The sequence below is a fragment of the Thunnus albacares genome, chromosome 19 (genome assembly GCF_914725855.1).
Source record: "Thunnus albacares chromosome 19, fThuAlb1.1, whole genome shotgun sequence".
Classification (NCBI taxonomy): Eukaryota; Metazoa; Chordata; class Actinopteri; order Scombriformes; family Scombridae; genus Thunnus; species Thunnus albacares.
Genome location: NC_058124.1, coordinates 24114590 through 24184328, shown reverse-complemented (window position 1 = coordinate 24184328; position 69739 = coordinate 24114590). Strand labels below are relative to the sequence as shown.

The 69739-nt window shown below is 38.0% G+C and overlaps 8 protein-coding genes across 10 annotated transcripts in view; 3 read left to right on the top strand and 5 right to left on the bottom strand.

Annotated features, from left to right (window-relative positions):
- The window catches only part of brd2a (bromodomain containing 2a), a 13347-nt gene extending 11258 nt beyond the window's left edge, over positions 1 to 2089 (bottom strand). Inside the window, exon 1 of the mRNA XM_044334974.1 lies at positions 1 to 2089. This exon is cut by the window's left edge and continues 81 nt beyond it. The gene's annotated coding sequence lies outside the window, so the exon portion shown is untranslated.
- A 9626-nt stretch (positions 2090 to 11715) lies between these two features.
- On the top strand, positions 11716 to 15832 carry LOC122969391. Its single transcript, XM_044335036.1, has 3 exons — positions 11716 to 12871; positions 14700 to 14796; positions 14894 to 15832. Exons 1-3 carry the CDS (start codon positions 12462 to 12464, stop codon positions 15074 to 15076), a joined length of 690 nt encoding a protein of 229 aa, XP_044190971.1. The 5' UTR covers positions 11716 to 12461; the 3' UTR covers positions 15077 to 15832.
- A 7847-nt stretch (positions 15833 to 23679) lies between these two features.
- tap2a (transporter associated with antigen processing, subunit type a) lies at positions 23680 to 30750 on the bottom strand. 2 transcript variants are annotated; one of them, XM_044334976.1, is made up of 11 exons: positions 29908 to 30745; positions 29347 to 29461; positions 29117 to 29247; positions 28660 to 28865; positions 28065 to 28262; positions 27815 to 27943; positions 26847 to 27035; positions 26420 to 26593; positions 25685 to 25844; positions 25235 to 25371; positions 23680 to 24359 (listed from the first exon to the last, which is right to left on the bottom strand). In XM_044334976.1, exons 1-11 carry the CDS (start codon positions 30419 to 30421, stop codon positions 24153 to 24155), a joined length of 2160 nt encoding a protein of 719 aa, XP_044190911.1. In that variant the 5' UTR covers positions 30422 to 30745; the 3' UTR covers positions 23680 to 24152. The 2 variants fall into 2 exon arrangements, with proteins under 2 accessions (XP_044190911.1, XP_044190910.1); XM_044334975.1 differs by having other exon boundaries at positions 29117 to 29461; positions 29908 to 30750.
- A 1365-nt stretch (positions 30751 to 32115) lies between these two features.
- On the bottom strand, positions 32116 to 36040 carry psmb9a (proteasome 20S subunit beta 9a). Its single transcript, XM_044335037.1, has 6 exons — positions 35620 to 36040; positions 35407 to 35474; positions 35149 to 35280; positions 34874 to 35003; positions 33204 to 33345; positions 32116 to 32982 (listed from the first exon to the last, which is right to left on the bottom strand). The coding sequence occupies exons 1-6, from the start codon at positions 35668 to 35670 to the stop codon at positions 32852 to 32854; spliced, it is 654 nt and encodes a 217-aa protein (XP_044190972.1). The 5' UTR covers positions 35671 to 36040; the 3' UTR covers positions 32116 to 32851.
- A 1691-nt stretch (positions 36041 to 37731) lies between these two features.
- psmb12 (proteasome 20S subunit beta 12) lies at positions 37732 to 42449 on the bottom strand. The gene is made up of 6 exons (XM_044335038.1): positions 42293 to 42449; positions 41757 to 41827; positions 41037 to 41168; positions 40063 to 40192; positions 39825 to 39969; positions 37732 to 38232 (listed from the first exon to the last, which is right to left on the bottom strand). Exons 1-6 carry the CDS (start codon positions 42338 to 42340, stop codon positions 38105 to 38107), a joined length of 654 nt encoding a protein of 217 aa, XP_044190973.1. The 5' UTR covers positions 42341 to 42449; the 3' UTR covers positions 37732 to 38104.
- Positions 42414 to 46042, top strand: psmb13a (proteasome 20S subunit beta 13a). The gene is made up of 8 exons (XM_044335034.1): positions 42414 to 42500; positions 42824 to 42911; positions 43333 to 43430; positions 43933 to 44073; positions 44310 to 44425; positions 44685 to 44743; positions 45078 to 45229; positions 45681 to 46042. Exons 1-8 carry the CDS (start codon positions 42439 to 42441, stop codon positions 45790 to 45792), a joined length of 828 nt encoding a protein of 275 aa, XP_044190969.1. The 5' UTR covers positions 42414 to 42438; the 3' UTR covers positions 45793 to 46042.
- A 313-nt stretch (positions 46043 to 46355) lies between these two features.
- On the top strand, positions 46356 to 55379 carry psmb8a (proteasome 20S subunit beta 8A). 2 transcript variants are annotated; one of them, XM_044335031.1, is made up of 6 exons: positions 46356 to 46845; positions 47389 to 47530; positions 48588 to 48699; positions 49950 to 50079; positions 51329 to 51533; positions 51871 to 52181. In XM_044335031.1, exons 1-6 carry the CDS (start codon positions 46696 to 46698, stop codon positions 51957 to 51959), a joined length of 828 nt encoding a protein of 275 aa, XP_044190966.1. In that variant the 5' UTR covers positions 46356 to 46695; the 3' UTR covers positions 51960 to 52181. The 2 variants fall into 2 exon arrangements, with proteins under 2 accessions (XP_044190966.1, XP_044190967.1); XM_044335032.1 differs by lacking the exons at positions 51329 to 51533; positions 51871 to 52181 and adding an exon at positions 55134 to 55379 and having other exon boundaries at positions 46374 to 46845; positions 49950 to 50120.
- LOC122969380 (class I histocompatibility antigen, F10 alpha chain-like) lies at positions 54524 to 69280 on the bottom strand. The gene is made up of 8 exons (XM_044335019.1): positions 69115 to 69280; positions 65456 to 65722; positions 60522 to 60800; positions 59702 to 60004; positions 58614 to 58718; positions 56398 to 56415; positions 56137 to 56212; positions 54524 to 55661 (listed from the first exon to the last, which is right to left on the bottom strand). Exons 1-7 carry the CDS (start codon positions 69164 to 69166, stop codon positions 56163 to 56165), a joined length of 1074 nt encoding a protein of 357 aa, XP_044190954.1. The 5' UTR covers positions 69167 to 69280; the 3' UTR covers positions 54524 to 55661; positions 56137 to 56162.
- Positions 69281 to 69739: the final 459 nt, after the last annotated feature.

Sequence of the window (69739 nt, the reverse complement as noted above, 5' to 3'; positions counted from 1 at the left end):
CTCTGTTCGTCCGGTTTCTCCGCTCCCCGCCGCAGAGAACTGCCTCAATCTGCTTCGCTGAAATGGCGACGATGCGACTACACCCGTTCTTTTATACACCGACCGTCTCTCTTATTGGACGGACTACCTCAGAACGTCCACGCCTTGTGAGTTCCTATTCGCTGTTTGCGCCGTCCGTCAAAGTCACCACACCCCTCTACTCTGACGCCTCGCTGACTATCTTTCGGGCCAACCTATTCGCAAGTTGTTGCTGTCCGTCAAGGAAACTGCGCAATACTATTGGTCGAGACTGTTTAGTTTCACTGAAACGCCGTCTCTGACTGGCTCCTCTGTATAATCCTCCACAAAATGCGAAGGCACCGAAGTCAGCCTCCTCCTTATCATATTACATTACGTCAACGTGTGCTAAGCGACCGCGGGGATTGGTCAAAACGGCTGTAACGCGGGCTTCCAGGGTATATACCAAGAAGCCTATTGGTTCTTCCGCCGGGTCACGCGCATCCCCGCAAGAGCCTCTCCCCACGAGCTCTCTTCTTACCAGAATATCCGCATTTCTGTCTCTCAGAAGAGGCGCACAGGCGCCATCTTTAAGTACAATAACACAAAGTATTATCATCGAATTATTTACAGTAAGTAAGAAAAAACAGTAAGCTAAACTTACAAAACGCTACATATGTCGCTTACAAACAAGAATCAACAAAGGAAAGTGCAGAAAAGTGCAGAAAAAGGCCACAATTTGAACCCAGCCAGTCCAACAAGGCCTCCACGCCTCACAAACAGCAAAGTACTGGTAGGATAAAGCACACCTTATAATTCTCACTAAATCTCTAGTAGTCCATATTTACTTCAACTAACAATAAAACAGGCAACAACGAAAAATAAAAAGACACCTTGAATGGCCACAAGAACTACAAATCCACTGAATGACACAGCAGTTTTCCTCACTGACCTGAGACCACATTTGATCAAAGTTAAGGCTACATTTGTCCAACAATAACTAATTAAACAACCCCACGAACAATTAATTTAAAAAAAAAAATAGAGGAAATCACAAAGAAAGTTAATGTGATATGGGTTTGAAATTACAAATCTCATACCTGACCTTTGAGAGCAAATGAGAGACTAATAGACCAAAACTACAAAAGCAAAAAGCAATTACAAAAAATATCAAATTAGTAAATCTTTACAAGATTTCTTATCTTAATACCGACACTTTACAAATTAAACAACCACACAAAATGGTTACCTAACCACATGCGCCCATCCCCCACACCAAGGTTACAAATCCCCTGCAATGTCACTCAAATAAACGATGGAAACTAACAGTACATCCTAACAATATTAAATATTACTAGAAGGTTTTGATAGCTTAAACACAACATAAAACAAATGTTCGAAATGAAAGTATTTTTTTTCAAAAGAAAAAAATAAATAAATATTTCCAAAGTACGACATGAAAAAAAAACCTTGAATATCAAATAAAACAAAAGAAATGGTAAATCCCAAGATAAAGCGAAACCTGTCTTCACATAATCTTCTTGTCTTCCACCTCGATACTTTTTAACCAACACATTTCCCTCAAACATGTCCGCCTTCTTCTCCCATTCCCCGCGCCGGGTGGGGGAGGGGAGTCATGTGATGAAATGAGCCCTGAACACGTGGCATTCCGCGAAAAAAAACGCAACAAAACATATCCGCTGCGTGTCCTTTCCCATCAAAACGTCGCTTCCATCTCCACATCGTGTGATATGTACAAAGCAACAGGGTCAAATCTGGGGGTAAAATTGGCAAAATATCCGAACAAAGAAGCATACTTTCCGCTGGATTTGGTTCGCTCCGATTGGTCAATCCCGACCACGTGACGAAAACGATGTTAGTATTATTGATTGTGTTGTTTTCCCAAGCTTACTCTATTATAATCCGTTCGTGATCGCAATAATCCTTTTACAGTCTCGTGTGTAATTTGCTCAGTTTGTCTCAAAAGGGTTAAAAATGTCTGTTTTCTCCAAAGCATGACTGCAGACGAGCTCGGGGTTTGTGTTGCAACACGATGCTTTGCGCATGCGTCCCTGCCATGAAGCCGCATTGTCCATAGGGAGTGCAAGAGGCTGATCTGAGAGCAGTTTGGGGTTTTTTTTCCCAAAGATAAATGTGGGGATCAGTGCTGGGGGTTTTGTGGGAAGTAGGTGGGATTCAGCCAGCTGCAGACAAACCGGCGAGTAACTGGTTTCCAGGTTAAAGCACGAAAAATGTGACTGCATATAAGGCTTCAGCTTGTATGTTTTATACTGTCATTATCTTTTGATCAACTCTCAGAACATTGTTTAGCCTACTGTGACTATGATTTACTTCAGCATACATTTCTTAAAATTTCTTTTGAGCATGCTAATATCAAACAAAAACTTACAGATCAGCTCCACATATGTATTAAGATATATAAAAATACTCTGCTTGAAACAATGATGTGTGCCTCATATGGTTTGTCCACAAAAAGTATAATTACCACGTTCAAATCCTTAAAACATCATCTACTCCTTCTTCCACATTAAAAATTCCAGTAACTAGTCTAACTGTTGGACACAAGATGTCTCCTACGTCACTGTAAAGTCTATTCTCAGTGTTTGTGTTTATTGGACCAGGATTGTCTTCCAAACTAACTGTGATGTTACAGATCCTGTTTACAGGCCCACCCCTTAAAATGAGATTTTCAATGGGCGCACTTTCAGCGGGTGAATGTAAAAACAGCCTTCCAGTGTTAAACTCTGCACATACATCATTCTGGACAGTGAAGTTTAAACATCCAACTGATGGAACAAGAAGAAAACCATATTTTTTAGTGGAGGTGGACTTTAATAATGAATAAGCAAACAGAGGAAGACACTGGGACGACCATACACAGCCACAAAGACAAAAACAGCTGTCAAAAAGCGAATGCAAGTACAACAGTGTGATGTGGTTACGGCTGACAATTGAAATCTCAGCATACATTTCTAATGAACCACAAGCTGATATAATCACAAAAGCTTCACTCAAGAAACTCTGTGAATCAAAAACCTGAAATGTAACTCTCAGAGATTCAGGTGTAGACTAGTCTGAGGCTCCTCACCAAATGAAATTTAAAACTATGCCCTTAACATATTATTCTTTATTGCTTTAGTTTCTAATTTAAAATTTGGATGGAGGCTTTTTATTTGAATCAAATATCAGGAAGTGTTTCCAATAACATTTCATTCAAACAACAGTCTGTCAGGGTCTTGAATGTGCTTGTATATTCTTCACTTTCACTTTGACAGTAAGCTTCACCAACAATGATGGCCACTATAGTCTGAGACCATCTGCATGAATACATCATTTTTATGTTTCATTCAAGAGTGAGACTCAGCTCACTTTGATTATGAAGCCTTAGACACACATTACAGTGTTTGTTACTGTATAAAACAAAAACAATATCTTTAATGCCCAAATTCAAGCACAGGGGATACATTCAATTTAGTTTTGTTTATTCATCACTTTTTCTTATTATCTTCATTTGTGTGAGGAGTTGAGGCTGCTCTACAACCTAGTTAGATGGTTTTTATCAAACAGGTATGTTATGAAACCTGTAGTTCATCTGGCTGCTTTTCTCACACAGAACAGCCTGGTGACCCGACTGTTTCATGGCTGACGCATGAACTTATTAGAGCTGTAATCTGCAGATGCTTGAGACTCAAACTGCATAACTCAATTGACAAATGTACGATTATGAGGTTACACTGAAACAAGCGTAATGCCACTTGTTTGTTTAATCTTGTTTTGCATTGTGCTCAATTTTATTGCACAACAAGGCTCAATCCATAGCACATGTGTAGAAAACAGAATTTAGAACTTTATTTTTCTTTTTGGATCTTGAAAATCAATTAGATTTGATCCTGTTTGCAATAATAACTGTATTTGTGATCTCAGGCTGTATATTATGACAATGTTTTTGATGTTTTTATTTGTATTGCAGGGTTGGTTTTGGCCATACTGGTCTGTATATGTTATGTACTTTATGATTTCAGCACTATCATGAGGTCATCATGGGGTGTGATTCCTGGGAATTATTTCACACATCAACAACATAAATAATATAAGAATATGGGAAAATCTTTGAGCATATGAATATAATAAATATGAATTGTCCTCTTTGTGTGATTTCTTCCTGCAGCATGATGTAATAATGTTATATTCTGTATGTTTTCTTTTTTATGTATTTGTTTGTTTTTGATTGTTTTACTCATAAAAGGCAAAATCTATAAATTATTATTAATAATACAAAATAAACATGCACATTTCAGTATGTTTTTTTCATCACTCTTCTTACCACTGCTGATCATTAAAAAAAAAAATCAATAAAAGCCTGATTGTTATTGTTCCCAAAAAGGGATGACTCAAAGTTTTGGCACGGAAAACAAAAGCATTTGCGGTGTGCCAAACATAGCGTATTACTCACTGATCTGTACCTAGATAACACACACAATATGTTGTGTTATGCTACTATATTTTGTGGAGGACCAGTTTTGATTACACTGGCCAACTCTGACCTTAATGTCCAGGAACAGCCATGTAGGCCGGAGAGATGAAAGGAGGGAGGGGTTGGTGGATTACGTCAGAATCAGCCTCCTCTGACTCATCAGTGGTGCTCTCTCTCTCTCTCACACACACACACATACACACATACACACCGCCTCTTTCTCCCTCTCTCTGTTTTTCTCAGCGCTTGGCTGCATCAGCTTGTCACATGATGAAAATCAGTCCAGAGACGGTTGCCAAGGAAGCTCTCTCCCTCGCAACGCCTCGGTCCTGAGTCATAGGTTGCAAGAGTTTTACCAGTAAACTGTTAATTACTGGCAGACAGGTTTTAGGTTTCGCTTTTATTCTGTTTGCATTGGCCTGGTATGATAAATAGAATGTGTAACAAAATAAACATAATGCTACATACTTTGTTTGGTTATCATGTTTGTGTAACTGCCTCCGTCCACTCATTCACTTCCTCACACTATGGCCGGCGAGCCTCGCTTAGCAACAACGGTCTCTTTGACAACTGACGCAAGCAGCCGTTTTCAGATGTGGAGGAACACTGTGCATTCAAGGTTCCTGTACAGTAGTTTTGTTGTGTTGTCTTCTTTTGAACACCACATTCTCTCCAAAAAAAACTTGCCAGCACACAGACTTGCATGTCACCCACACATAGAGACATCCAACCACCCACCCACCCACACACTCACTAAGTCAATACTGCTACCCTCATTATCGCTGTTCTTAAAACTGTTTTGTATGTGGAAACATAGTATTTGGCACTAGCATGCTGATCTTTCCATTCTCAGCTATTTCCATTTGCATCCTGATATGTTATTGTTTGCTTTACTAAGCCTGTATTCAAAAACACACCTGTATTGTTTCAATTTGTGTTGTGTTTTTGCTGGAAATGTCTCTACTCTCTCTTTCCACCATGCTAACATAGTAATATAGAGTCCTTTGTCTGAGAAAAGCACATGTTGAAAAAATGATTTATGAAAGTTTATTATTATTATGTCTGTTTGAGCCTCACAGCAACATGCACGGCCCCACTTGTTGATGCCAAACAAGTAGTAACATGAAGTATTTGCTACGTGCAGTATTTCAAAATATAAATGTGCAAAGTCACATAACTTGATTCCCCTTTCAGAGTGTACCTACACTAATCAAATAAAGACAACAGTGCTGCTCTCTTATGCTGGTGCTTGTGTTTTGGGATACAGATGAATTGCTTCCTTTCACAAAGTGGACACTGCTGCATGCTGTGGTAGCATATACAGAACAGCGCCAGTTTCATGTGTTGCACTATAAATCAGATATTTGTGCCACAGAAAGACTGAAATCTTTACATTTGAATCAAAGACAACAGTCAGTTCGTTTAAAGATGTTTTTTGTTGATCTCAGCGCAGGGAGTGATTGTGGTTAACACTTTCATGTTACTACAATAAGACACTGAGTGAAAAATGCAATTTTCAGTTTGATGTTATCTTTTTACAGTTTATATAGAAGCATATAGGTTTTAATCTCATTTTGAAATGATGCCTTTCTTCAAGCACTGTACAATTCAAGAATGGAGATCCATTTCACCACCAAAGCTCATGTGCAGCACGGTTCAAACAAGGTAACTACCCGAGTCTAGGAAAACAACAGCTGCTTAATTATGCAGTCATGCAAAATGATTTGTTAACGTGTCAAACTAAGTAGGGACACTCCATTATACTCTCAAAAAAGGGAGCAGGAACTACGAGGTGAGAGATTTCCATCTGAATGGAGGTGGACTTTCACCCCCAGGAGTTTACCTTGGTGTAGAGGGAGACAATCTGTAAAATACAAATGTTATCAATGATAACATTTGTTATCAATGATAACATTTGTGTACAGATAACACAGTGACCCATGTAATTTGTACGTGCAATGAATTTGTTAAAAGTATTTCTAAAACCATTGAGTTTATAACTGTGGATGTGACAAAACAGCTACAGGAAATTTTGAATGCTGGCACAGATGATCACTGACATGAAATGAGATTACATAAGATTAACATGCTTCCTAATCCAACAAGTAATCTCTTTTGTAGCATATGTCTCTGAGCCATTGTAGTTTTATTGGAGGGGTGGAGTTATGATGTTTTTGTTTACCATTTTTGGTTAAAAAAAATAAATAAATACAGTATGTGTATGATGTTTATACCAATACATGCGAACACAATACCAAAGAGCATCTAAGAAAGGTGGGGGCGGGAATAAAGAAAGGATAAGAAAAGGAAAGAGACACAAGTAAGTGAAAGACAGCGACAAGGAAAGAGAGAGGGGGAGAATTAGTATGTGTGTGTGTTTTCTCCTCAGCAGCGAGACAAACAGCCAGGCTCAGGTGTGAAAGTCTGTCTTGTCATCCCATTGTGCCTCCTCTCCTCGCCTGTTTATCTCCTCCACAGAACAATGTACCGAACAATCGAAGGCGAAACCTTTGAAAGGCTCTAACTGCTGTAACTGGTCGGAAGTCTATCATGTCCTTGATGAGTTTATTCACCCCTGCAGTTGGAAAGAAACCAGAGCTGACAGTGGATGACGTTGAGATGGAATGACTGCTCTTTACACATATCTAGAATACTTCATTTAATTATATTTCTGACAACACTGTTTCATATTTTCCTTAATACTTATGTGCAGATAAATGAGGTGCTGTTTTATTACTTAAAGGTTTGAGAAAAAACTTCAGTTAGACACAGTGGAAACCACCTCTTCTCAAATCCATTGAAACTGAAACTTCACTTCCAACTCAGTGTTGCATATTGTGCATATTAAATAATTTTGTATCTTTATGTCTTTTGTAGTTAACATAAAAGCTATATGAGGAACAATGTATACAAAAGGTATAAATTCTGATATGTAATCATAACATATATCAAATGTACAATGTAAAAAACAAATGTACAACTGTTCTGTTTTAGGGGTACATTTTACATTTTACATTTTGGGTTTGGGTACTTCTACCATTAGAAAATAAATTATGATTAAAATTATGACTATGAGTGTCGGCTAATTGATGCAGCCATCTTTCTTCTAGTTTGAAAGTCATTAAGAGAAACGATGAGCCACATGCATCAACTGTGCTGTTGTAGCTGTTGATTGGATCAGGATTTAGTAGACAGTGTGAAATACTACTTCCCAGAACACAGATAATCTGAAATCTTGTCCAGGAATTAAGATTGCATTAAATTAGGGATGATCTCATGATTGGGGATTAGTTCTAAATAGTAACAGAATGGGGAGAAAGAACATCTGTCCAGATGGTATCTATTAGGATCTCACATTATATTGACTGTCTAATATGTTCCTACATAAAGGACACAATTTTAATTTTTTAGCAGAAGTTTTGTATGTGAGATGTAAAACTGAGACAGGCTTGACTACTACTCTAAAGTGCCATCTATTGACCACTCCACTACCCTACAGGTTATTGAAATATATTGGGTTATGTCGCCATCTGGTGGTTATTAAGTTACAGGGTAAACGATGAAATCAAAGTGCTGTTTTACAGTAAATGCACTTGTAGTGTGTTTCTATCTAAATGGGATGTTATTGGGATCCAAATGATGTAAAAGCTTATGTAGTTGGTATCAGGGCGATTAGTGGTATTACTACTGTTATGTAGCCACCATGCTCTGTTTATATGGGGCATTGTAATCCAAAGCAACTGGATGGATGTAATGCATGTTTTCCTGTTGCTTGTAATGTCTATTTTCATGTGGTTATTTGTTTATTACATCTTGGTAATCAGCATTGGTTGATTAGGATGGGAGAACTGTAATTTCAGTTTTTTTGTGGATGAATAAATTGAGCCTTTGAACCTTTTGATAACACCTTAGTATTTTTTTTATTATATACAACAGCAGTGTTTATACAGTGATCTTTTTAAGTTATTATTATACATACAATGCACTTGACATGTTTAATAATTCGCCAAATCAGAGCACACATATATTTATATTACACCTCAATACATACAGTAATATTTTGTTTTTTAGCTAAAGGTTACGTACAAATATTCTAGGGATGTGACAAGGTATTTTGGTCTAATATAGTGTTATGTCTAGAGCCATTTTTTAAACTTAATGTAAAACAAATAAGCTCAAGTGATTCCACATGGTATTCATTTTTACATAGGATGAAATAAAATCACTTAAAAATTGCACAAAAATGTATTTTTTCTGTAATATTTGCAAATACTGTATATTAAAATAAGAAAGACTAATGCTCCCAAAATCCAGTTTTATTGTGACTATTCATGCCATTTGGCTTTGTTCCAACAATCAGCTGCCCTCTGATGAAAAAAGCTACTGAAGTGCCCATGAGCAATATACTGAACTCCATTTTCCTTCCGGCCCCTGTAGTTTTACCCTTCTGTTCAAATGTGCACATATCCAGGTCTAATGGGGCACCAGCACCGTATTACGTATAGTCTAAAAATGTGATTACTTTGATTCATCAGGTAAGGTGTCTTAATTTACTTACTTTACATAAAACCTGTGGTCACCCCCAAACAAAGGCTCTCCAGGCATCCTGGTCCTGGGTCAATTTCTCCAGCTGTCCCCACATATGGCCAGTTTTCTTCACATCTGCCTCCAGGTCACGGCGCCAGGTGTTTCTTGGTCTGCCTCTTTTCCTTTTCCTTTGTGGATTCCAAAAGAGGGCATGTCTTGTGGTGCTGGATGCAGGTGTGACCAATCTCATCTCATCATCAGCATATTCGGAGGATTTTTTCCTCTGCAGGCTGCATGTTCGCTGCCACAGTTCCTGGTTGCTGATATATCTGGCCAGTGAATTTGTAGGATTCTGTTGGTGGTCTGTTTGTAGGCTTGTGTTGGTAAATCTCTGGTTTCTCTTCATGGCGGTGAGAGTTGTTCTTCAGGTCTCTGCTCCATACAGCAAAACAGGCATGACAGTGGTATTGAAGATCCTAATCTTGGTGTTGGTGGTCAGCTCTGAGGATATACAGACATTATTCAGCAGATGGAAAGGTACTCTTGTCTTACCAATCCAGGCTTTTACATTGCCATCTGTCCCACCCAGTTTGTCAACAATGCTGCCAAGGCTGTCATTTCTTAATTAACATAATTTAATTGCAAACAAGTCAATCCTTCCATCACAACATTTTATATGCTATTAAATCCACTTTATGTATGAAAAAATGTAGAGGAGTAAAAAGTGCAATATTTCCCTCTGAAATGCAGGGAAGAAGGAGTATAAAGTATCAGAAAGTCAATCCCTCCATCACTGGAAAAAGAAAGAGAGCACAAGTGTCAGCAGCTCCATGTTACCTCTCTGTTTTGTGGATGATGTGATCCAATAAGTTCACAACAGCTGTCTGTGGTTTCACAAAGCACCAGCTACTGAACTGCAAAATCAAAGCTGCAGCATTTATCAGTGCTTTTGTTATTCTAAGGATGATGTATATCTGCTGTATAAACTACAAGTGAGAGTAGTGCGACAGTGGATTGTACATGCAGGAAGCTGTTATTACTGCTGGCTACAGTGGCTAGGAAGCTTATTTACTCATAATGGGCAAGTGTCAATTTTAGCAAAAACTTAAATCAAGTGAAATGAATCAATTATTTTGTTTATGGTTAATTCATCCATAAATGTTCTGCTGCTTATTTGAGTTCAGGTCATATTAACTGATTAATTACGAGGAATTATTGTTATATACAGCTGGGAAGTCCTGACAAAAATGTGATATGTCAACAAATTATTATACGTAATAAATAATTGTAGGCGTTATTGTCCCTGCTGGTTTTCTGTCATGCTTTGAAAAAAAGGGCATTAAATTGTGTTCTATCTGCTATTAAAACAGTCTTTAAAAGTATTTAAATTAATCTGGTGAATACGGCAGAAACCCTCTACATGGCAATGATTAAATAACAGACTATAAATAATAAGGCAGTCAATGCATACTTACAAACATCTACATACTATAAGATGAAATGTGAACTTAAGTCATGTTAAAGGCAGTGGATAAAGGAGTATTCAAAGGCTTTATTTAAGTAAAAGTACCACTTCCACAACGTAAAATATTCTATTACAAGTCAAAGTGTCACGGTGAATAGCAGGAATGGATCCAAACTCAGAGACCGAACACAAAGCAGGTCTAAAATAAACTCTTTATTTGGTGTGAGCATCAGAACTGAGCTGAGCTGAGCTGACAGAACTGGGATTGCAGGCAGGCATCTAAACAGAACAAAGAATCCAACAACCACTTACTCCCAAACCAACACTTAAATACTAACTGAACTAATCAGGGAATGGGGAACAGGTGACTAGAAACAACGGCAGGCAGAACATTGACCTGCTTCTTTTGTAAGGGGTCACACGTCGAAAAGTTTTGAATCACAAGTTTAAATTTGGAAGCTATTAAATCTATTTTATGTAAAATCTTATCTGCAAAGTAACCAGTAACTATAGCTCTTAAAAATTAGTAAAAAGTGCAATATTTCTCTCTAAAATATAGTGGAGTAGCAGTATAAAGTATCAGAGAGCCTCAAATTTGTACTTAAGTATAGTATTTGAGTAAATGTAGTTTGTTACTTTCCACCATTGGTTAAAAGTCTGCACTTAGATAAAAGGTCATGATTTGCATACAGGCTACATTAAATAGGTCATATTGCTTTTTTCAACTTGTCTTGAACCCTGATTTTCCCTTAACCTCACAGGACTGTGCAGCCAAACTTTGTTCAAAGAGGACAGAGCTTTATCTTATATATAGTGGAGATGCCAAAGTTTCCAAAGACACTATATTTCAATATGTCAGACTGAATTTTGAGAAAATGATGTGTAACATATGCCTCTTGCATGTTACATTAAACACATTAGTTGTGCTTTAAATGGTCACTATGTCTAACAGCAAAATCTTTTCATATAGAATATAATTTTGTCAGTAATTTTACCTTTATTTAATAGTTGTAAGGTGTACATATTTGTGTCATTTTCATTATTTTATGCTGTTATCTTATATTTAATATTTAATACTTGGCTACATAGTATCCAAGGTAACGATGCAGCTATAAAGCCCATCACCGGGGGAACAAGTCAGACCGGGCTTGTATCCTCCAGGTGAGTGTGTGACTATTAAATGGAAACCTGTAAATAATAATGTATAGCTGACCTGACTTTATTACTAATTATAATTATATTGACATTCAGAGTGATTATCTATGTGAACTGATTCATCTGTATCAATAGTGTGTTTGTGTAATCTGTAATATAGTGAGTTTTTGATCCTGGTCAAGGTTAGACCGTTGGCCCTGTACTTTGTTATTTAACGGTTATTAAGCTTCGTCACAGAAAGCATTTATTAGTATTGTAAGTTTCCTTTGATTATGATTTTATTTATGTTAAATAGTTTTACTGAGACCGGGCTTGTATCCCCCAGATCCCGAAGTGCTTGTAAGCAATAAACAGACATCATTGAATCGACATCGGAGCTGTCTGGGTGTCGTCGTTGGAGTCAACTGATGTTACTAACTGTCAGCCGTTAGTCCACCATCGTCATCACAACACAACGCAGAGACTGTAGGTTGTCACTATTATCAGCGATATGAAGGAAACTTAACGGGGGCATTATAAACTGTGAGGCTAATATAGTCCCCCGTTACATTTGGTGCCTTAAACCCGGGACACTTTCAGCAAAGCTGTCCGCCGAGAGAGCTGCTACTCCAACGGAGACTGAACTCCGACTGTCAGCTGAGTTATTTTGGTTGCTAAGCAACGAGTGTAAGCTAGCGGACGTTACGTAGCTTGCTAACGTTTTTAACGTAACTACTAACTAGCTTTATTTTGGTTGATTATGCTAAAGAGGACACATTTATTTATTTTTAATTGTTTGTACCTTTCATGATTCCTTGCCTGGGTAGTGTGTCTTTGTGAGCTATGTCCTCTAAATATGTAATTCCTAAATGGGAGGGGAGAGGAGGGGAGCGGCTACAGCGCTCTGTCAGTGTTGATGTGCTTCCCATATGCAGTGACGTCACGCTTGGGAGAGAGGGGCGTGTGCCAGCAGGGCATGCAACAGCAAATGACGGCAATGTAAATAATGAGCCCAGAGAAACTTATGCATATGATAATGTATATTCTCAGAGTGATTACAGTGTAAACTCTGGTAATGTGGATGATAGAATGGGGCAGAACACTTATAATACAAGTCAAAGCACTGCACATGGGGAGCAACGCACAACGTGTCAGCCCTCTGACATCATCAGTGTGCTGCTCCTGTCATTCACTCAAAATTTCTTTTTGGCCCCAGAGACAGCCAGAGACAGTTGTGCTCCTTTTCTTCAGAGGTAAGCTAAGTTTTCCTAATTGAATTTATTAATTTATTAATAGTCAGAAAACTCAACAAAATCCTTAACTGCATGTCTTTAATATTTAATATTTTTCTTTACAGTCTAGTACCTGTAGCTGTATGAGCTACTACAGGGTTAGCTAGAATATTGTTCACTTACAATAAAGGGTAAAGATAATAAAAGAGCTGTAATTTTGCTGTGGTCAGAATAATTCATCAATAAAATGAACAGGAACATTGTAGTTTTTCTGGAAAGAACTTATGATGTGAACTAGCTCTGTTGGTGGCTAGTTGAACCATACTTATTCATAAGAGGAACTCATTTTTGCTCTTTTCATAGAGGCCATGCTAACAATAACAAAAATATAAACAATAAAAAATATATCAGACTTATCCTTTGATACCGACTTGTTTGCCATTGTGAGTCACACAAAGATCTGTGATGAACACATTTCCCCTCCTTTTTTTGCCCATTCAAAACTTTGTTTTTTTCCAAGATTGCAGTGTTAGTGTTGATCCAGGACCATCATTGCCATGTTGATCCTGGATACACTTAAAAAGCTCATCACTGTCATTTACCTGAATAGATTTTCTAATGTTACAAAGTTAATGCTGTTCTCTTTCAGATTTTTTGTTCCCCAAAATGGAGGAGTTTATCAAACAGACAGTTACCAATGAGGAGAAAAGAAAAGCAAGGCAGAAAAATACAAAAATGAAGGTCCATATTCTTAAAACCAACGACGATGAAGAAAAATATATCATGGCAATAATTAATGACGATGTAAAAATTCTTCCAGTTTGACAGACAAAAAAAGAGGATATTGTTTGTTCCACTGCACAAGATCTGCTAATGTTTTTAAAAGAAGTCGCAGAGCTACAGGGTGTAATGCATACATATCTTTTAATGTCAGAAATTATTGGAAAGGACATAAAGTTATTGTTCAAAGAACATTTGACCAACACAATGGACATAATCCACTTTCTGAAGAAGATGGCCATTTCCAGCGGATTAATCCTGAGCAAGTGAAACAAATTCAGAACTGGATAACCCTGAGAGTAAAACCAGACATCATACTTATTCAGGCTACTGATTGGTCACGAGCTCAAGGACATACCAACTGTCATAACAGGGAATACTTTGTCACCCCGGAAGACATACACAACATTAGGATAAGTATGCTATGGATGAAACTAACTAAGGATGACTGTAAAAGTACAGAAAAACTACTAGCTGGTACTTTCAAGGAGGATGTTGTGTTTTACCAGCCCCTGACCAAAGACCATGACCTTGTAATTGTTCTCCAGACTGAATGCATGAGAAAAAACCTACAGGAACATGGGAGGAACATTGTTTTTTTGATGCTACATACTGTGTGAATCAGTATTCCTTTCCACTCTTCACATTGCTTGTGAGAGATGACCATGTCCATGGAGTTCCTGTGGCATACATAGTAACAAGCAGTGGGACCAAAGAAATCCTTACATATGCACTGCAAAAGCTACAGCCATGTTTTCCTCATCCACCAAGGTATTTTATTAAGTATTTGGAGTTTGCATGTTCTCTCTGTGCTTGTGTGGGTTTCCTCCCACAGTCCAAAGAAATGCAGGTCGGGTGAATTGATTACTCTAAATTGTCCATGGGTGTTATTATACAGTTAAGTTAGCCCTGTGACAAATTATAAATGGAGGATGCTTCTGCCACCTGTGACCCTAAATATGAATAAGTGGGTATAGAATGAATGGGTGTTTCTCTTAACTGTCAGTTTTGTTTACAGATTGGGGAAAAGACTAACTTGAAGTATACTAATCTTATTTTTCTCTCAAAGATGCTTCATGGTTGACAAGGACATGAGCGAAATCAATGCTCTGAAAGAAGTGTTCCCTGACTCAGATATCCTTATTTGCTGGTACAACGTGCTTCAAGTAAGTACAGGGGATATAATAAATATGAATTATCAGCAATTTTAATGATAAATGTCTGTTGTACACTTTAAAATTCCATACATGCTCTGGTTCACAGGCCATTGTCCGCTGGTTGATGAAGACTGATTCTGGAGTTAGTGGGCCAACAAATTCAAGCACTAGAGCACAAATTCTGGATTTCTTCGAGAAAATGAAAGCTTATGCTATGGTATGGTTTTTGTTTGTTTGTTTTTATTTGATGAGAACATTTTTGCAGAAGATTCCTATAGATTCCTTTTAATGAAAAATAAACAATGTGAACAATTATTTAATAATTCAATAGCATTTTTAGAAATGTGCATGTGTGCATGGCTTTTTGCTCAGTGAGTGAGTTATTTGGGGAGAATTTGTCATTCTTGTCATGGCACCCATAGTAAAGAGAGAGAATACAGGAGATTGTGCTCATGATATGTTTTATTTTACTGAAAATGTTTCTGATATTGTTAGAATTTTTGAGTTTGGTACACTGCAGACTGACAATTACATTTTTTTTATATGCAGAAGACTGATTTTGAGGAAGTTGCTCAGACCTTACTTGGGGATTTTTCTGACTATCCAGAGGTGTGCAATTGCTTCAAGAAGTACTGGGAACCAATCAGTCATACAGAGCAAAAATTAGTTTCTCTTATGAATAAGTATGGTTCAACTAGCCACCAACAGAGCTAGTTCACATCATAAGTTCTTTCCAGAAAAACTACAATGTTCCTGTTCATTTTATTGATGAATTATTCTGACCACAGCAAAATTACGGCTCTTTTATTATCTTTACCCTTTATTGTTAGTGAACAATATTCTAGCTAACCCTGTAGTAGCTCATACAGCTACAGCTCTAGGTAGGTACTAGACTGTAAAGATAAATATTAAATATTAAAGACATGCAGTTAAGGATTTTGTTGAGTTTTCTGACTATTAATAAATTAGTAAATTCAATTAGGAAAACTTAGCTTACCTCTGAAGAAAAGAAGCACAACTGTCTCTGGCTGTCTCTGGGGCCAAAAAGAAATTTTGAGTGAATGACAGGAGCAGCACACTGATGATGTCAGAGGGCTGTGATTTGTTGATCACAATGTTGATCCAGGACCGCAATGTGGATGTTGATTCAGGAACACATTCTACTTGGCGAAATCACGTGTGAGAAGGAACTGTCTCAGATAATTCTGCAGTTAGGGCAGCAAATTGGAGCATCTATCACTTCTCAGTTGATTGCTAATGGCTCCATTCAGCAAGGTAACAACTCCACTCATATTAAAGCACCCCAAACTCCATCCCATGGGTCCAGTAGTGGCACAACCAGTTCCAATACATTTGATCTGTCCAAAGTGAATCTGGTAGTGAAACCAGATATCAAAGAGCCCCCCACATTTAGAGATCACACTGACAAATGCACAGTATATGAGTGGATAGAGGTGATGATGGCCTCTCTACGCAAGAGACATGTCGGAACAGAGCAATGTTTTGGGGAAATAATGGAAAGACTTGCAGGCAAAGCTAAGGAAATAGTCAAAGTGTCAGTGAGAAACAGCCCCTACAACCTTGAGTATAACCCCGATGCAATGTTTAATATTCTTAAACAGCATTTTGGTGAAGCCATCTCCTCATCAACTCCCCTATTTGACTTCTACACCACCTTGCCAAGCACTGGTGAGAGTGCGTTCGATTATTGGCTCCAGTTTAATGAAACTATGGAGCATGTTGTTGACTGTCTAAATCAGAGGGGTCGCTCAGTTGATGAACCCGGACTTGAAGTATCAACGCAATTCATCCGTCATTGTCCTGATGAACACCTAGCCACATTCTTCAGAAGCAAACCTTTGGAAAAATGGTCTGTTGTGGAGGTGCAGGACATGCTTGAGAGCTGTCAGCGAGAGCTAAGAATTGCAAGCAGAAGACAACACACAATCCCACAGCATTGCATGTCACAGCCAGAGTATACTGTGAATGCTCAGTCCCTCGTGGGGGCCAGGCCTAGCCCCCAGTGTGTTGAGCCCACCCAGCCCCTTGTCTCACAGCCAGTTCCTCTTTCCAGCAACCCTGATGCCACATCGCTGTCTCACTTGATAGACATGCTCTCTAAGCTCCTCCATGATCAGCAGGCTCAGAGCAACAGACCCAGTCCCTCCTTTAACACTCAATTCCAGTACGCCAGGCCCCGTAACATGTGTCATGTCTGTGACAGCAGAACTCACAGCACAAAAACACACTGTGTTTGTGACCACCTGTGCCTCTCATGCTTTTCAAGAGGCCACAGCATCAAAGACTGCCCCAGACGCCAGCACACTGTCAGTGCCTCTCCTAGTCCTGCTCATGCCAACACTACTCCAAAGGAAAACTAGCCTGTCCACATTCAGAGGGGGAGAGTGTGGGCACTGAGTTTGCCCCCAACAGTTCAGATGCAGATGACCTTCAGTCAGTGTACAGTTACTTTTGTGAACAAGAAGGAGATGATAAAGTGATATTTCAAAGAACACAGCATTTAATGGACAGTGACAGTCTTTTTTATACAACAGTTGAGACAGCAGGCAGACAGTTCTGTGGACTTTTAGACAGCGGCTTCATGGCCTGCACTATAAATATGGAAACAGAGCACATCCTCCTTGAACGTGGTTGTTTAGCCATTTCCAGTAGCAGAGACACAGATACAATAGTTGTGGGCTGTGGAGGTGTTAAAGTGAAACCCAAGTGCATTATGACTTGAATGTACTTGTGATACCTGGTCAAGTTGACGCTTTCATCATAGGCGCTAATGTCATAAAACACCTCCTGCACTGCATGAAAAATAACAAGGCTTACTGGAAACTTCTGAAAGAACCTGACACTGGAAATGTGGGAGAAAGTGCCAAGTTTCTGGGGCTGATGGCAAACCTTGAGCGTTGGAGAGGCCATCATATTCCTGACAAGATAGGCACAGTGAAATTAAAGAAGTCTGTAACACTGCAGCCTCGCACACAGCACATACTATGGGGCAAACTCCCAATGCGGTCTGACTTCTCCATTGGCAGTGCAGTTATCATGGAGCCTCCAACATCAAAAACCCTCAACCGAAATGTGATAATTGGCAGAGTTGTGGCACCTCTTTGGGGTGATGGCTGGGTCCCAGTCAAGGCCCTGAACCCCTTGGATGAGCCGCTTACCTTGTGGCGTAACTCAAAGTTGGCAGATGTATCCCCCTGTATTACCCTGGAAGACTTTGACCTGTCAACCTGTGCTGGTAGCATTCCTTAGCAGACCCAACAGGAAGTCTATGTTGACATTAGAATGAACCATCAGTCTGTGGGGGACATCGGCCCCATGCTCCAGGAGCTTGAAAAGGCTAGCCTGGATCTCAAACCCTGTGAAGTGAGTGAGCCATGGAAAGCTAAGGTCAGGGTTCTGGTAGTCAGGTACAATGGATTGTTTTCCAGGAATAAGCTTGACTGTGGAGAAGCAAAGGATTTTGTTCATCGTATCCATCTCAAGGATGAACGACCCTTCCGCCTCCCATACAGAAGAGTCTCTCTGGCAGACTACCACAAGCTCAAGGTGGTTCTTTATGAGATGGAGGAAAAGGGTATCATCAGGAAGTCCTGCAGTGAGTGGGCATCTCCCCTGGTATTAGTCTGGAAGAAGAATGGAGACCTTCGAGTGTGCACTGATTTTAGGGAGCTAAACAGACGTACCTTCAAGGATGCTTTCCCTCTGCCTCACCAGTCTGATGCCCTGGCTGCTCTTGGAGGTAATGTTTTCTTTAGCTCCATGGATCTGACCTCTGGCTTCTTTAATGTCCCCCTCCATGAAGATGACAAAAAGTTCACCGCGTGCACAACTCCTGTTGGCCTCTATGAGTATAATAGACTACCACAGGGCCTCTGCAACAGTCCAGGCTCCTTCATGAGGCTCATGACATCCATCTTCGGTGACCAGAACTACACCAGTCTCCTTTGCTACCTTAATGACCTCCTCATCTTTGCACCATCAGATGCAGAATACAATTACAATATAATACAGATCAAAAGATAAAGCATTTTTATTTATATATGTAGTACTCTGTATTTACTTGTTCCAACACTTTAGGTATATGCTTTCTTACATAGGTGCCATGTATTACATGAAATCAACATATTATGGATGTTTAATGCATCAGTTTATGCACATTTCCCAATATATTTGGTGTCTTTGAGTACTTCTTATCTGTAAGTTTGATTACATTCAATACATATTTTCTCCCACTTGGGGGTGCTCGAGATCTATCATTAAATATCTTTTGCCAGGACTTGTGGCAGCCAGTTTACAGTTGCCTGTTCACCAGACTGAGAAGTTACGGGAAATCACATGGTTGCCGGGTTGCATGGTAAAAATGTCTCATATAAGCACTTGGAGTGCTGTTGCTCTCCCTAATGCTCTTCATCACAACTCTGTTTTCACTAGATGATTTCACCCTCCAGCCTGAGATACTTGACTGTCTTGGTCTAAGCTTAAACCTCAGAATCACTGTTACTTTGTCTATTTATAAGTAGTGTTGTGGTCAGAGAGACTGTCTCTGACCACTGTAATTGAAATTCCACTGCTTCAATCCCCTAAACCCAGTACTACAAACCCTCTGCTGAAATATCCGTCTGACATGATCTCTTTGTCCACATGTCAGCAGCTCGTCTTTGAGTTGGTTTTGGAGGTATTCATGTGGCCTTGCATGTGGTTAGCACCTATCTGCACCTGCAGGCCAGAGGTTTCCTGTAGATCCTGCACATCACAAGAGGCCCTGTAATACAAAATCTATGCTGTTCAAAGAACCGAAAGTACGCCTACATAATAATACTGCTGAAAACCACTCCTCAACCCGAGTGGTTTTTGTGTCAGTTATTTTCAATTTAGTGGTTTCTTCATTTCTGTTTTGTTGTTCACTAGATGGCAGTCAAGACCAATGATTTCATCATTAGGTGGGTATTTTGAGATCCCCTAAATTTTTGTCAATCTGCCAGGTACTTTCCATGAAATCACATGACTGATGTGATGGTAAAACTGCCAGATACAACCAACCGGAGCGCTGCTGCACTGCCTTAAAGCCTGTTTTTTTTTTTTTTAGCTGATAGAGCTCCGAGCTCACAAACAGACATCAGATCAATGTTTCAGTTTTACCTTCGTCCATGAGCCGGGACTTCCCTCAACTAATCATATGATGTTTTTTCTCTATCATTAACCGAGGAAACCACACATCAACGACTTTATGTCTCAGAATAATGTAGTGCCACAGTAAATGTTGCAACTGGAGAACTTTGGGGATTCACAAAAAACAAAAGGGGGTTTACCTGGCTATAAAATAATACAAAACCTCCCACTGGCTTAGTTAAAACTGTCACACAGTGGACACATGCACAGCTACCATCACCTCAGACAAAAGCACTACAGTATATCTTCTGTTCTATTTTGTTCTTAAGTGAACTAATTTTTCAAACATCTGTCAAACAAAATGAGATGAGGTGTGGAAAAGAAGCTACATCGGTATCATTTCTGTTGTGCTTTATGCTGCATCAGTTCCTTTATTACTTTTGGTTTAGAGAGGAGAAGAGAAGCGAGTATTACGTTACGATAAAGCTAATTCATCAAGTGACTCCTTTTCTTCCCAAGATGACTCAGCTCTGTTTGGGTTTAATTCTGAGAACAAGTAGTGTCTAATCCACGGTATTGAATTATTGTTCTTTTAAAAAATTGTGTTACAAAGTGTTTCACTGACAGAAATACAATATAAAATATCAAATAGGCAACAGATTTTGATTCTGTTGCACCTGACCTAATTAATGGACACCTGTTTTCATAACTCATGAACTGAATCAGTTGTAGGGAATATGATCTGGAGTATATATTTGCAGGATAGCAGGCACTTTAGCACTAAAAAAACAGATTTCAAATATTCTATACGGTCTGGTGGTAGGAAAAGATATCTTTTAAAACAAACTTTTTGCAATTGACAAAACAAAGGTGCTTTTAATCTGCCCTGAGCACCTCCATAATCAAGTCCAGCCACTGTTCAGCCCCCTTATCCCAAATACTGCACTGCTAAGAACCTGATTATTATCTTCAACAGTGAGCTAAGCTTTGGACAACACACAAAAAATTGGTGCAATCATGTTTCTACCAAATCAGGAATATTTCCAAGATCAGAGAAATCTTATCTTTTAGAAATACAGAGAAATGCTTTTATTTCTTTATTTTTATTTCATTCCTGGACTATTGCAACGCCTTGTTTACCTGCCTCAGTGCCCAAGCTGTAGCTCAGCTTCTGACCAGGCAAAACTCTTTGTTGTCTCCATTAGTCACATAGACACAGAATGATGGGAAAATAGGGTCCAGGTTGAAAAAAAGTTTCCCTTTAACTCTTTACTGTCCAAAAAGGCATCTTAGATCTGCTGTGTTAGGCCTGCTAGCTGTTCCAGAGTCTAGATTAAGGTCAAAGGGTGATCAAGTGTTTGCTGTACTGGTGCCTCAGCTTTGATACAGTCCTCCAGTCAGTATTTGATCTGCTGACACTGTTTCTGCTTTTAAATCCTGTCTTAAGACACATTTTTACAGACTTTGCCTTTTCGCCTGACAACTAGTCCTACTTGTTTACATAATACAGCTCTGTTGTGCAACCACTGGATTTTAAGTTTATTTTAATAATTTCACTTGTTCTACCTGTTGGATGATTTTGCTGTTCTTGTGTTTTTCTTCTTATATTTGTGATTGTTTTTTTTTTCTTTTGTTTGTTTTCTTATGCTGTCTATGGAAAGCACTTGCACTTATTATTATAATTATTGTAATTGAAAGGACACAAGTTTGTTTACTGCAAAAGTCAATTTGTCTCCATCAACATCCACTTGTACTATCAAAGTGTGCTTGGGGAAGGCTACCAAACCTAAACCAACCACTGATTGTTTGCCCGGATATAATTATTAGTCAAATTCATATTCTTGTTCATATAGACATTACAAAGAAACATGCATACAGTCCTGTTTTTGTGATATAACAATCTGTATGGCAGATGTATTGTATCATATCAAATATATCCCTGTGTATAAAACCAAAATGGTTTCAGTCACAAGACCTTGGGCTTGGCTGTAGCTTGGCTGAGTCAGGCACAGTAGAGAAAGTGAAAGAAAGAGGAGAAGGGACTTTCCAGCTTGGCAGCGTGGTGGTGCAGCGGTATGGTGCATAACTGGTTAGGCAAAAACTCACTGTCGGCACATCCAAAGATACGCACATAGACAGATACAGTATGTAGAATACAGGTGCACACCCAGGTTTGAGGATGCACATTGCTCCTTTCTGAATCTCCACAGTGAGAGATACAGCCACAGGGTCACTATGTCGTCTTGTATTTGCTTTGATGCCCCACGTTTTCTACCTTTCTACGCACGCTGTCGGCCATTTTGTGTTTAGGTGTTGTGGGTCTCACCCTAAGATGGTGGCAACTCTTGCCGTTTGTACTTCCACTTTGTCCCCTCCATTGTAACTCGCAGGTGGCACACAGTTGCTGATGGGAAGCAGCCAAGTTTTACTGATGAGTCACCGAGCTTGAAATACAGCTCTTATCTGCAAACAGTGACGTTTTTAGGAACAATGAGCAACGATGAACAGCTTTATTTTAAGTTTGACTGCCACACATTTTTATTAGTTCATTCAGGAGAGATTGGAAAGCTTTCATAAGCACCACAAAAGTTCCCAAAGAGGAAGATCCTTCAGTTGATGTTGACATATGTGCAGTATAACCCAAGTTTTAAAAAAGGACTATAAACTGCACTTAAGTCCAGTATATTTATACTGTTGGCTGTGAAACAAAAAGTCACATGAGGGACAATAATTCTTGAACTTCACAACTTATACAGATGTTTTAAAAGTGTAATATCCTAATGCCAATGTGTGAATAATGCTGCTTCTTCGTGCAGTTTGGGTCGACATATCATACCCCCATATTTGTATGAATCACTCTGGGACACATGCTGGATGTGCAATTGCACAGCAGTTGCACATCAGTACAGTCGCTTAGTGGAATGTGAATTTAAGAAAGAGAAAGAAAATAACTGGGCACTGAGGAGAAAGAGCACGTGTGTACACAAAACCTTTTAAGGATACATTAAGTTTTAAAAAATCTCGTAATCATCAGAATCCAGGAGCGATGAGCACCTAATTTGAGACACGTGACTTTGGTCACCATTTTGTGGATGCATAGAAGTCTCGACAAAATGGCGACAAATGTTGCCTTACCTGAGCGTGAACCTTGACGGTAGAGGGTGTTGGTGTATTGACATGATGCTGCCTATCACTGCACGGTGCATTTGGTGTTTATGACACATATCATCAGGCAGCTTTCCATAAAGCATCACAGCCAGAAACAAAAAGTATGTCTGGGACTTTCCAGGTCAGCTCAAGCAGTAAAACCCAACCCACAATCATAATGCTATCAGTTGGTTTATAGCCAAAAGGAGAAAATGAAATGTGATTATAAAAATCAAAAGGCATAACAAGTATAACAAATATGCAAACATGCTCATTTATTCTTTTCATAGGAGTGATTTCTCTTCACTTTTCTTCCCACAGTACAGTATACACATCTATAAACAAATATATTTTTATAAAACCTATAAAATTAGAACTTTCCCTGAGGAATTGATGACTAAACTAAAATGAACTACATATTTCTATGCTGCAAGTACATGAAATTTTGCTCTACAATTCAAATAAGGTTTGACTGACCTTCTGGCTGAAGTCAACTGAGGTGATCGACAATGATCCAAATTTTCTGACATTGCTGATTAATCTTTTATTTGATAAGTATCCGTGAAGCAACCTTTGGCCATTTCAATTGTAAATAAAGGTTTATGGTCTGAGCTGTGTGCTTTCATGTCCAACTTTTATTCATCTTAACAAATACAAGGACATGAAATTGAAAATGATCACATAGTTGACATAGTATTCTATGCATTAGTAAAAAAAAAAACCAAAACACTCATGAACAGTATTTTATGAATGAACAATTAAACATTTTAATATTTTTATTTTTCAATTAAACATGAACAATTAATTGTAAATTGCAAATGAAATTTCTGCAAGATAAATAAGAATAAATGTGTCACACACTAGCTACACATTTGTAAAGGTGCTTTTTTTTTGGCAACATACAGAATAAAGAATATATTCTCTGAAAAACCATATGTTTAATTTTCACTATTTATACAAAACCATCTTAATTCAATATTTACATAAACTCCACCACGTTCTCACACATTTATATCAAGTTAACTGCTGTCAAACACATGCAGCACAGTAACATCAAGCTATAGCATCAGCTCAATGGCAGTAGTTTATCACTGTGGCGAGTCTCCCTCAGTGAAGAGCTTCTCTCTCAGTTTGTAGTAGCTCCCCTTCATGTCCATCAGCTCCCGGTGAGTCCCTCGCTCCTGAACTCTGCCGTCACCAACCACAACAATCTGATCTGCCTTCTCAATGGTCTTCAGCCGGTGAGCGATCACCAGCAGCGTCTGGTTGGGACAGCTAGCCAGGGCCTGCTGAACCTGTGCACAGCAAGTGACAGAAATATTTATTATCCAACATCCGCCTGGTATCTTTCTGTCTTTTTAGGTGAAAGCAGAGTCTAAGGATGTCAGAGGAAACATTTAGATAATTCTTTTATTATGTGCAGTGATATATAAAAGAATAAAAAAAGAGGAACTCCTGTGCAACTTTGCTCCATTCGTAAACATGTCATTACTGATTAGGGAGATTTAAAGGAGTATAAATGAAAAAAGAAGGGTGCAACACTGTATATTTACTGAGAATGAGTATGACTGAATGTCAGAGATCACACAGACTCTTGTGAATGCAAAAGTTGATTTTTTTTTTCTTTTCTTTTAAGCAGTGAAACACTTGGTTTACAAATTACTAAATTTGTCTTTAACCGCACAGTTTGCAATGGAACTATTCCCACATGTATATCCTGCGATATTGATGTTGACACGAGATATTGTTTAGATGTTGGGAAGCACTAAACACATTTAAGGGAAACATTTTTTAAGGCAAATTACTTTTTTTCTGAAAGTTGACATGTTTTTCTTTTTCTTTTTGAGCTCTAACAAACATGTCAAGATTTGATTTTCATCAATCAGGTCTTGATTATCCTGCCAGAAACTCTAAAACAGACATGTTTTTTTTATATTGCTTGTTTCATTTTAGCAATTCTTATTGATTACCTGTTCAATGATGTGTGTAGTTTTACACTTCTGCAGCACTTCCTCTATATATCTATTAAATACTGACTTTATGTTTTACTGGTGAATACAGATAAATGTTCATAGATTAATTGGCTCAAGTGATACAAGAGGCTTCAGATCTTCAACCACATTTACCAAACACATGATTAGACAACACAGTTTTAAAAGTTGCAACTTACCTTATTTTCACACTCAGCATCCAGAGAGCTGGTAATTTCATCCAGAATGAGGACCTGTGGCTGTCTGACCAGGGCTCGAGCGATGGCGATCCGCTGCCGCTCACTCTTGGACAACTGGCCGCCACCCTCACCCACCTCTGAGAAATGGACAAAATCATAAAATCATAACAGATTGAGGTTCGAGTAACATAAAATAATAATAATAAGATGAAGGGAGTCAGAACTAACACCGCAAAATACTGTATGTGTTTATTTAGTCTTTATGCACAAATTGAATCTACATAAATGTTTAAAATAAATAAATAAAAAGTGCTTCCATCATCAATCTTGTTCTCCAAATGATTTTTTTCCACCGTCATTCACCCAACTTTCCTCTAACATCTAAAGCAGGTTTCTATGTGTTCATTCAGACATGTAAAAACAGCACGAGAGGCGGTTATATCTGTTTACCCGTATCATAGCCTTTCTTCAGCTGCTTGATGAATTCGTGGGCGTTGGCTTTGTGTGCTGCTTCCTGGATCTCTTCCAGTGAGCAGTCATCAAGCCCGTAGGCGATGTTGTGTCTGACGGAGCCGGAGAAGAGCACAGGCTCTTGGCTCACCACTGCGATCTGTGAAAACAAATTCTCATTAGCTTGACTGAATGAATATATGTTATACATAAAAAGTCTAATTCACACCCAAATCTTCCTACACAATAAGATTGTATTTTTAATCTCAGGGATTTTACTTTTTTTCTCAATATGATGAGGCTAAAGTCAATTTTATTTAATTTTGTGATAGCAACTGCTAAATATTGGGACTTGTGGGCACTATTGGATGAAGTGTGTGACCTTGATGCATTTAGCTGTGGCTTTAATGTGTATACGTGAGGGGGAAAATATTATATAATATACAGCACCAGTAAACAGTTTGGACACTTTTTCATTCATAGGAAAGTGTCTCCAAACTTTTAACTGTTACCGTATATCTTCCAGCCAGTCTACTTTAGAGTTCATTAATCAATACATACAATGTATTGTTGTTGAACTGCATTCTGGTCTAAAGAGGCTTGTCCCCTCTGCTTTTTTCATGGAGGACCTTTTTTGTATGATTAGTGAATGTTATTTGGAAAATGTAGACCAATATGAAAAGAGAGAGAGATTAAAAATCTGACAGAAACTGAAGACTTTTGTTTGGACATTACCTTCTTATGGAGGAAACGGTGTTCATAGGATTTTAGCGGCTCATTGTCCAAAAGGATTTGTCCATCCTGTGGCTCGTAGAATCGCTCCAGCAGACTCACACAGGTGCTTTTTCCTTCTCCAGACGGACCCACCAGAGCCGTCATCTGACCTGGCTTCAGCTCCAAAGAAAAGTCCTGAAACAAGGAGATAACAGTGGTTGTAATAACACAGTACGACTACAATATTTGACACTTATCCAGTGAAGGATATAGGGGTCTTTAATTTATGTCTGTTTACTGTATATACACTGTGAATACTTGGAGGGGAAAGCCTGAATTTTAAAAAATTACTTTTCACTTTCTATTTCTGACCTGTTTTTTTTCACTTTTCATTGCAACTTTTTTTCCATGAGCCGCTCAAATTGAAACCAAAGAGCTCAGATCTCACCTTCAGCACTGGTTTTTTGGGGCACGCAGGGTAGGCAAAGTTAAGATGGCGGAAGCTGACGTGTCCTTTCAGCTGATCAGGTGTGAGTTTTCCCTTTGTGCTGACCAGAGGCTCTCGGTCCAGGTACTCAAACACTTTCCCAGCAGCCCCCACCGAGTTCAGCATGTCGCCGAAGATGTAGGTAAGAGTCTGGAAGATGGAGGTCATAGGACAGGGTTAGTAGACCAATCACTTACAAAGATGAGTTCAAAGTCATGAGAAACTTTTGTTTTTTTGCTCCTAGGTGCTAAATTAGCCTTCCTGAGGATTTCAGTGTTCATTCTCTAACCTCTTTTAAAAGTAGCCTCAAAATTTTTATCTTTCTATTGCCATTTGAATAAAAAGTATAGTGTTCATTTTTGTTTTTTGTGTGCTGGTTAAAACCAAGCAGTTAATGGGTGTCCACTTCTATAACACTGTCAGACTCAAAATGCTCAATTTTTAAAAAAGTATCAAAATCAATGAAGAGGAGCCAGAGATATTTTTTTCCCCTGTTAAAACCTGGTGCCTTCATTACCCACAATGCAACTCAACCTCTGACAGTTTGGTCAGAGATTCGGGTGTGTTACACTAATAGTTGCTAATGCAGCCTTGAGCCACTAGCCTGAAGCAGAGATGAGGAGTGGGCTGCAGAGGTTGAGTAGCTTCAAACAAAGTGACAGTCTTTCTAATACTTTTTCACATGCAAGACCTGTAAACAGACTTCGATGTGTAAAATCTGTGCACTTCCCCTTTAATTTCTTTAAATGTAACATGAATTTCTTTCTGTCTTATTTTGCATGGTCATGATTTTTCCTTTGAATATGAAATATGTTATATACTGAACTTTTTGTTCAACTGGCAATCACCAGCCATGACTGATAATAAGCCAAAAACAGCATTATAGAATATAGATAATAACATATAATATAATAATTATATTTTCATACCCTGATGTTGTGTCCCAGGTCTGACTGATAGAGGATAAAGGAAACCAGGTTGCCAGTGGTCATTTGTCCTCTGCGGATGAACAGCCTGCTGTAGTACAACATGAAGACCTGCATGCCCAAACCTGTCAACTACACACACACACACACACACTGGAATAAATACTGTGAAATGAGGAGATATGTTGTGACAGGCTGAACGCCACCTGATCTCCAAAAACCACAATTTCATAAAAAATGACAGACTTCTCACCCTCTGTGCGAGAACGTAGACAGCTCTCACAGTGTCACGGCGGGTCTTAAGGGTGTGTGTGTCCATCAAGTGGTTATCATAGCGACGGGCCTCATGTTTTTCTGTGTTAAAGCTCCGTACCACACGAATACCAGATACTACCTCGTTTGCTGCTTCATTTGCTAGAGCCATTGAGTCCTGCAATGCCAGGGACAACCGCTGAGGAAGGAATAAAAAAGATGGAAAATCTCAGTCTTCAATTAAATTTATTTTCAATAATTTTAAGGAGATTTTGATCTTCTGTTTAAACATCTAATAAAAACTATTGGCATTACAGAGACAAAATATATAATTTTAATTTAATTCTTACATCAAACAGCAATATACAGCTCAAATTTGAACAACAAATGGTTTAAAATTGTTTTTTTGTTTATGTAGTTTTTTGCAGCACTTGTCTTTTGACAGACATACAGACCCATCTGCTCTATTATTTCAAATAAAGGATTGTTTGATCAGTTAAAATGCCTAAGATCAACGTCTTGCTAGTTGATATCATAAACATATAAGTCTGTGGATTTCAGTGCTTATTCAACATCTCTTATTAACCTGCTTTTACCTGGTAGTGTGTGTCATAAATGTTTTGTATGAGGCCGGTGATTGGCGTCTCCATCAGCACAAGGAATGTGAGCTTCCATGAAAGATTCATCATCAGAGAGATCATTCCCAACGTCTTGATGAATGTCCTCAGCAGCACATTGACGTTCAGGCACACTGTTCTTCCCATCAGGTTGGTGTCTTTAGACAACCTGGATGTGATTTCACCTGCACAAAAAATGAATAGAAATTTGTCTCTTCTTCCTCTTCTGTTATGCTCTATTTTGTCCTCTTTCTTCCTGTCCTGTCTTGGTATGTGCAGCTTGACCTGTCCGGTCAATATATCATGTTAGGCCTTGTTCTGTACTATCTTATTCTATCTTTATATGTCCTGTCTTTACCTGACTTAATCTTTCCTTCATGCATGCTAAGAGATTATTCATACAGCATAACTGCATGTTCTATTATAAGAGTCTTACCTGTCTTTATGGTCTCATAGAATCCAATTTCCTGTTTGGTCAAAGCCTCAAACAGCTTGCCTTTCACTCTGCATGTGAAGGCACTGATGGCACAAGTAAGTAGACCCCCTCTGCAGCCTGCACTCACAGAGCTAATCAATAAATCAAAGAGAGAGTGAGTTAGATACTGCAAGTGAGCCAAAGATATGCTGGTGGATGAATGTGGAGGGAAGAACAACATTGTCCCATACCTTCCCAGAGAGTACAGGCCCATGAAGAGGAGTGCAGATAGGAATTCGTTCTGCTGGTAATGACTGCCAAGAATGTCAATGACTCTCCCGGTGTAGAACGGGATCATCATCTCACCTGAGAAGACACAACACATGCAGAAACAGCATCATCATCATCATGAATCTTCCTCTGTGTGACCTTTGTTTCTGTTGTTTTTATTCAACCTGTAAAGTGTGCAGACTCACTGAGTGATGTTGCACTAGAAAACCAACCATGCAGGTGTAGTGTTTCTGTTCCTACATTGAGATTCAAATTTTAAAAGTAGGTGCAATTAATGCTAATGATTAAAATTTCCAGTATTCAGAATTGTTAACTTTAAACTTTATGATTTGTATTTATGAGCCTGTATTTGCTTCTATTATTCCTGTCCTCTACTTCTATAATTTCTACATTATTTTTTTACACTTTCAAATGCATCCTTTACAACATGGACTAACATCATCATCATCATCATCATCATCATCACTTTGCTGTATTTCCTTTGCATCACCACCACTTTCTTCCTCATCTGCTGTACTTACAGATCACAGCCAGCGACAGGAAAACAAACCCTCCAAACAACAAGGAATAGTAGGGTTTGTACAGCCTCAGGACTCTCATAAACAGCACTCTGGCCTTCTGTTTCTTCTCTTTACCGGCGGCCGCATCGTCGGCGTCCGGTATAGTGAGTTCCCAAAACAGCGCAGCAGCCAGCGACGCTCCGGCGCACATCAGCCAGCAGCGCATATCCGCCAACAAACCGCACTGGCTCTCCTCATGGTAGACCACCCTGGTCCCGGTCTCAAACACCGCGGGCAGCACGCTGTGCGCCGTTATAAAACGAATCAGCACCGGTTTGAGGTCTTCAAGCGTGAACAGGGTAACAGCAATTAGAGCCAAACAACGGAGAACCGCAGAAACCCAGAGACGTGAAAGATCACCAAAGACGCCGTGAGTCGCTACAAATCCTGACGCGTAAAATAAAGAAAGGTCGACGCAAACTGCTGAAGTCAAAGCAACGACTTTACGGAACACCGGTGCTGTATTGTCTGCCATTTTAGCAGCCAGTTTATCCTCAAATGACCTGCTCTGCAGCGGACCAGTGCTTTAGTTTTCAGATACTTTCAGTTTCATTTTCTTGCAGCAGCAGGGGTTTCCCTGAAACCCAGACAGCTGAAAAACTAAAAGCTGGAAGAGGACAGTAAACTAAGCACCAGAGGCTTAAACACGAGGCTGAAGTTGGCATCCGATTCTCATCTACCACCCTATGGCTCCACCTTAAAACTGGCATAACGCCTGTAAATGTCCAGTCATTTTCGAGCTAATTCATGAAGTGAATAACGTAACAAATAGTGGGGAAATTAAATGAGGATGATTAGTAGACTGAAATTGTTCTAAATTATGAGCATTTCACTGTAGCATATTTTTCTTACTGTCCTTACTTATGATAAACTGATTTTCAGTCTTATTGCTATTTCTGCCTATTTGCTGTGGGCTTACCTGCTCAGTATTAAACAGTCTAAACAAACCAATACTCCAGTATGACAGGAGATGTCAAAGGGTATCATAATCCTGAGTTTTATTAATTTTTGCTGTAGCATTTTTGTTTCTTATTGATCTCAATCCCTTTATTATATTTGTGAAAATGAAATGAAGGTTAATTTCATTGCTTTTTTTCCCATCCAGACCACATTAGACCAGGTCCAGATCAGAAACCACTATACTTAGACCTGTCAAATCTAGACTAGAGTAACATGGAGACTCCAGAGAATCAATAAAATATAGTTTCTGGTTTGTGAAACCTTTATTCTATTTGTGAAAATGCAAAAAGGGATGATTACACTCCTTTTTTTTCATCTAAACCACATTAGACCATGTCCAGTCAAAACAATCAAAACATCTTCATAGATTGGTCAATTGGTTAATTTACTCTTCAAATTCTTACATCAACAAAAATTCTTTCACCTTTCCTCTAACTGGCCATGGTCAACCCCTCTCACTGCTTCTGCCAATGTTAGTCTCCTCACTTTTTCCAAAGCCTTTACCACGGCCTGTGATAGAAGTACCATAATTCATCCATTAGTGTGCTTGTTTTTTATTTATCTATATCTGGGGTTGTAATATTCTGTGACAGTCTGGACAGCTAATTGAAGACTATGGGTTTCACCTGATCTGGACTGTTGCTGCTGACAGAGACTCGGTGAGCTGATCACATTCAGGATGTAGAGTAAAGGTTTCACAAATCTGAAACTGTGTTTTTAAGACACTTTAGCCTCTCTGAGATAATCTAGTCCAGATTTGACAGGTCTAAGTATAGTGGTTTGTGATCTGGACCTGGTCTAATGTGGTCTGGATGGAAGAAAAGTAGTGAAATCGTCCTTTTTTGCATTTTCACAAATAAAGTAAAGGGTTTGAGATCATCAAGAAAAACTACTACAGTAAAAATTAATAAAACTCAGGATTATGATAACCTTTGACATCTCCTGTCATATTGGAGTATCAGTTTCTTAAACTTTTTAATACTGAGCAGATAAGACCACAGCAAATAGGCAGAAATAGCAATAAGACTGAAAAGCAGTTTACCATGAGTAAGGGCAAAAAGAAAAATATGCTACAGTTAAAATGCTCAAATATTATACAGGATGAAAACTTAAATGATAACATCCAGTGTCTGAGACAGTATTCTCCCTTCAAACATAAAAAACAGTTTCTGAAAGAATGGTTCATTGTAAAAAAAGAGACAAAAAAAGTAAAGCTTTCAACAAAGGGCTTTTATTTAATTTGAATATCCACATAATACACATTAAAGCACATGTGGGGCTCATTGTGAGCACATCCACTATGATTCAAAATGCATGTAAATGTTAGCAGGCTAAACCAGGTGACAGTGACATACCATCAACCAGGCATCGTAATCGAATTTGAAAACTACAGTCACATCTACTACAGTCTACTAAATGAGAGTGGTCTGGTGGCTACAAAACAGTTCTTAGATGTGATAGTCGGTTTCAATTTCTATCCACCTATTTAACCCTTTGAATCTGACCTTAATCTAGTTGAGGGATGGAGCTAAGTAACGTTCAGCATTAGATAACCTTATGAGAATTACACACAGGGACTCAAATTAACAAACTACTATGTGTCAGTAATTTTTTGGCAGGTAAATCCTTTAACTGTAAGCTTCTTCTTCCTTATATTTCAAAGTCTGTTAATGATGAAGCACAAACCTTTTCTGATAATCTGAGGGTGTGAGCATCATTTTAAAGTACACTAAGGCTACCTGATAATACATACTGTATGAAATAGGTTTGGAAATCAAAGAGCAATACAAGGACATTTCTGTTTTATTAAAAATGTTAGCAAATGTATTCTTGACTAGTATTTTTTAGTTTACAAGTAGAGTTTAGTGTCATGGCTGTTGTGAGAAAAACAATTATCTCATTGTGTTCTGCACAACAGTGGCCTGGCACACTAAAGATGGAAAAATTATGACATATCAAAGAAGGTGGGTAAGTTATTCCCTAGAACAACTTTCTGCTCTGTGCCATGTTCATCGATGGTGACAATATAGGCCACGCCGCCGCTGGAGCCGTCACGGTTCATAGCCAAAGAGAGAGCTACGAGAGAGAGAGAGAGAGAAAAAAAAATTGAGCTTTTCATAAGAAGAAATATTGAATATAACATGATACAATACATGATCTTGCACACCTACAATACAATAATAATTCTTTTCAGACGTCACTACCAGACGCTGAAAATGTCTGGTCTCTCTTACAAACATCCAACAACCTGTCTTGACAAAAAAAAAAAACTTTCTGTGGGAATACTGTACACTTACTGTTGACAACAAACTGCTGGCACTCCTCTTTTTTCATGCCCTTGCGATACTCAGCATCAACAAACCCATAAACATATGAGCTGCCAGAACCACCAACTGCAAAAGGTTGTCTTGTCAGGAGGCCACTCAGGGTTGCAAACACCTGGGAGAGATCAGAGGGACAAGAGAGATTTTAATGTCATTCTGTATGGATCCACACAGAAAATGAGGAATATACAGTGCTGCCTACAAGAGCTATTTTATACAGAGAACCTTGCAAGTTTTAGCAGATGCTAAGTCAGTGGTAGCAAAATAGCTGCCCATGGGCCAAATCTGGCCTTCTGGCACAAATATTTGCCCCCCTTTAATGTGTGAATTCTAACGTTGTTTTAATTCCACAACTTTAGCCTATTCAAGCATACCAGATGTGTTCTTCACTAACAAACAGATTGCAATTGAACAGAAATGGTGTGTTCATGCCATTTTTTACTGACAACAACCGAACTTTCAATCAACCACAAAAGCAGGCTGCTGTTAATCATGTAGATAACCAATAATGTCTCAAGTCTAGTGCAAAACAGAACATACATGTATGAGTCACTTTTAGCCAAATGAATATTAAAATGTGTTAGCCCTCCACTGCGCTGGTTAACGGCCCTCCAATGAAAAATCCTGAAAAAACTGGCCCATGGTTGAACCTAATTGCTGACCCCTGCTCTAAAAGTTACACAGACCTTAATTCCCTTTATCTATCCATGCAAGTTAAGTCTCTAACTAACTCATCACCATATGTATGTACCAAACCATATACTGGTATCACACAGTACATCACTCACATCACATCCTTCTACAGGAGCAATTAGGGTTAAATGCTCTGACTAAGGGCACCTTTGCAAAATATATTATGGAAAGAGCGATTGTTGTTTGAACATTAAAGTCCAATGTTCAGGTGTGAGCCCTTTCCACTTACCTGCAGCAGAACCCTGGGCTCTCTACTGGCAACATTTGTTTGTCTGAGTGAAAGCCATAGATATTTGCTCCAAATGTATTAAGTTTGATGTATAGTGATAACATGATATCTACTTTCTGTTTAGATAAAAAAAAAAAAAAAACTTCATCGGTTGTCGTCAGCCTCCACTGCCTAGATCAGCTACCACCTGTCACTCAAAAATGTGTTTTGCTTTTTGTTACTACAGTTGGACGTTTGAGCTTCACTCTGCAGAATGATGTATGTGCAGAGTTTAACACTAGAAAGCTGTTTTCACATTTATCTGCTGATGAGGGAAAAGTTTCTCTGTGCTCATCATCAATTGAGTTTAAGAGGTGGGTCTACGAGCATGACTTGTGACCTCAAAACAAGTCGGTGCCAGTCGTGGTCAAGTATGCAACTTACACATGTGTGATGTGGAAACTTGAGGCCTCCAGTGCACATAAACTGAGAATTAACTTTACAGTGAAGTAGGAGGCATCTTGTGTCTAGTATTTTTCTTTTTAAAATGAACGATGTTTGCATATTCATCAATTCTGTATTTATTAATGAGGGAGAAGGAGGAGATATAATTTTAAGGATTTTAATGAGGTAATCCTTTTTTTCTGGAAAGATCAGAATTGTTTTATATATTTTAAAACATGTCTGGATCTTTAAATTTTTCACTTTCTTTTACATTTTACATTCATATGTGACTACTGACCTGCCCTCCCTCCCTTCTGTCCCAGCCGGCGACAATGAGATGTGCTGACAGCTCCTCCTTGTACTTATATGAGATGTTCTTCACCAGAGTGGCAGCTGAGCGAACCTGAGGGTCCTCACCTATCTCCAAACTGACATAAGAAGGCAAAAATAAGACTCTCATACAAATAGAGAAAGACAAAAACAGAATATCACAGAATATCATGGCTAGAAATGTTTGGACTGTTTTTACCTCTTCATTTTATTCATGTCAGTATGCTTTGACTGTGTATTTACCTGTGAACATCGAGCTGATAGTTGACCATCTCAGCGATGGTCTGAGCATCTGCTGCAGAGCCTGACAGAGCACAGTAGATCTTGTCATGGAGGGGAGACAGCTTGTTCATCACCCTGTTGACCACTGATGCTCTGAATGGAGGGATGAAGAGGGAGAGTGTGATTGAAGAGAAAAGAAGTTGATATAGAGAGAAAAGAAGAGGAAATGGAGAGATAGAAGGAATTATGTGTATTATATGTATAGAAAATGCAACTTACCCTGCAGACACTCGGGAATCAGACCCCAACACAACTCCTCCATCGAACTCTATGGCAATGATAGTTGTCTAGAAACAGAGGCAAAGCAATAAATATTCATTATTCAGTCTATGCACCTGAAACCGTCAGTTCATGTGACCAAGGAAAGTTCAAAGTATTCAGTGTTTGCAGCGCCATCAAATCGTTTACACATATTCAAAATCTTGTACTTACTCCGGTTTTCACCTCCTCAGACAACCACTCTGGTCCCGTTCCTTCCAACATGTTGATGCACTGCAGCTACAAAAACGACCAAACCGATCGTGTGCAAGCGACGTTCAGGTGACACCAAACGTAAACCGAAACGTTCAGTCGAGCAGAACAGGTTTTATAATGTTTTCCAATCGTCGGAAAACTTCTCTTTAGCTTTAAAAGTTGTTTAAACGCGTTTGGTTTGCCAAATTAACGCTACAATCATACATCAGACGGACGTCATGTTTTCCTGGATCAAAATCGAAATAGAAAGTTAAATTGTTCCTCCTCTGCAGTGAGCAGTAACTAACTCAGCCTAGACATACACAACAAACTACTGACTGCAGTACATTTTGGTTCAGTGGGGATGAAGCACTCTTCAAGTGTGCATTGAACTTTGTGTTAAGATAACTTTATTTTTTCTATATGCAGCTGTGTGCAACACTTCAACCCCGATTTACCTCAGGGACAGTAAAGTAGCCTTTATCTTATCTTATCCTTAACAGTTGCCTATGTATGGGCCACAAAGACATTAAATGCCATGGAACAATAAAAACATACAGTATATTGTAACGGACTGTGTTCATATTAGTGTTTAATTGTTATGATTGTAACTGTGAGAAATGTTAGTTAGTTCAGACATAAGGTCTGCTGAGTTGCAGTACTGATATTTCCAGACTGTCAGTGAACATGTTGTCAGACGCTGTGAGGCCTGTCCATTATGGCTTCTTTTTCCTGTTTTGACACTCGGCACTTAGACGATGTTACGAGAGGCCAAGTGTGAATGGCAAGTGAAGAGTTAGGGCAGCCCTTTTGTTATTTTTGGCGTTGGCTAGGGCCCACAGTAGCCTGTGTTATTGTGCGCAATAAAGTTGCAGGAAAAACCGACTAACGTCTCGCCGTCTGTTATCGAGGGACGTTACAATATAATACAATGCAAGTTTTAGGCACTAAAAATAATACCCTGAATAGTTTTTATTTATCAATTAATACTGTACGAACAACAGTGTAAAAATACTCCATTACAAGTCCTGCATGAAAAAAGTAAAAGTAGCAAAATGTAGTTAAAGTATTGCAGTAAAAGTAGTGGTTTGGTCTCTCTGACTGATATATTATTATATATGACGTCATTAGATTATTAATAGTGAAGCATCAGTGTTAGAGCAGCATGCTACTGTTGTAGCTGCTGGAGGTGGAGCTAGTTTACACTACTTTATATACAGTTAGCTAGTTTAGTTCAGTGGTTCCCAACCTAGGGGTCGGGCCCCTCCAAAGGGTCAGCAGATAAATCTGAGGGGTAATGAGATGATTAATGGGAGAGGAAAGAAGAAAAAACAAAGTTCTGATACACAAATCTGTTTTCAGTTTTTGGACTTTTTCTCTAATCTTTGATTTTTGGTGAAATATTGGATCATTTGACCATTTATTGAAATGAAACCATGTGAGAAGTTTAGAGGGAAAAATCACTATTTAAAATCACTATTAGAAAGTACAATATTTCCCTTTGAAATGTAGTGGAGTGGAAGTATAAAGTTGTTAAAATAGAAATACTCGAGTACAAGTACCTCAAAATTGTACTTAAGTACAGTACTTGAGTAAATGTACTATTTGGCATGAGCAGCTTTGCCTTTAAAACAGCAGCAGCTCTCCTCTGTACACCGGCACCGGTTTTTCAGCTACTTGGCAGGTCGGTTTTTCCTGCATCTTGAAGAAGTTGCTACAGTTCTGTGGATTTCGGCGTCTCTTCTGCTTCTGTATCTTCATGTAATCCCAGACTGACTCCATGATGTTGAGATCAGGGATACAGGTAGTTCTTTATGACATTGGCTGTATATTTGGAGTCATTGTCATGCTGCAGAATAAATTTGGGACCGATGAGACGCCTTTCTGACGGTATTGCATTATGGATAAGAATCTAAACATCTAAAGTGCCTAAAACTTTTGCACAGTACTGTATATGCACTAGAATTTTAGAGCACTTTAAAATGATATTTAGCACCAAGGACAGTAATTTACAAAAAAACATATCACAAATCCTTGAAGATATATAAAAAAATAAAATAAAATAAAAAAGGGAGAGGAGAGACGACAAGGTTTTAGAAAATATTTAGTTTTGTTTATTTCAATTTCACATATTTCCTCACTTTAAAACAACAACACAAAACATGTGATTTGGACACATAAAAAGACAGAAAAAAAATCTTATTTTATGATGGAAATGATTATGTTTAAGGAGCTGAGAGTGGAATTTTATAGTTTTGTATAGATTTTGTATACATTTCTATAAAGCAAATACTACAAGAACACAGTTTTTATATCAGTTTCCACATAAGATTCACTTAACTTGTTTTTCAGGTGTCTGAACTAGTGTGTCTAATAAAGTTGTGGCTCATGCCTCCAAACTCTCCAACCCACCACCCCCCCTTTATGCAAAGAAATTCATCTTTCATTAGTGGTTCAAAGGCAGTCACTCATCATGGAACCGTGGCAGCTTGTTGCCAGGGACGACCACATGCTCCACCCCTGTTTCCGTGATCACCACCAGGTGAGCCACACCCCCGCTGACGTTGTCTCTGCCCATGGCCAGAGCAAGAGCTGCGAGCACAGCCGCAGAGAGAGGAAGGAAAGGGAGGAAGGAAAGAACAAAGAGAAGCAGGAGAAACATGTAGGTCAAGTAGGTCAAGTTGAACAAGCACAGACATGCAGTGTAAAACATTAATACACCTGCTAACAACTATCAAGTCACCATCTAATATTTAATTGTGTTTAAAATTGATTTACATTAAACTCTTTCCTTTAAAGAACAGATTCACAATTTCACAAAGTCTGTCTTAAAACAAAAGTATGAACATTGAAACAGATTTTATTTCCTCCTGATTATACTGGTCATTAGAAGATTCCCCTACAGATACACTCATGATGTAAGTGATCAGGGACAAAAATCCTCATTTTGAACAACAATGCATTTAAAAGTTCATCTGAAGATAAAATGAGGCTTCAGCAGTCTGAGTTAGTCAAATAAAGTGGATCTGACTAATTAGGACAACTGAGGTTTCACAATAGCTTCAGATAAACTTTTAAATACAATTTTTCACAGACTGTGGATTTTGGCCTCTGTCACTTACACTGAAAGTGCATTATAGGAGATCTCTTAATGGCCAGTATGAACAGGAGGAATAATTACAGCAAGAAAAACCTGTTTCAGTGTTTATATTCACACCTGACTGTTGTCTTACAACAAACTTGAAAAACTGTGAACCTATCCTTTAAGTACATATGTACATGCAACACTGATCCTTTGATATTGTGTATGTAAGAACTTTAAGATCCCCTCCAGACATGTTTTAAGAATACTCCTGATTTGAGTAATTTGTGTCTGACATGTTTTTTTCACAAGGCTAAAATTAAATCTATTCCTTCTCCCTCATAGTAAAATCTGAATATGCCAATATATGTCTCCTACTCCTTTGTAAAGTCCATTTTTAGTTTATGTGCACTGTAGCTTCCAAGTTTCCTCATCACACGTGTGTAAGTTGAACACTGGACCACAATTGGCTCCCAAAGTAGTTTTGATGTCACAAATCATGTTTGATTTGTGACATCAGAGAAGCTGTACAGTACAGAGAAACTTTCGCCCTTCAGCAGATGAATGTGAAAACAACCTTCTAGTGTCAAACTCTGCACATACATCATTCTGCACAGTGTGAAGCTCAAACATTCAACTGATGGAACAAGAAAAAAAAACACATTTTTGAGTGGAGGGGGACTTTAAACTTCATCTGAACTGATTTAATTGAATATACTGTAAATCTAACCTCTATGTTCATGTTAGATTTCCCTACTTAAGTCATGTGATAACAATTGTATCATCTCTATGACAACTATGCAAACTCCATAAGCTGTTGAAGAGCATAAGATATTAAAGCTCTAAAAAACCTTGAGTTAAAACTATCACGTCAAACTCTCACTTTACATTTCTGACCATTTCAAACTCATCAGAGATTTGTTAAATCCTCATTTTCTATAACACCCTGGTTCATATTCACACATTTTGCAATCACATTCATGCACTCACAAGACAATTTCCCCCCAAAAAACATCTTAAAATCGTGACATGAAAATCTTAACAATACAAGTACAATTTTATTTGAATTTGGGTAGAAAAAAAGTAAAATAATCAACAATACCATTAGTTGCAAACTGTAAGCATTCCTCTCTGCTCATGTTGGGTTTGTATTTGGCGTCAACGTAGCCGTAGATGTAAGTGCTGCCGGAGCCGCCGATGGTAACAGGCTGACTCACTAACATCCCACCTAGAGACACGACGTACACCTGAAGAAGAAGAAGAATATCACAGTGGCAGCCATATGCAGCAAGGTGGACTTACTACTCATCATTATCACTGTCATCATGACCACTACCTACCTGTGGTCCTTTCTTCTTGTCCCAGCCTGCTGTGAGGAAGCCGGCCTGCAGCTCGTCTTTGTTCTTGTAACACAGTTCCTTCAGCACCGACGCTGCTGCTATCACCAGTGGAGGTGTCTCCATCTGGACACTGTGGATTGAGGAGGATCAGGAAAGATATGTGAGAATCAGACTGTCAAGTTTGTGGTGTAGGAAGTAGAAGAAAGATCTAGTATGTGTTGCCTTTGGATCCTAAAATCATTTTGTATAGGTGTAGATTCAGTGTTATATATGTGTTTATTATGTGTGTGTAGCCAGAATTATGGTTGTACCAGGTTGCATATAAGCAAACGTGCACAGGAGAGACATTTCTTTGCCATTTCTTTTATACTTGTATGTAGCATGTTTACGTTTGTTTACGTCTCCTCTTCAGACTCGCCTCCCGACAGCAACTGAATACGACAGTCAACTTGCTTGACTCACAGATCCGTACTACGCATTGTTGAAATTTGGGCTGGAATTATGCTTCTCTGAAGAGACGTGTAAACGTCTCTGCAGAGAGGGGTGTTATGGGTAACTGTAGGTTGCAGAGGCTCACACAGGAGCCAACATGCACAGCTTCCAAACTCAGTAGTTTGTAGTGCAAACCTGCACGTCAAGCAAGGATTGGTTGGTGGATTCAATTGCTGTTGGAGGGTAAAACAAACATAAATGTGCTGCATACAAATATAAAAGAAACAGCCATATGAACATCTTCAAGTGGCCCCTGTGCATGTTCGCCTACTGAACTAGGATAATAGCACACAGTACCAGTCAAACGTTTGTACACACTTTCTCATTCACGTGAATGGGAATGTGTGTCCAAACTTTTGACTGGTACTTTACATTTAAACATGAAATGTAATGTATGTTTTGTCTGTGTGCAGACACGTGCAAATGTCATGTGAGCATATTAGTGTAATATGTGCAAATGTATTTATATGTTTGTGTGGTACCTGTGGAAGGACAAGTGGAACTTTGCAGCTTTGATGACGGCCTGAGCGTCTGCGAGCGATCCGGCCATGCAACAGAAGATCTGGTCATGAACCTGAATCACCTTGTTGATGGTCTTAGATGATACATATTCCCTGAACAGAGAGGCAAAGTGAGGGTGAACAAACCACATAGACTACTTATACATTTACAGCAGTGAGAAGATATAATAATAATAATAATAATAATAATAATATATAACCATATCATTCAGGTTGAAATGTCTGCATGTTTCACATTAATTTGTTGGCCAGAGTGCACATAAATGCTAAATTTATGGAACAATACATGAAAACAAGACATTAATGTAAAATGTAGTTTACTGGTTTGGAGATGCAGGCGGTTACTGGAGCAAAGCTGTGACTTTGAGACATTATGTAAATGATGCTTATGATATGTTTAAAATTTTAAAATTTGCAAAATGGCACATTTTGGATTCTATATTATGAAAAATGTTGTTCTTTAAGCATATACAGCTACACATTGTCACCTTGTTGCCACTTTAATTCATCATCCTACCTGTTTGTTTGACGGATCAATGGGTTTATATGACATTTGTTGCTTTATGACAACTGTGTATTTTATCTTTATCATGATTCATGAATGTTATTAAGCAGTCCCTTCAGTGTGTAAATGTGTTATACAATAAAAGTAACTTCAGTGTTTTGTCACAGCATCCTCACCCTCCAATGGAAGCCCTGGAATCTGAACCAATCACGACCCCTCCATCAAAAATGGCAGCCAGGATGGTGGTCTGAGGGAGAACAGAGGAGGAGACTGATTGTTGGTAGGTTTTGATTCTTCAACGTTAGAGAAATAGTCATATTTAGTAAACTATGACAGAAGACAAATATAATACTTTGCTGAGCAGCATGGACACTTAATTTGTCATGGCTTCGACTGAGGTTATGGCTATGCATTCTGGGAATTTGAGTTCTGTGAATAAGTGGCGATATTAACTAAAAACGAAAGTGTAGCCTGGCGTTTTCTGTGTAGAAGTGTAAATAATAAATTTCTCTGGAGCTAAAATATAAACATTCACTGATACTAAAACACTTGTAATGTCGAGTCGATGTAACTTTACTTAGTCTGAAGTTACTAATCAGGTAAAGCATCACCTGTTCATCCGCGATAGCAGTTATCGGTCATTTTACGCGTCATATGCTTTGTGCTGCATCTGGAGGAAAAGATAATAGTGAATAAGTCCAGATTTACTCACCCCTGTGCTGACTCCTTTGACTTGTGAGTCCATACAGTGTTTCTCCATTTTCTCTCCAAAATCGAAAGAGAGGAAGGAGAGGTGACGCTCAGAACAGCGACCTCAGGCGCACCGAGACGCGCACAGAAGCCGCAGTCAGATCCAGTATGGCGCTGTCAAATGTCTTCGAAACTCCTGCAGCTGGGTTCAATTTCGACAACGCGGAGAGGTATGAGCTTCTTTTTATGTCTTCTTAGTATCAAACTGAACCAATAATGTAAAAAAATCAAACCAAACAGTTGGTTACACTGCTGAGCTTTCACTGTGATCAAAAGTGAAAGTAACTTTTCTTTCCTGCGTGTTTATCAGTTGAATGAAACAATGTAGTTATGATGTGTTCACGGTTATAACTGTAAAATATATTCATCAGCTGTTATTAATACCCCAATTATTCCCCTGTTACCCCCCCCCCCCCCCCCCACCTCTCTCTCTCTCTCTCTCTCTCTCTCTCTCCCTCCCCCCTCTCCACCTCTCTCCCCCTCCCCTCTCTAGAAATGCTGCATTGGAGGGTCTTTTTGACGGAGGACAGGCACCTAAACCTCTGAAAACAGGCACCACCATAGCAGGAGTGGTGTTCAAGGTGAGTATAAAAGCTGTTTAAACTGCACTGATAGAAAAATATGAATGGACCAAAACAGTGACTTTAATGTTTTAGCCCTTGAAATATACATTGTTTTCCATTCATTCCAGTACGATATAAATAGAAACTTGCAGAAAAATAAAACTGCATGAGATGCCTTTATTTTTTTTTAAATATCAAAGTTAATTATGTTGTATGTTGGTGCTATTGTGAGCACAGACCCTCCATGGCATCAAGGCCTCTGAGTTATGAGTCATGAGTTATGTTTCCAGAAAATCAGATCCAGGAGACACACAATAACTTAAAATGGACATTATTCTTTGTTCTTCTTTATTTAGCTGTTGGTTTGAAGCATATCAGGTACATAAATGTAATTTGAGTAATAAAGTTGGTTAATATTATCCCATCTGTGTTGGTGCAGGATGGGGTGGTGCTGGGAGCAGACACTAGAGCTACTTCCAGTGAAGTGGTGGCTGACAAGATGTGCGCAAAGATCCACTACATTTCTCCAAATATATAGTAAGTCTGATATACGGTACATGCTACACTGAAACAATCTACCTTTAAAACACTCTCACTCTTATCAGTCTGTGATGTCTTATGCACTTCCATTTTTTGTGATAGAGTACATTTAGACTACATTTTTTTCTTGCACTACACATTGAGCCATAAACTGCCTCCTTTACTTCCATTTAAGTGATTTCCTACATACCCCAGGATGTCGATGACCTTGTATTAAATAACTGTTACTGCAGGAAAGTAAACTGTTCTACTGAAGTGATTTGTAATTGAAGTAACATACTGCAGGTGACAGATCACCAAAGATGCAGGCTGTGGTTGCATTGCATTCTGGGCTATTGAGGCTGCTGTATGATAGATGAACTTTGATGCAAAATAGTGGCCCAAAAGAACTCTATGTCTCCCTCTCTCTCGTCTTTAATGTCTCCCTCTCTTACTTCCCCTTTTCCTTCCTTCCCCTCATCTTTTCTCACAATCTAATCGTCTCTGTCTCTCTCTCTAGTTGTTGTGGAGCAGGTACAGCTGCAGATACAGAGAAGACCACAGACCTTCTCTCCTCCAACCTCACCATCTTCTCTCTGAACAGCGGGAGGAACCCTCGCGTCATCATGGCCGTCAACATACTACAGGACATGTTGTACAGGTTTGTGTTGTACATGCACATGTACCTGTAATCTATAGTTTATTCATTTAAATGTTTTTTTTTAAATTTAAACTCAAAAACATGTTCTTTTTAACCTTTTTATGTTCAGCACTTGGGGTTTCATTTGATGTATGACTGGTGCCATATTAATAAAGTTTGATTGATTGATTGATATTCTTCGTTCACAAAACTGGTGTTTATCAGACTTCCCATGTTTCGATCTCTTTGGTCTGCAGGTATCAAGGCCAAATTGGGGCCAATCTTATACTGGGAGGAGTAGATTGCACTGGGAACCACCTGTACACTGTGGGGCCATATGGGAGTGTAAACAAGGTGCCTTATCTTTCTATGGGTATGTGACATAATGTTATTTATGATCACTGGCAGTACTGTACAGTGACATCTTTTTCTTGGATTCTTTGTTGGTGATTTCTGTGATTCTCTTTTCTCTGTTTGTTCAGTTGTCCTGGCTGTTACTGCTGAACCTTACCACCTAGTTCTTGTTGTTTATGTTTCAAATGTGTCATTTTAATTTGCTGGAGTTATGCATTTTATTTACTCTCAGCCTACATCCAATCCGTTTCATCTGACTTTACTTTGTGTTCTTGCAGGATCTGGTGACCTGGCTGCTCTCGCAATTCTAGAGGATGGGTTCAAACCCGACCTGGAGGTACGTCACAGGTGTCGTTACATATTGTGACAGTGATTGATGGTCATGATCATTTAGACATGATCAGAAATGTACATAATAAAAAATTATTTCACTTACCTTTCATTTTACAGGCTGCATGAGCCTCTAGATAATGCAAACAGTTTAAAAAGGTTACAAACCATTTATTCTCCTACTTACTGAATTGTGTATGTTCTCAACTAAAAAAATGTGCAGCATCTGGGAATTGCTTCAGTTGAATTTTAAAGCTAATGGATGCCTCTTTCTTCTCCTTCTTGCTCTGTGTGTGTCTCTGTGTTGCCCCTCTCTCCATCATTTCCCTCGACTATCTCAGCTGGAGGAGGCGAAGGAGCTGGTGCGTGTTGCCATCCACGCCGGCATCATGAATGATCTCGGCTCAGGCAACAACATCGACGTCTGTGTCATCACCAGACAAGGAGTGGACTACATCAGACCCTACCAGGAGTCAGAGTACAAAGACAAGAGGTAGGCCAGTAGTAGTGGGACTTTATTAAGTTCAGCTCACCAGACAGATTTTAAAAGGAGATATTTTAGTAAGTGTTAGAGATTATGCATTAACTTTTTATGTGCTAAATTGTGTTTTAACCCTTTAGCTTGTTAGTTCTTGAACAGTTTGTCATTCTACAAACAAAACGATAGTTTTACATCACATAACTACAATGATCAGTGCCAGCTGCACCTCATGCACCTGCACATTAGGCTACACTTGTCCTGCAGAGACCCAAAGGAATATCGGATTTTGTGCATATTAAGATTTTACAATATGCCAAGATAGAAAACTGTCCAAATATGATTTATTCCACAAAACAAGGAATTTTAATGACTGATTAAGCATCTCGTATGGAAAGACAGTATATGATTTACTTACAAATCTCTCTCTCTCTCTCTCTCTCTCTCTCTCTCTCTCTCTCCATAGGAAAATGAAATACAAGTACCGTCCGGGCACAACACCGGTTCTGACAGAGAAAGTAGTCCCCTTAAAGCTAGAGGTTGTCAAGGAGACGGTGCAGCGGATGGATACAGCCTGAGTCTCAAAAAAAAATCACCATTAACCACCAAACAACATTAAAGAGTGAAAAAATAGTTTTCAGTTTTATTACACTATTATTCACCAGATTTTAAATAAAAGTTGTCGAACTTCTAAGACACTTTTGATTTGATTTGTCACCATGTTTCTGCTCTGCTTCACTCTAATAAGTTGTTACTGCAGCGAGATGCTACTGGGTCATAATGAGACGTTTATAACCTGTCTTTACAATATGGATTGATCTTTTTTTTTTTTTAAATAAAATACAATAATATTATAAACAACTATGATGCCTCCTGTTGCCTTATTCTGTTCATGTTTTTTATTTATTTAATGACATTCTGCACTATTTAAACTTACCACAACACTCCCATTAAAAATGAGCTCTTGTAGGCAACTTTACTGCACATTACATTGGTTTATATGTCATATCATGCTACATTATGAATTATCTACATTAGATTGTGTATTTTATTACATGCGCTAATATTGTCATTGACCTGGCTGGCTTCTCAAACCTGAGTGTTGCATTTCCGCCTAGAGACTGATGATGAGAAAAATATAAAGCTCTCCTATTGGTTTATGCGGTTTTTATCTTTTTGATCAAATCTGCGGGGAGTCAGGGAGATTTTTATATTTTGGTCAAGCTTCTTGATTTCAACGTATTGATTAAATATATGTATAATAGTTGCGTATTAGTTTTGTGTTTTTCTGATTTGCATGTAGCTCTTAGAGAAAAAAAGTCTACTGAAATATTGTTATAAACTCTTTCACTTTCGAATTCTTTGTCGCGTATGAGGAAATTATCCTTGACGCATTGTCAGCCGCCTTCGTCTTTTTTGGAAAATTGAACACCTAAACTGTAGAATATAATTAAAATAAAGTGTGTGCACTTTAATACATAATGGCTCTTTTCGACATAACTGGTTTCAAGACTTATTCTGAGCTCCGCGGGCAGATTCTTCCAGCTGGACAAACGCATCTCGTCGACAGAACCAACCACTACAATTTCGGGGCCAAAACTCAGGAATTTGCTGTACCTATGGGTGTAGACGTGAGTATCTTTTCACAAAATTTTGGTAAGATATTAATATTGGCTACTAAATCATATCCGGATAACCTGCTACAAGCGTGACGCGTCAGACGCGATGAGGTTATCAAGTTATTTTACGCGTCTCTTGTTTTAAGTGTTTGTTTGCTACCAATGAAATATCATATTCCGCATTAATCTTCACTATCACGAGTTATTGTCAAAGAATAATAGGTTCTGATAAATATTTCACTCTCATTTTCCCTTACACACGCGCGCGCGCGCGCGCGCGCGCACACACACACACACACACACACACACACACACACACACACACACACACACACACATGCTTACCTAGGTCACTTTTGGGGACATTGCATAGACTTAGATTCATTTCCTGGAGTTACCCTAACCTTAACCATAACCACTGGCCCAAAAAAATCAACTTTTCAGCCGTCCCCAATCAACCGGTGTGCGTCCCTGAACGTAAGCTAAGTCATTTCCACACACGTGCAATTACACATCATGTAACATGAGTTCTCTCTTCTTTGGCTTCATTTTTAGCCCTCAGGCTTTCTCAAGTCCTGCAACCATGATGGGGGTGTGTGCATCGAAATGAACCATGGTACGACCACCCTGGCCTTCAAGTTCAGACATGGAGTCATCGTGGCTGTGGACTCCAGAGCCTCAGCTGGCCGTTACTTAGGTAAATATATGTCTGGAAAACTATGGAAACTTTTTTTTCTTTTCCTTTCCAGACTTGGGAAAGGCGGACCTGCACAAAAGTTGGGCAAATTGTGGGAAATATTGATTATACATCACTTGTCATTTGACATCTTTTGATTGCATGTTAGCTGCTGTGAGAAAAGGTACCTGAGTTATAGAGAGATGTGGCCCAATTAACAGTCATATTGTCCAGCCACCATTACCCTACTGTACTGTACAGACAACAAACACCTTAGATAAACTCATCTGCATGTATCTTTGCCCAAATCTAGTAATGTGACCTGATAATAAATAGGGTTATATCTGCAATTGATTCTGATTAATCTCTAAAGGTTACTGTGTCCTTTATGTTTGATCATTTGGTCCAGTGCAATTGGACATAAACACAAATAACATGGGATTAAGTAGCCTAACAGTAGCATAGTTTCATCTGAGCCACTTATTAAATGTTTACCATCAAAAACATTTTAAACCTTTATTTATTCAGGGGAGTTTCTCTGGGAGCAATACTCTCAGAGCATTAGTTGGGGGTAAGGGCTTTGCTCAAGGGAACCTCAATGGTGGTAATGAGGGAGGGGCAAGTGCTGCTTTTGACTTTCCTCACCCAGGTCTACAGTGAGGTCACAAGCTTGCTTCTCTATGCTTTAGGTCGCCACTGACCCATATTGGTGGAGTTTATTGCAAATTGACTGTTTACTGGATATTTTCATCATACACTTTTTAATGCAGAGTGGAATTATATCAAGTAACACATTGCTTTGCTGTAACATGTGAAATATCACTATAATATAGTGTTTAGCCAGAAGATTGCAAAGCTAATAATAAAGCAACCAAACCTGACATATATAGATACTATTTACAGACGAAATGACAGAGATGTTAATCTATGACATGAAAATGTATGTAAAAAGGACGACTTCATACATGGTGGTGTGGTGACATTTTGTGTTGAAATGAATGAAATGAAGCATATCTCATAGTGTTGACAACTTGGTCCCTAAATGTCTCTTTTTCTGAAATGTGTTGCGGCTCTTCAGCATCTAATGATGTCAACAAGGTGATAGAGATCAACCCCTACCTGCTGGGCACCATGTCAGGCAGCGCTGCAGACTGTCAGTACTGGGAGAGACTTCTGGCCAAAGAATGCAGGTCTGTCACATCTAACTGCTCGTCCTTTATGTGTTTGTTTGTGAATGCTTTTATCATGTGTTATTCTGAGACCCTGTTTACACCTTTCATTGACATGCAATCTGTATCTGGATATCTTCTCTGGATAAAGAAAAATGCATGTTGATGCAAGGTGTAAATGTATACAATGTGATCAGAATACGATGGGATTGGTCAGACCACCTCCCAACAACACCTGACTCCACCTCCTTCTGCTAGCTTAAGCACGCTGGACAAAAGCTACAAGTATTAGCCTTAGCTATAAGTCTTCCCTCCAAAAAAAGAATGACTACCATCCACAGCGTTGCTTCCCTTGACAATGGGACACATGTTTGATGACAAGTCTGCTAGCTCTGCCAACTAATTTGCATATTGTGATTTGATCACAGCGTGGTGGAGTCAAGATAACAAGAGCTCTTATTAATACCAGGTGTAAATGTAAAGACCCACGGATCAGATGTCATTATTCAGATCATATATCCAGGTAAAAATCACATGTTAAAACCAGGTTTGAATGGTTCCAGGATGTTGGTCTTCTCTTCTTCTCTTCATTCTGTCTGTCCAAACTGTCCACATTAGTCCGCCTGTGTTTGTGTCACTGCTGACAAGTCATCTGTCTGTCTAAGCACTTGAAAGACGCTGCAGGATATGAAGCATACATTTGTCTCTCTTTGTGTGTGTCCCTAAGCATTTGGTACTTTAATCTTCTGGCTGTCGGTTTGTACTTGCCTCCCTTATGCCAGGCACCCGGACGTAATTTTGTCTGAGACCATCTCACATTAGGTCAGACACCCACTTGATGAGGAGTAAAGTTACCTATGAGAGGGTCAGCACATACATGTTTACTGTAATTGCCACTGTGACTCCTGATCTCTTCTGCAGGGCCTCAATTGCTATTAAACAATGTTTTTTGTCATCAGTTTTCTAATGTGAGTGATTAAATGAGCCAAATTGTCTCATTGCCAATGTGATATCAACACAAAAATTACATTGAGTAAAGTCAGACATCCCCAGAAAAACAGTAATTTAACAGTTCACACATGAAGAACACTGATGAAAATATCAAGTATGTGTGATAACACTCAGGACACACCAGACTGACAACATGTATGGAATAATTTTGTTCAGATAAACTGAAAAAACAAAACAAAACATCAACTTCGTTATAAACCAGATGAGTATCATGAGTATTAGTTTGGATTTTTGACTGATTTTCTGATGATTTTGTGCAGACTCTACAGGCTGAGGAACAACCACAGGATCTCTGTGGCTGCTGCATCAAAGCTGCTGTCTAACATGATGCTGGGTTACAGAGGCATGGGCCTCTCTATGGGAAGCATGATCTGTGGATGGGACAAAGAGGTAGGCTTGTGTGTGTGTGTGTGTGTGTGTGTGTGTGTGTGTGTGTGTGTGTGTGTGTGTGTGTGTGTGTGTGTGTGAGTTAGTCTTACATGCAGCAGCACTCAGAGCCTGACACATGATAGTCTTTCTATCACTTTCTGTTAAAGGCCCTTTTACACTGTGTGATTTTGGGCTGTCTGAGACAAAAGTTGACAATCATGAGAGAAATGTGTCAAAATCCTTCATCTATCCAAAACGGTGCTGCTCGATTTCACTGTGACTCGTCCCCCATCGACTGATTTGGAGAAAAACTAACAGAAATCAGTCAGAATTTTAAGACCAAATTCTCATAGAATAGATTAACTGGTGTACATTTGTAAATGCTGTTTGTTATATAAAGTTTTTTGGAAAACAAACTTATTCTCTTTAATAAACAAAACCAAAACGATAGAGGTGAAATGAAAAAGCTGTTGAAAATGCTGTTGAGTCTTTCATATACTTTTCTCTATTTACATCATAGCCCTACGATTAACCAAACGTTCAGCGCACAAACTGACAGCCTCAAATTGATATTGTGCAGTCTGACACGTATTGTGACCAAGATTTTTTTATAGAAAGTTCATTACAGAGGTATTAGTATATTGTAATGTTGTGGTTTGCAGTACAAACAAGTGTTTCTATTCCTGTGGCCATATTAAAAGATAACTATGAGTTTCTGAGCTAATCAAGTTTGAAAAAATAAGGAAGTTGACCTGTGATGACTCAATGACGAGAAGTCACTTTATTCACAATGGCAAAACAGTCCTGCAAAAACTATAGACCCCAATCAACACATAAACACATAAAAGACAGGTCCATCAATTAAAGGTAACGGCCAGTGCATTTAGCAAACAAGCATTAATATAGCAACAGATATCAAGGAAGAGGTACAGTCTGTAAAAAATAAGTGTGTATTTTGCAGTGAACTACATCTCAGACAAATACATAAAACACATAAAGGTAGAAATGTTTCCCAAATTACATCTTACATTGTTTCTTTGATGAAGATACAAGTATACATTGTAGATGTCATTCATGGAGAAGTTCATCAAATTTGAAGAAGAACCAAAAAAAGCTGTATAGCAGTATATGCATCTCTATCTAGAAGTACTATTTTATTGTTACAATTGATCAGACTCATAAAGTAATGAAAGCAATTTGTGTTTGGAGATGTATCAGAAACTAGTGGGCTGTATATGAAATGATAATACAATGACTGTGTGCTCTGCAGGGCCCTGGTCTGTACTATGTGGACGATAACGGGACACGTCTGTCTGGCCGGATGTTCTCCACCGGCTGTGGGAGCAGCTTCGCCTACGGTGTGGTGGACAGCGGTTACAGGGAGGACATGACGGTAGAGGAGGCGTATGAACTGGGCCGTCGGGGCATCGCTCACGCTACACACAGGGACGCCTACTCTGGAGGAGTGGTCAACAGTGAGTATTACATTCTTTATTTTAGTCTGTCTTTTTTGTTAGCTTTTTCTACATTTCTTTTCCTTTTTTTAATTATACATCTAACATTGTAATAATATAAATATACGCCTGTTGTAAGCAACTGGATATTCATTCTCTTAGTCCTCACTAAAGAATTTTTAAAATCTCTCTCTAAACATTGATTTCCTGCTTATCTACCATCCTGACATCATTTTGGCCAAAGACTGAAAGTTGTTTAGTCTTGTGATGTATAAAACTATGTGTGTATGAGCCCTTAAGTGTTTTATGTGTGTATATGTGTGTTAACCTCTGTGTGTTTGTTTGTGTGTTCGTCTAGTGTACCACATGCAGGAGGACGGCTGGATAAAGGTGTGTAAGGAAGATGTATCAGAGCTGATCCACCGTTACAGGAAGGGGATGTTCTGAGTTTGACCCCTAAACCCAGGTCAACATCAACACTCTGAACGGTCCAATGATGTGTTTCTTACCAAAATGATTTCACAAAATATAACATTTTTTAAAGAAGGAGGTAAAAATGATTTAGGTGCAGAGATACATACTGTTGACACAGTAGTTTTCCAAGATTACATTATTCAATGTATCATTTTGTGCATTAAATGGTTCAGTTCACCCAAATTGACAAAAAAAGAGAAACTTACCTCTAGTGTTATCTAGCCATGCAGATTCTTTTTTGTGTTTATTTGAAATGTATAGAAATACAATTTCACCCACTGAAAAACAACATTTAAATTATTCATAAGCAAAACAAAGGAAAGGATGATCAACTGTTTCTAAAGATTAAATAAATGATTTAACAAAAATGAAAATGTGTGAAGAAAATATGCTTTCTGCCGCAGAAAGTAGTTCCAATGAAATCTTTTTATAGTGAGTGAGGTCTTCTTTAATGCTGCACCACATATTAAATTACATTCATCTCCATCATATTAGGGTCAAGGCAGAAATCTCTGAAACAGTGGGAAGATAAAACCAAAACTATCTGCATTGCCAGTGAGAATTTTTATTTTTTATTTTTTTTATTTTGAGTGAACTGTCTCTTTAAGGTTGTGTCAACCAGATATCCTGTTAAATAATCTTACAAATACAACACTGAGCTACAAATAAAGACAACTGTTCAACTAACTGGTTTGTGCTGTTATGATTAACCTGAACTGATACAGTCTGATGCTTTATGATATAAAGCCTCTGGTAGAAAATTCAATAGAGTGAGCCAGTAAGTTACTGGAAATCAGAGGAATGTGCAGTGGTGGAAGAAGCACCCAGATCCATTATTAAATAAAAGTATAACACAATGTACATTTACTCAATAACAAGTAAAAGTCCTGAAAGTACAGAATCAATACATGCAAAAAAGAGTTTTAAAGTACTCATGACTGGCAGAATGTCCCTTTAGAGTGTTACTATACTGGATTATTGGTATAAACAGGTAAACATGAAAGCAGCAGTTTAATGTATCTGGTTTTAACTAGTTTATACTGTCAGTAAAGTAGTAAAAATATTTTACAAGTTGATCATATACTGTATGGTGTTTGGTGCCAAATCTTACTCTGCAGAGTAACTATAGCAGCTGAATAAATACAGTGGAGAGAAAAGTACAATATTTCCCTCTGAAATGTAGTGGAGTAGAAATATAAAGCAACATAAAAGTACATCATACAGTAGTGAATGTACTCAGCTATTTCCACCAGTGAGAATATAATTCATTGTTTAGACAAAAGCAAAGCATTTCCAGTCACTGGGAACAATATGTTGTCATATGGTTGATATTATGTAAAATATCTGTACAGATTATTTAATTTGATCTACGTTGCTTTGAACAAAAGCATCTGCCAAATATAAAATATACTTAATGTAGTTCTTTAGGTTCTTATCTGTGATTATTAACCACACAATTATTCAACATAATAACGTTACTACATTTTCAACGTTTTGTTAAACTATGTTGTTTCTGTTATATGTTTCTACACTGAACTGTGGTAGGAAATTTTAAGGTGTGTCACCTCATCATAACATTTTTGGTTTTATTACTGTGTGTCGGGTGAAATGTGACCACAAACAAACAGTAAGTGCTAAACCTCCTCTCCACCTCATACCAGGAAACAAATCAGCTCTGAACCTGTCAGGTGAGATTTCAAAAGATATCATCTTCATGGTAACTGACGTTACAGAATCTCACTAATATATCCATTAAATTAATATTACTGTGTATAAATAGTACTTTTGGTTTTGTTATTGTGTATTTTATAGCTTAAAATATTATAATGGTTGATAATACAACACAGAACAATGTTTTATTTCTCATAAATAGAAAATTAAAAGGTACTGTGATGAGGTCACCTGTTGCTATGCAGTATTCAGTCTCACAGGTTTTCTCCATGGAGGAACTGCGTTGTTCTGGTCTCAAAACATTAACATCGTCTCAGGAAACACAACAAAACAGAAAACACATTTCATTGTGTTGTGTTTTGTGGAAATGTTTGTTGTGTTTTTGGTTTAGTGAAATGTTGATTCCTTAAATGTTGTTGTGTTTTGCACCTCACACATTATTACTTGGTGTAATGAAAGAACTGGAGTAATTTCCTGAGACTTGTCGTGTCATCAGTTGCCAGGCAGAACTCAGTGCAACAGGTTTGTTCAGGGGAAAACCAACACACCAGTTTGAGCCTTTATGTGAGCAGTGTGAAGAACTTCTCTAATCCAGGAGCTGCCAAGTCTCAACATCAGTAAAATGAAAACTGCACACAACCTTTAAATGACTGAGAACTAGAAAACTGTGGTTCTAAACTTTATTTCTTTCTTCTATTCATTTATCTCTGTTAAACAGCAGGAAGCTTTTAGGTCTGGAACAAGATACCGGCTGGAGCATTTAGTCTCTGTGACAATACTGAGTATTCAGGCAATATTCATTTTACTGAAACTACAGTCATAAATGAGTAAACAAACACTTAATAAACTAACAAAAAGAACCAAACTTTTGGAATTTTGGGGACTTTATTGAAATCAAAATACAAAAAGAATCAAACAGCAGTGCAACAGAATTTGACTTTCATCGTCATCCAACACAGGAAGTGATTTTGAGAATCAACGTCTTACATGTTTACAGAAACTCAGAGAAAGAAAACCCCTGTCCTTTACTAACCAAACTAAAATTACACTATAACAATATGGAAAAGACTTAAGAAAGAACATTAATTAGGAAAAACAACTTGATTAACTAGTAAAAACATCAAAACACACAAATGATTACTAATTAATCTAAAACTTTTAACTTGATCAATTTTAAAAGAAATTAACAAGCGAGAATATTTACACACCTGGAAAATAATGTTTATTCTGTATATTTGAGTGTTTGTGGAGGGTAACATGAAAAACCTTCTATCACTGTATATTTATTTTATATCACTGTAGAGATAAATGTATATGTAAATTGTTCTGCAAATTCAATTAACAGATTATAGATAAAATAATCAGACAGGAATGTGTCTAACTCTAAACCTGTCCATTAAAATAAATACCAGGCGCATCAAGATACTTCATCAAACTGATGCAAAAATCCAGTGAATGAATTGTGACATGTATATTTGTGTGTGTGTGTGTGTGTGTGATTTTACCAGGTAAATCCCACCACCAGAAATATTTAACTATGGATATTATGGATTTGTTTTACATCAACACCAAAACCTCAAAAATATATTGTGTATGTATGAAGAATATTATGATGTTTTGGTTGTCTGACACATCTGACTTTACATCTCTCCAAATAAAAATAAAAACGATCTAACTGAATTTACCATCATGAAGAAATGATTTGTTTGCCTTTTTGTTTCAAAACGATGATCAAAATCATTTAATATCAGATTTAACTTTTATATCTGTAAAATGTTTGTCAATTCATATTCAAATAATGCTTTTAAGACCAAAATGCCTTTTAAATTTGTTTTCTTGACAGTAATCCAATTTTACTAATCACCAACTACAAGATTAACCAGATAACCACTATAATTCTAAATTTATAACATGATTGATTAATAACCAATTTATTGACAGTTTACAGATGGACAGGAGAATTTGGCATCTGTCTTTGCTTCAGTGCACAATTTATCCATAAACCTGAAGAGACAGACAAAACAAATATATTAATATAGCATCAACATAGTTCACATAAATCTACACAAAACCACACATATCACATTATAATTATCTAAGATTGATCATACAGACCTAAAATATCAATGACTGAGTCATTGAGGGATTTACCTATAATACTTTAAGTCATTTGTTTTTACCTCGTTTATCTGCGTTTTCTAAACTTGTTTTCTCAAAAGTTTTTAATAAAACACTTATCTGACCCTCTGATGTGAAGGTTTCTGCTCCTTTCTTAATATTTTAACTTTATTTAAAAACAGCTTCATATTTGTTGTTAAAGACCAATTTAAAGTCAAAAAAACTTCTTTGCAACTACAAAGTTTCACAGACTTCATAGTGGATGAATTAACAATCTTATAACATTATTTTGCAGATAATTTAATGTAACTTTGTTTAACAAGAACTATAAACAGTTCATTTCCCATATGAAGTAACTCACTGTGTGCAGGTTGGTGTGTTTGTCATTCAGGCTTCTTGATTCAGTTTCGCAGAGAGCTCAGAGCTGTTTTCAGAGGCTGTAAAGTCAGAAACACACAGTTAGTCCACTAATCCTGCACTGAACTACAAACAAGTCACACTGCAGGAAAAATGTGCAGAAAATGTTAATCTGCACAATCTCCAAAAAACACATCTACAGCAGAGTACAAAAGGTCAGACAGGTAAAATAAATAAATAAATAAATAAAAACAAGTTTACTTACAGTTATTAAGGACTTTGGCTGGAAAAAAAAGCAGAGAAATCATTTCAGTTCTCACAAATTCCATAATCCTAAAATATTTTAACACCTTCTTCCAAATGAATATGATCCCTTGTTCTAGTCACTCAAACTGATCTTCTGATACTTATTTTCCTATAACTTGTCTTACATCATCATATTATTGTCATTGTAGGATTCAAAACCAGGTACAGAGTGTAAACCTTTAAAGGTTGACATGTGTTTCTTATCTTAACACACAGTTCACATAGACTCCTGGGGTCCGTTTCACAAAGCAGGTTCAACAAACTCTGAGTCTAATCCTGAACTCTGAGTTGATCTACTCTGAGATAGGAAACTGAGTTTCCGGTTCCAGAACAGCTGATTTGAGTCAGTTTAATCAACTCGGAGTAGTTTCACCTGGAGTTAAGCGCGTGCACCACAACTATAAAAAGCCAGCATCAATGGAGCCCCGATTCAACGAGTCACCATGGCAACGGGGAAGAGGAGGGCTGCGTTTTTCGCCCCACCAGAATTAGAAATCTTAATGCGATAATACGGCGAGTTTGAACATGTTTTCAAAAAGAAGTGCAACACCGCTGCAGCTGCAAAAGAGAGGGAGACGGCGTGGGAGAACATTGCTGCTCGGGTCAATGCGTAAGTTTAAATGTAGTCCTTTACAATCACAATAATATTACAGAGGAAAACTGCTTGATTGGTCGCCTATTAATTTATTTCATTTAGGTCCAATCCCGCGAGGGAGAAGCGCACTTGGCAGCAGTTTAGGATGAAATTTAAAAACATTGTTCAAACAGGTGAGACCTCGGCATAATCTCATGGGGGTACCTCACTTTGATCATCTTTTACATTGTAAAGTAAATATTAAGTGGCTGTTTGACTGTGCAGTTTTTTTATCCCCAACATAATGCTGGTTTCACACACATAAATGTCTTCTCATCTACATCATGTTCTGTTAAATAATGAATCCTATTTAAACTAACACAGACTTCTACTCAGCCAACAGAAAGAAGGCAGATGTCTGTAAAAGGGGTGGTGGTCCAGCACCGCCACCTCTAACGGAGGCAGAGGAGCTGGCCCTAAGCCAGAATTTAGGAAGGCCAGTGGCTGGCTCCGACACTGTACAAAAAACTTCCATTTGCAAAGAAACGCAGCGCAACACACAATATCTGCTGGGATGTGAGAGCATGACTACGATTGGTAATGTTGCAAATGTAAGGATGGATTAGGTTGTGTATGTAGATGATGGACTGTGACGTGAAACGGTACCACTCAAAAAGATAATTGTCTGGAAATGCTAGAACATCTATGCGTGGTCTGATAACCATCTCTCAACGAATATTTAATTCTCTGCGCAGTGATGCTGCACCTTCATCCACGGGATCGTTATCAAAAGGACATGCCATGTTAGTGAAAAAGTGGCCACCTACTGTGCCTAATGGACTTCTAATATACTGACTCTGATTTTTTTTAATGATTTTTTTAAATGACAGACGGCAGAACTAGGCTACGCCAAAACTTGCCTGCTGACTGAATGAATGAGGAAATCAAATGGAGTGTGTGGCTCTGAAAGAGGGCGGAGACTGAGGGAAACTCGAGGTTCACTGAGAAAAACCTGGTCCCGACCAGGTTAGGTTCATAGAGTCTGTTACTACGGTAACTGACCGAGAGCTTAAGTTACCCCTCTCTCTGAAACAGGCTAGAGTTATCCCTCTTTCTCTGGTTTGAGTTACCTCCCTTTTTGAAACGGAAAACTCAGAGTTTCCCTCATTTCAGGGTTAACAGACTCTGAGTTTTCACTAAACCTGCTTTGTGAAACGGACCCCTGTACTGTTTAAAACACAACAGTGCAGATTCACTCTCAGCCTGAGAGCAACTAACTACCTTAAAATGGTGCCATAAAGTCACCAGTCAGTTTTAAAGGGACATGATTGTATCTCTGAGTGTATTACCAGTAACACATACATTGAAATATAATCATATTTTCTAAGAGTAAACTTGTATTGAACATAATATATGAAGAAAAGTAGCAGATATGATACAGTGTGATTTACATCACTTCATGTTGTTTAGAACAGATTTCAGTGAACTATGAATTGAAGTTTGCTTCACTTTTGTAATCAGGTTAAAAGCATCAACTCAAAGTCTAAAATCAAAGAAATGAAATGGACAAATGAGGAAATCTTTCTGTTTGGGTCTCTCACCTTCGCCGCCTTTCTTCTTCTTGTAAACCATGAATCCAACAACAGCGATGACGACGAGAGCAACAACAACCACGGCAACAACGATGATGATGGTCATGTCAGTCTCTGTGCAAAAAACAACAAAAAATAGTTACAACCTGAACAAATGAAGCAGGTTAGAAGGAAAGAACATCAAACAGACAACAATCATGTATATCAAGTGACAATTTAAGCTCTTTATAAACAATATATATATATATATATATGTGTGTGTGTGTGTGTGTGTGTATGTATATATATGTATATGTGTGTGTGTGTGTATATATATATATATACACACACACACACACATATATGTGTGTGTTCAGTTGTTGTTGATGTGTATTTTCGATTCACACTTGTCTGCACACAATAACTGAATTTATGCTTGTTATCCATGTTTAGCTTTGCTATCTTTGTTTTGCTGTATGTGTGTGTGTTGGTTTCTTTCCTGTATGTTTATCTTTGACATTGTGTCTCAGCATAATAAAAGCTACTGACAACTTTAGTCAGATTACACACATAAATATATTCATCCAGTTATTAAATAATTTCATCTACTGATCTTCTAAAACTGAGCAGTAGTTCAGTTAATACAGCTGCTGTAATCTCTAAACTGTGGTTACATGTGGTCTGAAAAATGATTTTAAAAAAATTAAATTAAAAATGTGGTAAAAAACAAACAGCAGCTAATATCAAAATATAGAATTTAAAAAATAATATTTTAGTTTTGTATGTTTCATTAGTGAAATTGTTCTGTATTCATCAATCAGTGGACAGACAACATAAATGTTTGGTGGTCAATAATCATTTCTTTAACGTATTTAAAAACTATGTCCTTAAATTAAGAAAATTAATTTTTAGTGATTGGTAGATTCCTGTCAGGGTCACATGATCATCCTGAGATGAGTCATATCTATTGGTTTAAAACTGATCTCAGCTGTAACTTTTTCATTAAAAACTGGATGAAAGAAACAAATTAAACCACATAAGGAAACAAAGCACAATAAATACATTGTTACACTAAGTGTGTGTTTCTTCATCTTCATCACTTTTGATTCCAGTCTTACTTTCGTTGCTTCTGATCACAGCTTTGTCCAGTTTGGTGACGACGTCCTTCACACCAGAGAGCTGAAACACACATTCGTACTTCCCCCAGTCTTCAGGTTTGACTGATGAAAGTTTCAGGTCAGCACTCATCTGGAAGGATCCGTCCTGGTTGGGGAGGATGTCTCCATTTTCCACGTCCTCATGAAACTCCACTCCATCTTTCCTCCAGAACAGTGTGGCTCTCTGAGGGTAGAAACCTGTAGCGTGGCAGCTGACTGGAGAGGAGGGAGTCTTCTGGAGGAGAGACACTCTGGAGGGAAGCTCTGGAGTGTAAAGACGAAGACAGTTTATAGTTTCTTTATTATTATTTAACATATTAATATTATCATTCCATTTTGGTGTAATGTATTTAGTAACACATATATACAGTATATATGACATAAATATATATAAAGGAATATATATATATGCAAATAAACCTCATTGAAGAATGATTGAGAAAAGAAGGGAGGGACAGAGGAGAAAGACAGATAAAGAGGTGAGGAGTGAAAGACTAGATTAGAAAGAGGAGGACAGTGAGAAAGAAAGAGACAGAAATGTAGAAAAAGAGAGGTGATAAATGTGAGAGAGAGACAGAGAGAAAATGGGGTAAAGGTGGAGGGAGGCAGAGAGATGAAGAGAGGGGAGAGAGAAAATGAAAGAGAAATGTGTGTAAACTGAGACACAGTGGCTCTCTGTATGTTGGTTCATATTTATTGTAATGTTACTGTAAGTTAGAAACAGAGGAGGCTTATTAACATTGTTGTGTCCATGAAACTACATCAGGTCATGTGATTCTACCTGTTCTCATCAGAGAGCTCTTCCCGTAGTCCACATACTTCTTCAGCCAGTCAACACACTCCTGGGTGAGGTAGTTCTTTAGACTGGCTGAGAGAGCGTTATTATCATCCAACTTGTGTTTGGAGATGACAGCTTGTGGTTTTGGAGCGGTCCATGTCAGAGTCTTCAGGTCAAATGCTATGAAGTCTTCTCCATCATAACCAAACTGATAGTTCCCTTTAAGTTCTTCAGTCTGATCGTCCCATTCACAGCCGTACATCACCTGGAAAATGTGGACACCTGAGAGAGAGACAGAGACACAGACTGCAGTAAACCAGAGTGAGATCTCAGCACAGTCAGTTATCATCAGTTGATATCACATCTTCACCACAGAGACACACTGATCCACACACACCAAAACAGAAGATCTACACCTTCTGCTGTTATTGGCTGGATGGAAACCACTCCCAGCCAATCATCATCTGGACAGTGTGGACCACTCAGAGAGAGACAGAGAGGCAGAGACTGCTGGGAAACAGAGTCCATTTCCTGTCTTTACCACAGAGACACACTACCTCCACTGAGACCAACACACAGTTTATCTACACTGTTGAAGGTGGTGTGACTTCATGTGAGCTGCAGGAACACACACACACACACACACACACACACACACACACACACACACACACACACATACACACACACACACACACACACACACACACACACACTGAGGTGGAGTCCTGACTAACACACACACATTAAACCTGATCCTGGACTGAACATTACATCCACTGAAACCCTGCAGCCAGTGGATCAGTCCAACAACATCCTCTTCCTGTGAGAAACTACAGACTAGACAGTCCTGAAGCTCCAGAAGCTTCCACTGAAGGAGAGTTTTATTCAGGATTAGTCACTAGTGTGTGTGTGTGTGTGTGTGTCCTGTTCTGCAGTGTGTTACTACAACTGGTCAGAATAAAGAAGACACCAGCAGGACCATTATGGAGACTGGGAGGCAGTCTGTGTGTCCTGATTGGTCCATCCATCAGTCAATCATTTCATACAACCAACAGCTGTTTCCACCTGCAGATGTTGGCTTGATGCTGCCTGCTGGGATGAACCAACACACTGTGTTCACTACAGTAGAGTTAATCTGATCTAATCTGTACTTCTACTATATATTTAGAGCTGCAACTATTGATTATTTTCATTATTGATTTATCTATTGATTACTTTTATGATAAATCAATTAAACATTTACTTTCTCAGAAAATAGTGAAAAGTGCCAAAAACGAGTTCCCAGAGCCTAAAGTGAAATATTCAGATTGATTGTTTTGTTTGATCAACACTGAACAGAATTTAATTTTTAATGATATAAAACAGATAAAAGCATCAAATTCTCATATTTGAGAAACTGGAACCAGTAAATGTTTGACTTTTTTATCTTGATAAAAGACTTTAAATGATTATCTGATTTTTAAAATTAATTTTCTGTTAATCTACTAATCAATTAACTGACTAATCATTTCAGCACTATGTATGTTTATTATGACACAGACCATAAACTGAATATAAAGATGGACGACGTGTCTCCACTTCCTGCTGCTGTGCAAAAGTGAAGCCAAAATATCCAAAAGATCGCATTTTCAGGAGCTGCCATCTTGCTTGTGTGACGTCATTTGCAACCAGAGTCTGTGCAGTACAGTCGGGGGGGGGCGGGATGACGGCCTGCGGGACACGCCCCCTCAACTTGACTGACAGCCACCGAGAGCCGAGTGAACCGGAGAGATAAACCAGCAGAAACCAGCCGGTAAGTGATAGCTAGTGGATAGAACCACGATTACCTACTGAAGGAGACGGTCATGTGACATTTACGCCTTATTTTTTTCCCAACCACATTCCATGAAGACCCGCCCTCCTCTGCCTCTGATTGGCTAGTACTCGTTGCCTTCGTTGGTTAGGTTTAGACATGAGGAGTGAGATGGTCAGTGTTAGGGTAAGAATATCAGAGTCAGAGCCAATCAGAGGCTGAGTGTGATCATGATAAATAAAATAAAACCAATATAACAATTATATTTACGAATGCAAACTTTACACACATGAAACACTGTATCGGGCTCATTTACACTCAGCGTTAATGATTAACTTGATAGTTACTGCATTAAAACTATTTTCAGGTTGTGAGTGAGTGAAATAATATATAAAACATATAAAAAACAACCTGAATCTGAACTCAACCCTTCTTACAACAGCAGCATATCGTCTACACCCAAAATCTGGAAACATCTCACCAGCAGAAATGAAAGAGGCGACTTCAGTGAGCACTTTTAAAAGTCAAGTAAAAACTTCAATTAACTTCCTGCCCAACATCTACCTCTGTATGTTTATTACACTTTCTGCACTTTAATGTCTCAGTTTATTATTTTCTTATTTTTATTCTCTTATTTTTAATGTATCTTAATGTTCAGTTATTTTTAATGTATTTGAAGTATTTTAATGTTTTTCTTATGTGTACAGCACCTTGAGTTACAACTACTGTATGAAAAGTGCAAAACAAATAAATAAACTTACATAAAAACAAACATGTTAAAAATGTTGGTGAAGTCCATGTCTGATGGTAACCAGGCGACGTACATGGAGACGACGTGTGTATTATATGGTTTTAAACTGACGTACCGAGTTCAAACGTACTTAGTAGACGTATTTTTAGATCATAATTTATGATATACGCCGCCGTCACGCCACCGCTGGTAGACGTTCCTTCCTATGGGATTAAATTTGTGTCATAATAATTGAACAAAATCTCCCAAGCATCAGACAAAAACTAAATTGAATGTGAATAAAAATAAATTGAAAGCAAAAAAATGATCTCAAAGGCAAAACTTACAATAAAACTTTTGTGGTCACTTTTTTCAGTTTTGCTGCTTAATTTTTCAGTTTCAGTTCTGACACAAAGGGCGTGTGGGCGGGTCTTACAGGGCTGCGTCACCATTAGCCAATTACTTTTGAAGGGACAGGTCAACGGTCAGTCGTACTACTTGTTGCACTTCCAGACCGTTGAAACTGAAAAATTCTGAACTCAAACTGAAAAGTTCAACAGCGAAACTGAAAAATTAAGCAGCAAAAAGTGTCGACAAAAGAGAAATCCTGATCAGTGAAAGAAAAGTGGAGAATATTGTAATCAAATGTTTCACTCTTGTATAGTTTTATCTAAAGTTTTGCATTTGAGGTCACTTTTTCACTTTTAATTCATTTTTTAGGTTTGATTGTTGGGAGATGTTGTTCAGTTATTATGACACTAATTTAATCCCGTACCTTCCACGCACTCGCCTTAACGTCGCCGCTGGTCTCTCGTCTACAGTCTCAATCAATCTCATTTAAAACTCCACACGGTCTGACGGCGACAGAAGGGTCGACTCCTCCTCCTCCTCCTCCTCCTGGTAATCCTTAAATTGACACTATCCACCTGCCGTACCAGCTGGTAGTGAATCACAGATGTAAACGTTACATTAGCGTCTTCCATCAGAAACTGCTGTGCTCACTCGGCTTGTCTGCCGCGTCTGACGGAGGTTTGAGGGCTGTCAATCACAGCTGTCAATCATGACGTCACACCCCCCTTTTTTATATCGTCAAATAACTAATTAAAAACAAACTTATCAGATAAATGAGCACTTGAACAAACATCAGCGTGATAAGAACGACCTAAAATGACAGAAACCATCTTTGGGGAAAAATGTATTTGACGAGCACTTTGATTCGTTAGTTTGGCTCATGTCCCATCCGCTAACATGGAGGGGGCAGGATTTAGGAGCTGTACTGCAACCAGCCACCAGGGGGTGATCCAGATGTTTTGGCTTCACTTTTGGGGAGCTGTCATGTCGTCCATCTTTATATACAGTCTATGACACAAACACACTGCAGTCAAGTGAAGTTAATCTAATCTAATCTGCATGTATGAACCAACACACTGTGTTCACTACAGTAGAGTTAATCTGATCTAATCTGTACTTCTACTATATATTTAGAGCTGCAACTAATGATTCTTTTCATTATCAATTCATCTATTGATAAATTTTTTGATTAATCGATTGAACATTTACTTTACGAAATATCAGAAAATAGTGAAAAGTGCCAAAAACAAGTTCACAGAGCCTAAAGGGAAATCTTCAGATTGATTGTTTTGTTTGATCAACACTGAACAGTATTTAATTTTTAATAATATAAAACAGATAAAAGCATCAAATTAATCTACTTAATTATTAATAATAGTTATTATTATTAAGAATTAATCTACTAATCAATTAACTGACTAATGGTTTCAGCACTGTGTGTTTATTATGACACAGACACACTGTGGTCAAGTAAAGTTAATCTAATCTAATCTGTAGTTCTACTATATGTTTATTATGGGATGGACACACTGTGTATCAGTACAGTAGAGTCGTGCTGTGATCTGAATGAGACGTTTACCGTGTCGTCCTGTCAGTCAGGTTTATTAAAACATACTGTTACTTCTGTCATACGGGGACCCGACAGAAGCAGCCTGTGTCCCATTTACAGTCCTGCGCCGTAGTTTAAGAAACCAGGTGGTAATGTTCCTCTATCAGCTGTGTGTTGTAAAACTGTTGTGATAAACAGGTTTCTACACTGTGGGCAGTTCAGTAGATTATTCTGATCTAATCTAGTGGAGATAAAGTGTTAATAATCTCTGTTGGTTATTATGGGATGGACAGAAACACTGGATCAGTGCAGTATAGCAGCATCCAGGAGTCTCAGTCTCAGTAATGTGTGTTTTAGTCTGTTTCAGTGTGTGTGAGTGAAAAACCTCCATATAAAACAGTGTTGATGAGGAATGATGGTGTGTGTGTGTTCACATTTGTTTACTACTACACAACAAACAGGGTGAAAGCATAAACAACATTTTATCAGTAAACAGTGAAACATAAACAAACCTCCAGTTTGGTTGAAGCGATTCTTCAAAATGTCAATGTTGCCTTTGAAGTTCTGCTGGTTACCTCTAAGGATCTCACTGTACCTGTCCCAGTACTGTGGATCATCTTCTGTGACTCTGTTCATCCAGTCCTGTTTGGGTACTTTTCTCTTGGTGTTGCTGTCATAGTGAGCAATCTGAACTTCATCAACCATCCCGACAGCCACAAACTCTGGGAAGTTTGGGACTTGAGAGGACGCAGTGTAGAAATTCTTCATAGAGTGAGTCACTGTAAGAAAAAGTTAATGTCATCATTTCAGTTTTATGAATAAATTTTACATAAAATAAAAATATTTTTCTGTGCACAGAATAAAAAGGAGCTACAGTTCATCCTGCTGATAATCTCTGTTGTACAATCAATCAATAAATAAATTGATAACCATTTATAAAATTTTTGATCAATATTCATTCTGAAATAAAATATTAAGTCAATTATTTAGACATCAGATCATTCACATGTCTGACTTTCATTGATAGATGCATTTTTGTTTTTTCTACTTCTTGATATATATTTTTAGTGTGCAGTAAAACTCCAGTTTAGTCTCCAGTTAGTAGAGATGTTTATTCTTCAGGATCATCATTAGTAGCGTCTGCTTCTCATTATTGTTTTAGTTTGAAATATGAAACCATAAACCTGACAAAATATATATCAGTCCCTCCAGGATTTCACTGAGTTTTTTATGATTATTATTAAGGCCAAAAATTCTTTCTTAAAATTACAATGTTCTATTTCTTCTTTTTGCAGTAAAACTGAGGGAAATGGAAAAATTGTAATTATTACGATCACAAAATCACAGTTTCCTGGAGGGACTGATATACGCTGCATGTAATTATAATTTTATTTTCTATATTCAGCTCATTAAAACATTTTGTATTTGATTATATTCCGTCCATTATGGTCTTTATACTGTAAACTGTGAACGACGACAACTTAGGTTTCTTCTTCCTGAGGTTTTAAGCACTTCTACTTATACAGTTTAGAAGTGGGTTGTTAAGCTCTTTTCTATTGCTGTTGTCATTTTTCATCATTAAATAATCATTAATTTCATTTTTGTGATGATGTTATCGGAGGTTTTATGGATTTCAAATGTTTGAGTAAAAGAGTTTTTTTTTTTTTTTTTTTTTTAATACAAACGAGTCTACGAGTCTGTCCCTCACTTTCATATATCTTGATTTATGTAAACTGAAGAATTATATTTAAATTTTGAAAGGAAGGATGTGTGATGATATCGTTCAAAGGAAGAGCTGGCGAAATTCTTGTTTTGTAGACGTTTATTAGACGATGGCCATCGGGTCCATTCCATATACAAAGATGGTCTGGGCAATGTACCACTGTCGATGCACAGCTTATATAGGGTTACACATCTGTATCTTATCATATGAATAACATGTTTTCCAGGGGCACTACCTCCGTTGAGAGCCATCCATCAAGTGATTGACAGCTATCTCACAACATATTATGTGTCACAACATGCCCACATCTGGAACCGTTCCAAACTTAACCATGGATCCATTGTTTGTATCTAAAAGGCCACCCAGAAGGGCTATGCCATTTTACCCAAGGTGTCATACAGACCAGGGAATGTTTCTGTCACACGTCCAACATCCAAAATCAGTAAAATACATAGGGTCATATAAAATCATACTAACAAATTTCATTTCAAATATCTTTGATAACAAATATTTGGTGTAAAACCAAATCTTCTGAATTGTTGACAATCACAGAGAAATGTTTACAGCTCTATATTTAATAAAGTTCTCTTGGGTGATATTTTTACTCTCATGTATTCATTCTGTACTGTTTCTATTAGTATCAGTTTATACTGGATTAAAAGCAGATTATTTATTAACTCTAATATCCAACATGAACTGATCATTATTCACTCTTAGTCCTGATTCCAAAACTTTATTCCAGAGTTTCAACAGAATAAACTTTATAAAAGTGTCTGTAAGTTTTAACAATCACATTATTGTTTATTTCATGATCCTCCACTGTCCTCTGTCATTTATGTACTAAGATGTTTATGTTCTGAGAATTATGTCTTTAAATCTTTGTAAGTTTTAACAGTGTGAAAGACTTTGTGACTGATTTGCTCGGTTGTTTTATCTCAGGCTGATGTTTGTACATGTGTCCTTATTTAATGTGTTTTTATTGTCATGTCTGGTTTGATGCAGCAGTTCCTTTAATCCATTAACCTGAACCCTCTGATGTCTGAATGCATGTAGATCAAGTTTCTGTGATGTTAAACTATTAAGCTGCACTTGAAAAATTCTGAACTGGTCAGAACAAAAATGTCTAATAAATCTATTTCTTATTAGTAGATTAAACAAATTATCAATATGACCTAATTAGGGCTGCAACTAACAATTATGTTCATTATCAAATAATCAAGTAATCATTTTTCAACTAATCCATTATTTGTTTCATAAAATATCATTACATAGTGTAAATTGTCTATTTCTAGTTCACAGATCCCACAGTAACATTTTCAAATGTTTTGTTTTGTCAAACCAAAAGTCAAAAACCAAATGTTTACTGTCATAGAAACACTACAATTTACATTTTTGCTTAAGAAATCACTTTAACAACTATTTGATTACTAAATTACAGATTGAGACATAATGTTATAATATAAAAAACTTACAAAACTCAGTATTAAGTCATTTTGAACATGGGATCTGTGTTATTTGACAAGTTTATATTTGAGTCGTTGAACAAAATAAATGATGAATGTCAGTAATTTAGTTTACAGACATTAGTGAATGATATTAAATATTGAGCCACCAGAGCAGGAAGTCGTTTGGCTTCAGTAGCATCAATATCTATGAAAACAGCGCCATCTCCTGACTCATGTTGCTATGGTTACAAATAAAAACCCAAAACCTTCTCAGTAGTCTGTAGATGTTAATTATACACACTTAAGATGAAATGTAGTGACGTCTTCAAGACTGTGAAAAGGGTTTAATACATTTACATCATTTATAAAATAATAAGTAATGACTAATATCACTAAATTAACGGTTACACACTGACTGAGGATGTGATCTTCATCATTGTTGTTTGTTTGAAATATAAATGTGTAAATTTTAATAGAAAACATGACGTCATAGACAACTTAAAGACTACGTTAAAGTGGAGTTTACTTTTTTTAGTTGTATTTTAGTTATGTTTTCCATATTTTCTTTATTTATCTGAGTGTGTGTTGGACTATTTTGCGCTGCGTAATTGTGCTGCCATTTTGTCCAGAACGCGCTCGGACCGAATCGATCATAAAGATCCTGATAAAATATTATAAAATAAAGTAAAAGCCCTGATTAAAGATAGTTAAAGAAAAGAAAAATACACGTTTTAACAGCCCCTTTCAGAAATATAGCAGGAAATCTAATTTGCCAAAAATTCAGGTTATTCAAAAAATATGAATTAATCAACTCGCTGATTTAAAGTGAACTTTAAGATAATGAGTTTGTGACTTTTTTTTAACATTTCTATAATCTGTAAGGGAACTAAACGTCTACTACCATGAAACACCCTTAAGTTCGTATAGTCGTGACTACAGATATGAAGTCTTTTCTTTTACCATCAACCGACTTAAAACAAACAAAAAAACTATATTGACTTACCTGCCGCCGCGCTGTGTAGACCCAGGAGGGCCAGAAAAACCAACATCTTCATTTTGAGCTTCAGTATCTACGACTTTACTGACAACGAGTAGTTTTCTTTCTCCAGAGACAAACAGACTGTGATCCCTGTGCGAACCTCAAGCCTCAACTGAGGATAGAAAAGGCAGGATCGCTCACTTCAGCCTCCATCTGAGCCAATGGGAATTTAGTATGAGCGTCGACGTCACTTAAATCTGGGTAAAACTGACTGAAATAGGTTTTTAACGAAAGTGAAAGTAACTTTTGCTTGTTTTAGTCCATGTTAGACGGTGCAGAGACATGCTGGACTTTATTTTGGGTTTCTCAGCTTTGTCAGTGCATTGAGGTCGTATTATAACACATATAATAATACTTGTAATATAACACGTATAATGTTTTGAAGGCTGATGTAATATAATGAGCAGAGATGTGTTGACTTTCTGGGAGGTCAGAGGTCACTGTCAGCTACAGATCAGCACTCTGGAGCTTGTGGGGTTGCAGTAATGTGATATTCTTGTTCTTTTGTTCTGTGTGGATGTCCTGAGGTTGAAAACAGTCCTGATTAAAACATCAACAACAAACAATGTGGTTTTATTAGTGTTGCAGT

What these genes read in the sequence shown, in the direction of transcription:
- LOC122969391 (XM_044335036.1), top strand. Translation starts at nt 12,462, where the DNA reads ATGTCCTCTAAATATGTAATTCCTAAATGGGAGGGGAGAGGAGGGGAG. An exon ending in TGTGCTCCTTTTCTTCAGAG is followed by an intron (nt 12,872 to 14,699) that starts GTAAGCTAAGTT and finishes TTTCTCTCAAAG; the next exon opens with ATGCTTCATGGTTGACAAGG. An exon ending in GCTGGTACAACGTGCTTCAA is followed by an intron (nt 14,797 to 14,893) that starts GTAAGTACAGGG and finishes TCTGGTTCACAG; the next exon opens with GCCATTGTCCGCTGGTTGAT.
- tap2a (XM_044334975.1), bottom strand. Translation starts at nt 30,421, where the DNA reads ATGGCAGACAATACAGCACCGGTGTTCCGTAAAGTCGTTGCTTTGACT. An exon ending in TCTACGTTCTCGCACAGAGG is followed by an intron (nt 27,944 to 28,064) that starts GTGAGAAGTCTG and finishes GTGTGTGTGTAG; the next exon opens with TTGACAGGTTTGGGCATGCA. An exon ending in ATGCTGAGTGTGAAAATAAG is followed by an intron (nt 24,360 to 25,234) that starts GTAAGTTGCAAC and finishes TGCTGTGCACAG; the next exon opens with GTTCAGCAGGCCCTGGCTAG.
- psmb9a (XM_044335037.1), bottom strand. Translation starts at nt 35,670, where the DNA reads ATGTTGGAAGGAACGGGACCAGAGTGGTTGTCTGAGGAGGTGAAAACC. An exon ending in CTGAGGAGGTGAAAACCGGA is followed by an intron (nt 35,475 to 35,619) that starts GTAAGTACAAGA and finishes CTCTGTTTCTAG; the next exon opens with ACAACTATCATTGCCATAGA. An exon ending in CCAGCAGTTTGTTGTCAACA is followed by an intron (nt 32,983 to 33,203) that starts GTAAGTGTACAG and finishes TCTCTCTCGTAG; the next exon opens with CTCTCTCTTTGGCTATGAAC.
- psmb12 (XM_044335038.1), bottom strand. Translation starts at nt 42,340, where the DNA reads ATGGAGAAACACTGTATGGACTCACAAGTCAAAGGAGTCAGCACAGGG. An exon ending in TCCAGGGCTTCCATTGGAGG is followed by an intron (nt 41,169 to 41,756) that starts GTGAGGATGCTG and finishes CTCTCTGTTCAG; the next exon opens with GGAATATGTATCATCTAAGA. An exon ending in CTTACAGTTTGCAACTAATG is followed by an intron (nt 38,233 to 39,824) that starts GTATTGTTGATT and finishes CTGTGCTCGCAG; the next exon opens with CTCTTGCTCTGGCCATGGGC.
- psmb13a (XM_044335034.1), top strand. Translation starts at nt 42,439, where the DNA reads ATGGCGCTGTCAAATGTCTTCGAAACTCCTGCAGCTGGGTTCAATTTC. An exon ending in AATTTCGACAACGCGGAGAG is followed by an intron (nt 42,501 to 42,823) that starts GTATGAGCTTCT and finishes TCCCCTCTCTAG; the next exon opens with AAATGCTGCATTGGAGGGTC. An exon ending in TCAGAGTACAAAGACAAGAG is followed by an intron (nt 45,230 to 45,680) that starts GTAGGCCAGTAG and finishes CTCTCTCCATAG; the next exon opens with GAAAATGAAATACAAGTACC.
- psmb8a (XM_044335031.1), top strand. Translation starts at nt 46,696, where the DNA reads ATGGCTCTTTTCGACATAACTGGTTTCAAGACTTATTCTGAGCTCCGC. An exon ending in CTCAGCTGGCCGTTACTTAG is followed by an intron (nt 47,531 to 48,587) that starts GTAAATATATGT and finishes GCGGCTCTTCAG; the next exon opens with CATCTAATGATGTCAACAAG. An exon ending in CTTCTGGCCAAAGAATGCAG is followed by an intron (nt 48,700 to 49,949) that starts GTCTGTCACATC and finishes GATTTTGTGCAG; the next exon opens with ACTCTACAGGCTGAGGAACA.
- LOC122969380 (XM_044335019.1), bottom strand. Translation starts at nt 69,166, where the DNA reads ATGAAGATGTTGGTTTTTCTGGCCCTCCTGGGTCTACACAGCGCGGCG. An exon ending in TCGCTTCAACCAAACTGGAG is followed by an intron (nt 60,801 to 65,455) that starts GTTTGTTTATGT and finishes TCTCTCTCTCAG; the next exon opens with GTGTCCACATTTTCCAGGTG. An exon ending in GAGCTCTCTGATGAGAACAG is followed by an intron (nt 60,005 to 60,521) that starts GTAGAATCACAT and finishes TTTACACTCCAG; the next exon opens with AGCTTCCCTCCAGAGTGTCT.